General features: G+C 46.6%; 3 protein-coding genes across 7 annotated transcripts; all 3 read left to right on the top strand.

Annotated features, from left to right (window-relative positions):
• The first annotated feature begins 15,523 nt into the window (after nt 1-15,523).
• Nucleotides 15,524-19,501, top strand: LOC143428869 (uncharacterized). The gene is made up of 2 exons (XM_076904115.1): nt 15,524-16,137; nt 19,010-19,501. Exons 1-2 carry the CDS (start codon nt 15,852-15,854, stop codon nt 19,144-19,146), a joined length of 423 nt encoding a protein of 140 aa, XP_076760230.1. The 5' UTR covers nt 15,524-15,851; the 3' UTR covers nt 19,147-19,501.
• A 10,085-nt stretch (nt 19,502-29,586) lies between these two features.
• On the top strand, nt 29,587-32,880 carry LOC143428868 (uncharacterized). 5 transcript variants are annotated; one of them, XM_076904112.1, is made up of 4 exons: nt 29,931-30,055; nt 30,458-30,589; nt 31,912-32,095; nt 32,168-32,880. In XM_076904112.1, the coding sequence occupies exons 3-4, from the start codon at nt 31,922-31,924 to the stop codon at nt 32,393-32,395; spliced, it is 402 nt and encodes a 133-aa protein (XP_076760227.1). In that variant the 5' UTR covers nt 29,931-30,055; nt 30,458-30,589; nt 31,912-31,921; the 3' UTR covers nt 32,396-32,880. The 5 variants fall into 5 exon arrangements, with proteins under 5 accessions (XP_076760224.1, XP_076760227.1, XP_076760225.1 ...); XM_076904109.1 differs by lacking the exons at nt 29,931-30,055; nt 30,458-30,589 and adding an exon at nt 29,587-29,711; XM_076904110.1 differs by lacking the exon at nt 30,458-30,589.
• Nucleotides 32,881-35,726: 2,846 nt separating this feature from the next.
• Dap (cyclin-dependent kinase inhibitor dacapo) lies at nt 35,727-43,195 on the top strand. Its single transcript, XM_076904103.1, has 2 exons — nt 35,727-37,679; nt 41,180-43,195. The coding sequence occupies exons 1-2, from the start codon at nt 37,106-37,108 to the stop codon at nt 41,278-41,280; spliced, it is 675 nt and encodes a 224-aa protein (XP_076760218.1). The 5' UTR covers nt 35,727-37,105; the 3' UTR covers nt 41,281-43,195.
• The last annotated feature ends 21,807 nt before the right edge of the window (nt 43,196-65,002 follow it).

A 65,002-nucleotide genomic window follows, 5' to 3' on the forward strand; every position in this document is an offset into this window, starting at 1 on the left:
GCAGGTGCACGGGTTTGCACAATGAACAATGCTCTCTCGTACAAGTGCCACTCCCGTAACGGTCGAACACGGTTGAAACCGACTACGAAATTCGTCCGTTGATGCAAAAAAAAAAAAAAAAAACAAGAGGGTAAAAAATCCGGCAAAAAGAGAGAAAAATGACAATCGCATCAACGCGGTGACACGGACGTAACGCAGGATATACGACGGACTGCAAAATTGTCTCGGATCGGTGCGGTCTGATGCATATTTAGCGCTACGGCTTGGTGAACCCATTGCTAATTGTGGTATATACGTTGACGGCTAGAATATAGTGTACGTTAAATTGCGTGAAACAATCACGGACATTTGAATATTTAATCGTACGATCGATCCAGAACGAATACGAAATTGCCGAGCCTGTGGCTCTGAAATTCAAATATTTCCAGGGAGGGAGAACGAAGGTGGTCGCAGGGAAGAACCAAAAAAAAAAAATGTCGTTAAGGGACAGCAGGACGGGGCGACGTTATTTCCCATGAAGCCAACGAAGCGCGGGACGGTGAACCGATCGCGCGTGCAAAGTTTAAATTTCCTGAATTCGATAGCTCGATCGGGTATCGAGAACGCGTGCATGGACGGTCACGTGGACCATATGGTTTACGTGCCCCCAGCATGGAAATAATGGGTCACGATTACACAAAGAAGACCCTGTCGAGGAATGGACGCGTCTTACGACGTTCTGCTTCTTACGCGTTCCGCTGGAACGTACGTCGATTCTTAGATTAAATCCAGAACCGTGAAAATGGATGGTATCTATGATTAGTTTGCGACACACGCAAAACGGACGATTCGTCAACTCGAATTATTTAGATACCGACGGCCGCGATAACGATTGCTTTAAAATCTGCAACCGTAAATTATACAAGACGTCGGTGGGAGAAAAAAAAAGCTGTATAAATTTGTTTCCTATTACTGTAAATGAAAACGCTCGTCTTTTAAACGCGAAGAAAAAAAGTGTACGTGGAAACCTTTTCGCTGACAGGCGGGACACGTGCCCATCGATCCTCCTTTAATCCGGAAGCGAATACCAACGGAAGAGGATGTAAGGATTCCCTCGGTCGTTTCCTGCCGGACGTTGGATATTTAAAAATTTACGCGGCAAATCAAGCAACTGTTAAACAATTGTTCCGTCCAGTTCGTTACCATGTACGAAAGGGGAGAAAAACGGGAGAAAGATGAGCCTGTAATTCCTTGTCCGCTTTCACACGCGCGTAAAAGGGGTGGACAGGCTCCCAAAGGGTGGTTCGTTCACGGGACATAAAATTCGCGCGTAAAACCGCGATCTTGGCGGTGTGTCGTTCGTTTTCTGCGTGTTCGCAGCTGTCGCGTGTGAACCGTAACGAATAGTTTCGCTCATTTTTTACATCTGACTCGCTTCGCGCTGTTTAAAGCGGCATCAACACGGTACTTAATCTGAAGCGAGTTTTATCGATAATTCATACAATAATCGGGTTTTTGCCGCTTAATGAGGTGGCGTAACGTGCACGCGGTGCTACATAAATGAAATCGTCGTGGGGACCCGGCCGGGACGAGCCGATACAAATTCATCGCTGCGCGGAAGAAAAATGGTGGGCATAATGTAATAGCGTTATCTGATGCGGCTTTCGTTCCGGTAAATTTCACGGAACACCCCGCGCGGTAATACGCGGCCGTACAGCGTTATTACGAATTTGCATATCCGAGATACGCGGACCGCTTCCCTCCTGCAACAAGCTCCGCTCCGTGCGGGAGCCCTTATTCGTTAATTTAACTTCCTCCCGCGTGTATACGCGTTTGCACGCCGCGCGCGTCCGCAATGCCCGAGTTAAACGTATCGCGGACCCGTGGCAATCGTCGCGATTAAACGATACCTTCTTCCGAAATCACGGACCGGACCTGCTCGCGATCGTTCTCACGCGCCTCCTCCGCGAACTGGTAACAGGTTTAAACAGTTACGCGCCCTCGAGTTCTATGCGCTTTCGAGGAAAAACCGCGCGTCAGGCGTAGCCAGCGTCGATACCGGAAATTCGTGTCACGCTTTGCACAATCGGCGTATCCGTTCATCCCCTTTGGCCGCGCAGCTTTCGCGGCCCATTGTGGGCAACCGCTCGCCCGTAAACGTCCACCGAAGGTCCAGAAAGGGGTTGGGCAACCCCTTGGAAACTGTCATCGACAGATGGTAGATCGAGCAATATCGATCTGGTGGATCGATCCGTGGAAATCTCGCGGATAGAACAGCGCAGGAGATGATTGCGATCGGCTGAAAACGTCGCCAGATGGACGAGGATCAACGGACAAATGGCTGGGCTAGCTGCGCGATTATCGCGCAGATGCAACGGTATCGGTTCGACGTAACTCCTTCGCGTGGTTAAAGAGAAAGTCGCTTGTATAGACCGGCGCGAGGCTGGACCACGATCGAACGTTGACACGTGTTTGCGTAGGTTCGAGGTTCGTTTAAACGCGACAGGGCCAATTAGAGACCCGTTGGACGTTGCGCCGTTGCAGCTGTGGCGATCGTTTACGTCGAACGACATGGAAAATTGGTTCTGTCCTGAAAGGCTGACCGTCGTAACCAGCACCCCCGCGAAGCGGTGGTTTCTCGGTGAATTTTCGAAATCGCCGTGACGAGAATTACGGTTGAAATACAATGGAGGACGGTGTAGTCTGGGGGTGGAAGGCTAGGGGATGACCGACGCGATCATTCTGTTTGCCGGTCTGGTCCATATTATTTCGAAACGGCAAAGCTTTAAAAGTGGGCTTTCATTGACGCGCAAGCACAACGTGGCGTCGAAAGGACCGACGGGTCGAGAGGAACGAAACCGGCAAACAGCAAAACGGCGGACATCTGGATCATTTCGATGGAAATTATCGTCGAACAATCGTACGTACCAATGCGGCGTCGAATTCTTTCCGATAGTAATCCGAATGGAACAAATTTTTATTCGACTTATCTGCTTTTATCTGGAAACGGATTAATAGACCTGATAAGGGTACGCCTCAAACGCTTAATCCGTATGAATGTTTTTCGGTTTATGACGTATCGTTTCTCTGTTAACGGAAAAGACAAATGAATACCTTCGAGTATAGGTAAGCGTGTTCGAACGTTACTGGCGCGTTCGTACCTGGCAATGGGGCACCGTGATTCGCTGGCGAGCCGGTGGCCGTCAGGAACCTGGAGAAATCAGAAAATCGGGCGAAACCGTGAATTAGGCAGCTGCTGGGAGGAATAAAAAACGGACGAAAGGAGAAAGAGAGAAGCAGCGCAGGGTTGCGTTCGCTTAATTCACGGTCAATGCCGATTGTCGTGGGCGCGTGCAACCGCATCCTGTGCAATTTTTGTCACGCTCGCCTCGTTCTTTCTCGATACCCTCTTTCCTTCTTACGGGCACGTTGAGGCGCGCGCGGGGGTGCTAGCCGTCCGTCGCGGCTGCAACCACCACCCACGAGTCAGAAGAATCACAGAGGGGTTGCTCGAATCGTAGTCGAACGTTGCTTTCGGTAAACAGGCCCAGGCAACGATCGATAACGAGGTACGTGCCGTACCGTGACGAGACAATTACGAAAATTGCATCACAATCCATTTTAATTGATATTAATAGAAGCGTGACGCATCAGGACGTAATACATTTGAGATCGCGCGATACGGCTATTCAATCACCTGCCCGACGTTTTCGATAATACCCGATGAATTTGTTTCAGTCGAGGTTGGTTACCAGCCTGTCCGCCATTATCGATTTTCTTGTCGTAACAAAAGATTCGAGAGGTGGTAGATAACTTCTGCCGTATTATCGATCGGTTAACTACGTATGCGAACAGTATTCGTGAGCTCATTGGAAACATTTTCTAATCACTGCTCCATTTCTAACTGGAGACATTACGTAAACGATTTAAAAATAGTAGGTCGACGGATGATTTCTAGAAGATTTCATTCTCGTTCCGCTTGTGAACAGTTTGGGTATGATAGACTAGATGCGCCCTTAAAACGGCACGAACGCAACTTGCTCGTATTAATGAGCATAGTAATGAGAAAAATCTAAAAGAAACACGACTAACAATGCGAATGTACCATCTATTACACTTGCAGAAATGTATACGACGGATAATAATAAAGATTTCAATAATACATTCACAAAGTACAGCATGCGTTATCTATTGGAAAGCGTGATAATGCTTGCTGGTATTTAGGAAGTAGGGATAATCTTGTTCCTTTATATTGGCTACCATTATACTCTTCCCCTCATTGTATACATTTTTCTACGCGGAGACCACATATTATCGAAGATAGCAAATTCGAGTAAATCGAAAGCGATACGAGTTACCGTGATTGCGCGAGACGATGTGCAATTGCGAACGAAACATGAATCAGTGGCGTGTGCGATTCTTCCTTCTATTTACTTTACTCGTTGCCGGTGAGTTTACATCTGTGTGCTATTTAACTGCGATAATTTACAAATGACGGCTATACAACATCGATCAACGCGATCTGCTCGAGATATGTGAACGTCGCGGACGATTCGCGACACGTCCGTCGAGAGTTAAATGGACGACTGGAAGATTCGATTAGATGCTTCGTAAAAGTTTCAGAGCTGTGCTCGGGTATTGACGGTCAACGATCGGCAACGACATCGATGGACACGAATGTCTGGGCGTCGCTGATGGGCACCGATGATGAGGAACTGACAGAGAGCAACTTTTTATACGTTGTTCACAGTAAGGGTGGGAAACCGTGTATTTTGACGAACATGGAAATTAACGTCACGATACCGCTCAAGGCAAGATCTAAATACAAACTACTCGTTTCATTGTATTTTGCTATTAGATACGAATCGACTTGAGTCCTGAAAATTTTTTAACATACGTACAGACAGGAAAGGTAAATGTGACAGTTCCAGCGAATGCTGCCGTAAAAGGTACTTGCAAACCTACGATATCCGAACTGATGCTGAGTTGGACGATGGAACCAGGAAAATTTACCCAAAATAATACGATTAGGTTCACGTTCATCAATGACCATACCAATTTTTCGGTGTTCTCGATCGACGTTGAAATATATCACAGTAACGCTTCAAGTAAAATAGAACTTTAATATACTCTCTACTTATCGAGTACTTATCAATTACTCTTGACGAACACTCCGCTTTTCATTTTAAACGTAGAGAATCCGTTCAAGGCTTCGTCCGACATCGATCTCCATTTATTCGCCGCATCCGCGACAAAAGGAATTCACTCGTGCGATGGCCAGACGACAGTGAAGGTTGGCGATGGAGAAGTGACGATATGGAACGTTTCGTTAATCGCGTTCAATACCGACAAAAAAATTCCTTCCCGCACCGGTAATCTGTAGCTGACGTATGCGTCACTCTGATCGGCACAGAATCGGAGATCTAACGAGCGTGCGTTTTCATTTCTAGAGGAGAAATGTGACGGCAAGGATAATACCAAGACGTTCCCTTACGTTTTAAGAAACGACGACGGTAACATTTGTACTCTGGCTAGGATGTCTATTTCTTTGGAGATTGCGTATAAAACGAAAGACTCGCAGGTATGACTCGAAATGTTGGAACAATCGCGTTTCGATGAAAGTTAACGATAATCGTGTATCTGTGTTTCAGATGAAGTCTGCAGTCATGCAAGTTCCGAACGATGCTCGTGTTATTGGAATGTGTGTAGCAACATACCATGAAATGCAATTGGTATGGTCTGAAAAATCGGAAGAACAGTCGATACTCTCTCTAAATGAAACAGACAATGAAATTCAATTTTCGTTTGTGTGGGACGGCAAAAATGCCTTTCTTAACAAGATATTGATTGACATCCATATGGATGAAAGGAATTTTCCGGATAGCGAAGGTGCGTGTAACATATCGACTGTTATGTAATTGAAAATACGCAGTTCGACTTCCCTTCTACCGTGATATTATCGAAATTTCAGCCACAAATGAAAGGATTGTGGCAATTATGGGTCAGGGCGATAATCTATTCCTCACCGCTGCCAAAAATGGAATTTATAGTTGCGCAAATAATACGATATTGAAAGGAATGAATCAAAACGTAAAATTAACCATAAGCGATACCTTGTTAGTCGCGTTCAACGATCAAAACGACTTCGCATTAAAAAATGGTAAAACACTTTAGCTAACGAATCGATTGACGTTACTGCTCGTTAATTGATCGGTAAGCATAAAGGATATTCAATTTTTCAGTGGCTGACTGTAATCACATTCTTTCGGAAGATAGTTTCAACTACGTCGTACGTAATAGCAAAACAGACGTTCCCTGTACCCTGGCAAATATGACGATTGAAATTCGTGTTCCCTATAAAATTAATAATATATCAGACAAAACAGAGACCTCCACTGTAAGATCTTGAAGTGCAAAACAAAATGTATTCCCGAGCTGTAGTGCATATGCACATTTATATTGCTCCTTTTAGAAAATCGCAACACTACACGTTCCACTCGATGCTAAGGTGAGCGGTACTTGCCAGAGTAAATCATCTGTAATGGAGCTAAACTGGACGGAAACGGAGGCCAAGGATCTAGTAAACAAAATTTCATTTCACATCGGACGCAACGCAACTACATTCATGGTATCTCAAATAGAGGTCGATATTTATAAGGAAGAGAAAAACTTTCCGGATGCTACCAGTGCGTTTAGCAGTTACCTTACCGCCGTTTCTGTATCTCGTAAATGTATTTCCAATTTATCGTATCGCCATAATTGTAGATGAGGAACAAGCCTTCGACGGTATGACATATACTTTAGCTCTGTTTCCCGCCCTTGCGGATAATGGTCTTTACAACTGCAGTAGGGCCCAGAAAGTGCAAGCTGACGATATCGAGATAATCCTAAGCAATGTTAGTTACATCGCGTTCAACACCGAGGAAAATCTTAACTCGAGAAACGGTAAGAATTTTGGTATTCGACGCGCCATTTAATCGTTGATACGTTGACAGAGTAGTGGCACATTTTTAGTGACAAATTGCAATCCATCGAACGATGCTGATTCCACGACTGAATCGACGGCCGAACCATCAACTACACCATCGACTACACCGACTGATCCACCAAATAAACCATCGCCTGAAACGACGACTAATCCGACAAGTACATCATCCAAACCTAATCCTTCGGTGAAGAAATTTAATTATCACGTGATCGACCCGAAAACAAATGCCGCCTGCATCGTGGCGAATATGTCAATTACCATGATCATTCCTTACAAGGCGGAAAATTCTGAGGTATGTACATTTTATCTTCATATAGATATGCATCTTAAGATACACTTTACCGTAATCGAACCTCGTTCGTTGTAAATAGGAAAAGACAGGGAAGTTAAATGTACCCCTTGCAGCGAAAACGAGTGGCGATTGCAATGCTGGGATCATGCGGTTAACTTGGCTCCCGAATTCAAATGATAAATCCAAGTACGAAACCGGAGAAGAAAATGAGGTCACGTTTAATTTCAAGAAAGATGAGACCACGTATTCCCTTGATTCTGTACACGTGCACGTTTACATGGACGATACAAATTTCCCAGGTGTTGCGGAAAGTAAGTTTTAGCATTAAATCGCACATCAATCTTAGGACACCTTATTCATACGTATGAAGTAATCTCTTATTAATTCTCGATTTAGATAAAAAGTTCGAGGATACTGCGAAAGATTTGAAACAATTTTCTACCAATCTGAAGAATCTGTATCAATGTGCTCCTGAAAGCTCGATAAAAGGCGAACAGTTCGAAATGATCGTCAAGGACGTGGCTTTGATGGTGTTCAACGAGAAGGAAACTGTTACTTGGAAATCTGGTAGAACGATTATATCAGTTTTATTATTTTGGCTACGGAAACTGAAATGACGTTTGTCGTGCAAACTACAAATATTAAATAACTGATAATTTGAATTTTTTTAGTGGAGAACTGCGTCTCCGAAGATACCGACGCTGAGACTAATGTCGGAGCGATAGTAGGGGGTGTGATCGGAGGTGTAATCGTCGTTGCTGTGATTATATTTGCAATCGTGATGTACAGAAAGAAAAGGCGATTTCGTTAGACGATAGCGAAACTGTGCAAAGCCAATAGTCCTTAAGTATCGTTGCGAATAAATTGATTTTAAGTTTGTCTATAATTTGGGGTTGCTAAATTCCACCGGATAGTAGTACCCATTCTCTCCTGCACCCCATTCTTCCTCTATCCTTATTTTGAAATAAAACTACGCACGAACGGACCCACGCGATCCACCAACACGCTTGCATATGGCGCTGGGAAAGTATATTCGTTAATTATCCCGCTTTTCGAAACAATTCGATGCTTCGACCACCCTTCGCGTTCCGTCACGGTTACGCCCACCCCAATTATCTCGTTTACTTCCTAAACTCCGATGTGCGTTACATCACGGGACAGAGACGATCGTGCGAACCGGAAATCGATTTCGATGCAAAATCGAGCAAAATCATCTAATAGTTAATTTATCGTTTATCGTATACTCGTTCCCCGATACCATTCGATAAACCGTTGCTTCGTACAACGCGTACACCCATAAAACCGGAAAAGGATCGTAATTCACAGCGATTCCGGGTTAAAAAAACATAATATTTTAGACACACCCCCCGTTTAGCACCTGGATATCATATCGCGAACAACAGATGCCGTAATAAAATCCATGATAATCAGCGTTAATTGCTCGGCAAGAATGATTACGATCGTTGAGCGTAACTACCCGCCAAACGGAATTTCTCCTATCCGTGGGAATTAGGGAACTATTAGAGAAAAAAGCTCTACCAATAAAGATACCCCAAACGGTTTAAGTGGTAATGCACCCTCGCGAAAATAACGACGTTTCCCACGATGAGCAAAATTAGCTTCGGGTGATTGGTTATCTGTCATCTGAAACATAATTACTTCCAATTCGTTTCGTTTACCTTTACTCGATAAAAGTCGATGGCGAAGCGTATCCGCCAGGGGTGGATTTAAATATCAGAGTTATTCATTGAGAAAAGTAGAGAAGTTGGGCGTGCGGTAAAATTTAAATGTCCTGCGCCTGGATTACCTGATACTTCGTTTCCAGGTAGCGTGAAAATAAAAGGCGCCTTAACCACGTTCCTCGAACAATAACGCGATTTACGAACTCGTACAATCCAGAAGGAAGGATCATGGACAAACGATCTTAAATGGGGACTCTCCTCTGATCGTTGGAAAAATAATTGTTCCGATCGGGCGATCGTAGAGGCGCGTTTTCCCGCCAGTTGATCGAGTATCGCCCGCGAGCCAGTCGTGGCCTCTGTCGTCTGGAAATCTTCACAAGGTGTTCAAAATTTATCAAACAGAATACCTGGCCACCTTAGACAGTGTCAGCTGTTCGAGGATCGTCCCTTTAAAGTTTAAAGGTCCTGGAAACCCCTATTATGCACCTCGTTCCTCCGAGGCAGGGTTCTCTTTTACGATGTCCTACCGATCGTAAGCTGCAGAAAATATCTAAGCACCACCTTTCGCTAAGACGGCAAGTTCATGGGAAAATGGGGAGGGACGATTTTTCCAAGGTCCTACGTAGTCTGGTTGGCAAGTGTCCCTTTCATTGCATTGTATCGACGTACGGTGCGCGGGGTCCACGAGGCGTATGGTGCCACGCTTCAATTATTAACGGCGAATCCATCGAAGGGCCCCCTTGCAGTACCTTCAACCTCGTTTGAACGTAAACTTCAGAACTAGAACGTTCGAACGAACGTGGCATATTAAATTTTGTTTAACGATTACGCAACGCTAACTTGACCAGGTGTAATCGCCAGGATAAGTTGTGCCGTCTGGCTCGGATAATGATCTAATTTGGATTCCTGTCCTGGTTCGTTCTTTGCCGGTGGACAGCATCCCAATATCGATAAATCTTGAAGGCCTGAAGGAGCAGGCACGCGTGCCCAGAAGGATCAGCCACGTGGCTGCATCCTCCTTCCAAGAAACGATTTGTGTTTCAACCGAGACTGTTCCTAGTCTACTGCCTTCCTCGGCACGAACAGGCCTCCATAAACTATGCTATCGAGCGTCTAGCTTTTCCACGTCCGCGTTCGAAACGGATACCTTCATCGTCTGAACATGTCTCGGGTATTAAAAACGTCGAGGAGTTTGTCGCTTTGTTCCCTAACCGTTGCAAAGGTTGTGCGCGCGAGAAAAATTGCGTGCGAGAGTGGCGCGTGATCGTCTCGGTGTGAAGGAAAAGGAGAAAAGGGAACGTGAAACGCGTCAACCGACAGTTTTGAAGGTTCCACAGGCTTCCTGTTCTTCCTCTTATTCGCTCGTCCCGAGGAACACCGCCGGCCGCAAGACGTTTTGGAAGTATGAGGGCGCAGATGGGATTGTGTTTAATGAAGTTTGGCCCGAGTTGCACCTGCCACTTTCGAGGCATCTCGGACCAACGGCCGTTACACTGCCTCGAGCACACTTTAAGAAATTGGCGGGAACAAGGTTCCCAAGACCATTCGAGATTCGAGGACGTTTAACGTATCCGATTCTACACTTTTTTTCTACCCGTAATCTCGGCTTGCGCTATCTTCAAATTCGTCGTTCGATTAACTTTCCGTTCGATAAAACGATACGTATACGACCGTTACGATTTGAAATAATCGATCGAACTCCTTGGAATTCGATGTCTTTGTATCCACGAGCGCTTCTCGATGGTATTGGTTTTTCTTCCCTTGAACGGATGTGTCCTTCCTGCTTCCTGTTGGACCGAAGAAACACGAGAATCCATCTAATGCTAGATCGGCGGAAGTTCGGTCAACGTATAGAGAGGTATTTCTGAACGATACGAGGTGTCACGGGGGGATGAAATTCGGACAAAAATTTCCGTTCGCCCCTTATTCGCGCGGCGTACGACGCGCAGGATCTGGTTCTCGAAGATGGTGGCCGCCTCGAGGGCTGCCATCCGTCAGGCAACCTGAAAGGTTCTGCTTCTGTTTGCGGCGATTTAATTACCCTCGGCATCTGGCGATCCTGCGTTTCCTGACCCAGCTTCACAGTCTTTTTTTCTTTTTTTCTCTCTCCCTTTCATCCACCCACGAGTCCTCAACCGCTAACGTAACCGCAGTCCTTTAAAACTGTACAGCCCGGCGGATACAGTGACTTTTAAAATGGTATTTCAACAAACGGCAAACCCCGTGTCACGTTTCCATTTCACATAGTTAAATCGTGTGACGAGAGAGGTTGGGGTGGAACAGCTGCGTTCGCGTACCACGCTTTAAATGGCTCGATGGAACGCGTGTGTGAAAAGGGGTAATTGGGAAATTAGCAAACGTTCGGAACGATCGAGATGGAAAAACAGGGACTGTTCGAGGAACGGGTCCGCAGAACGCGGTGAAAGCGTGGCATCGTGACGCGTTCGATGCGAAGGCTCTGTTTCTAAGGCGGGTACAGCTGTTCCACCCCCTCCTGGGCGTCTCTTCGGGAGATCTGCTGGTATTCGGTCTATCTGAAGAAACTATCGTGCGGAGGTGGTTTCGAGAGGGCAACGGCGAAGGTAGGTAAGAGCAGCTGGATCGGTAAGGTCTCGAAAAACTCTCGGTCACGCCTTCCTCCCGCATTGTTCGTATCTAATGCTGCTCTCTTTCGCCCGGGACGAAAAAAACAGGCAGGAAAAGAAGAAAAGAGACGGAATGTTTCGTTTCGCCGAAACGTATTATCTGCCCCTGTTTCTTAATTGCACGCAACTGGCGCCACGTTATTCGACGGCGAGAAAAATCCTCGCGAGGAAACGGTCCCGTCCACCTTGAACGTTGAACGTAGAAAAGTAACTGAAATTGCACCTTCTCTTTGACGCGTCCCGCGCGACTTCCAGCGAAATGTCACGAACGACCGGCAGCCGTGCAGTTTCTCTTTCCCCTGTCCTCTTACTCGATCGCGGATCGTGTAAGCCGATCGTCACGCCGGGAAATGAACGAAACACACCGTTGCACGCACGGCTACAAAGTGGATAGGAACATCCTGTGTTAAACGCTCCCTCCTACTTCTCCATCGCGGCTCGGTTACACGCACGATTTTACCGGCGTAGATAAATTAGCTCAATTACTCGCAATCGTTCCCATCGAACGCTCCTACCTAAATAATGATCGGCGCCTGCGTGTAATTGTTCGCGATGGACGCATCGTCTGCGGTCGATAATACCTTGCGAAAGAAAAACAAAACCGGAGGGAGCGTTACGAGCACCTCTCCACCAACGAATATTTTTCATCGGCGTGTGCCGTTTACGCCTCCCTCTGGAAATTCGAAAATTCCTAAGAGCATCTGCATCCAGACAGCTGTGGCCACGCCACCCCCTTCGTCACTTCATCCTTTCCGTCTATGACGCGCGCGTGATACACAAACGAGACATTTCCATCTGGCAACTGAAGAGTGCCGACCTGAACGAAACGACGAGGCAGCGGATCTACGTTTCCCGTTCTAAGCGAGAAGAGAAAGCTTCGATCCGGAAGAATCGGCGAGAGTCCACCCAGCGGGAACGGCCACCACGCGCCTCGTGGCGGACAGATGACCAAACATGTTGAAATCTATCGAGTTTCCTCGCAAAAGGTGCACGCCACTTATACACGGCGGGGCCCACGCGAAGGATTCTGTTTGTTTTCGGTTTCCCCGTGGTAAACGTGCACGTGGAAAGCTAAAGCTTTGTTTTCTTACGCTCGCTCCAGGGTACCTGAGTGCACAGGTGATTGCGAACACGTCCACCATTGTTCGATCCCGGGTCCGCGTCCCTCTTCCAACCCTCTTTTCTCTTCTCCTCTTTGTCACCCGAAACCTTGACGCTTGATAACATTTGCGAGCAGCTTCCGGAAACACTTATCTCCACGGATCGGTGACATACGGCGTTCCACAGATTTCGTGGAACTATCTGTGTTTCAAAAGAGTTCGCGTTTCCGGGATGTCGAGTTCGTCGACAATAATCGGACCCGTTATCGTTGCGTAAACGCTGGAAGAGGATGCTAGCTGATGATTTCTTTCAGCCTGCGAAAGACACCGATCCTCGATCGGTATACGTTACCGTGATAATGTTCCACGACGCGGACTCGAGCAGGCTGAATTTTCGAGGAAGGAAGAGCATCGTCGATCGGGCCGGTGACGCTCCGTTCCTTCCTTCATTTTTTTCTTTCTTTCTTTCTTTTGGAGCATATGCCGCCAGCTGCTCGGATCGTCGAGCCGCGCCGGCCAAAGGGTTCAGCCTCGAATTTTCAAATTCCATTCTTTGCGATTTCTCTCTACGCGCGCACCGCCTCTGACTTTGTCCGATCTCGACTGCCCCTTCGCCAGTCAGCTGTTGATCGTATCTCTTTCTCTCGAATTCGAGTTTCGAGGCTCGACGAAATTCGCGGTGTATGGTGGTTTTCGTGAAAAAAAAAAAGAAATCGGCCAGGTTGCCCCTGGCTCGTTAAACGCGCATCGTCTATTAGAGTGTTCAGGCGCGTGGAAAATGATCGGGCCTGTAATCGTCTTGGGTTCGAGCTAAAGTCGCTGGTATTAACTACATCCTGACGCGGAACCCCTGCGGATCGGTTTCTCTCTAATTTTCGACGATACGACTGACGTCACCGTGTTCCCCGTGTGTTCCGGTCTGGGTGCTCGGGACCGGAAGCAACGAGCTCGTTGGGGAGCGCGGACCGTTCAAACTGAAAAATCCCCCACGGATATCGATGCGTTCCCGCGCGTCTAAACGAGCGAACGAGGAGGAAGTCGGTATTCCCTCAGCCTCGATCCAACGGTTCTCCCATGGGATCGAGGCTGAGGTGAAAATCAGAAAAACGATCGCTCGTAATGTTCACGCTGTGTCATTCATCGGCATTCGCTGTCCGAGGGTTGCTTATAAAAAGGAATCGACGCGAACCACGACGCGAACCACGACGCGTTCAATGTCTGTGATAAATGTCTGTCTTCTGTTTCTTTACGAAATTGTACAATCACGACGTCTTAATGATAATACTCGGTATGTGGGAATGGCGCAAAAAATCTTTTAAAGCAATCACAAACCCTCGGTAATAATCGTTACGGCGGCTGACCATCGTGGTCACGGTGTTCACCTGTCCATGCTTTTGGTCACACTCGAACCCGGGTACGCACGTACACGAACGCACATAACCTCGTGTGCCCGCATGATCTACGGTGTACGGTGTTTTTCAACTCGCTTTCTGTAACGGTCGAATTTACCCCCATCGCACGGAAACCGTGATATACGCAACGAACACCACCTTCCAATCCTTCGCTCTCGATTCATTTACCAAATTCACTTAATTAACTTGCTCGGTGTACATTCAAGTTGTAGCACTTTTTTCGATCCTAATTTGCACTCGCATCCTTCCGCAAGCTTATCGCCTCGATTCGCATTTTGCCCGTATACGAAGAGAGCATCGATGCTAACGGGTGCAAACAGCCTATAAGGCCTTGTACCGAAATGAAATTTCGGCCTTGAACGATTTTACCGCCTGACACTCGCACTCGGACTGTACAAAACGCGAACCCCTATCCTGTTGCGTATCGTGACACGATGTCAGCTTCGAAATCCAACGAACCTCACGATCGACTAAAAAAAAAGTACAATCTCCTGTTATTATAGTCGATCGCGATTGGGTCGTTTCGTGCACGATTGTTGCAAAAGTCGCGTCTGGCAGCTAAAGGAAAAAGCATCGCGCGGTGACGCGTCAATTTTCAGCGCGAAACTTGTTCCTACATCGGCCCTCCCTCTTTTTCTGGCTGGTCCACCTGCTCCCGAACGATCGTTCCTTTTTTTCTTTCGACGCGGAACGCCGGTGCTCCCGCGAAAAATACATACGAAGCGTGCAAGTTGGGAAGCACGAACAATTACGATACTCTCGGACGCCCGCGTAAATTCTCATCACGCGCACACGCCTCTCCGCGTCTGTGCGAGGAGGAGATTGTGGGGACGCGCGGGACGGCGTGCCGGTTCGAATCTGGTATCGCCATGGAATAGCGATATCGACGCGTACCATCGATCTTATCGGTCGATGGGACGATCGTAGATAGCGTTTCGGTTCCACGTGCGAGGAATCAGGAGGATTCGAAAAGCGGAGGAACCGGGGCATCGTTCGTGCACTCACTCGTAGAGGAGAGTACTCCTCGCGAGCGATCGTGATCGCTCTATACGCGGTGCTACTTAGAAAAAAAATAAAAGGTAGGCTTTATGGCGCGAGCCCGTCTTCCCTTCCCTGACCAAAATCGCTTAGCATAATCCGTTGGACCGTTCGTCGGGCTAAGGTGCGAGGGAGACGACGAAACGGGAGGAGAAGCGCGGTTGGCTGGTTGGAAAAGGTGAGGACACCTTGGCGGGACCGGGATAGAACGTTGGTGAGTGCGCGCCATTTTTACTGCGCATCTAGGTTGGCGCACCAATCAGATTTGAATTGTCGTAGCCGGTGGAAGGGCACCGGACCTCGTGGCTTCGGTAAACGGCGGACTTGAAGCAAGCTTCCTCGCCTCGAAGATCGAACCAGAACGAGTCTGGCCGTCGAACGGTGAGGACCAAGGGGCCTTCAGTCGCTTCTCTAGTTCGGTTCTTGCGCGAGCTCTCGGGGGGAACGGTAGCGTCGAATTTTCGAGAAAACTTGACAGAAAAGTCGAAGAGGATCGATCGAAACGCAAAGGGCACGACTGGACGGGGAACGGCGAGCGTGCGGTGGCGAGGAAAACGGGCCGGCGCGCCTTTCAATTCGGCTGCTAGACGAGAAATTGGTCGCGTCGCGGCCGTGCGTTCCCAGCCGGAGTTCTCAACTGAACATCGCAGCCAAGAGAGTGTACAATTTCGCGAGTTCCCCGCTCGATTTCGTCGAAACATAAGAAGTCTTCGAGATGCTGGCAGCTTCGATCTGTCGCGAGGTTCACTTCACAGTGTTGTCCAGCACGACGATGGCATCGCGCGTACCACGTTGCCTCTTTGGCAAACCGAACTCGAGGGAGACCGTCGAGATGCTCCAAGAGGCGCTCGACGCCGAGAGAAGCAAATTCGCGAAGCGATGGGGCGTCGATCCCCGTTCCGAGGACAAAGAGAACAACTACCAGAGGAAGCACCACGACAAGTACGAGCAGTCGCCGAAAAAACGGAACAATCCGTATTCCAGGCAGACCAGTATTCACGGTGAGTAAAAAGGACTTTTTCGATAGCCTTGCCTCCTCGCTTTAACCTCGCGTCTGATGTTGCGCTGCAAATCGCATGGTATTTCTATTCATGGAAGATAATGAGTAAGTGGCTTCTTGGATATACACGACGCGCATCGAGTGTGACTCAGCATTACTCGGGAAGCTCGTATTATGGAGTTCTACCAAGCTTCCCATCAGCGGTAACAAGCTTTACCGCCGAGTCCACCTCCTTTCTTGCCGTCTTCGTCGAAGCATGCTTTCGCGATCGATCTTTTTCCCACTAAAATTACCGGGAGAATCGTCTGTCGTCGTGCAAAAAGTTCGATCGCGTCGATAATCGAATAAACGAGGGTGAATAAACGGGAGGAAAATCGGATCGCCGGATGGTAGACGCGGTAGAGATAGAACCACGGAAATATCGAGGAAAACCGAACGAATTCGATAAGCGTAGCATGGTGGTAAGAGCATCGTACGTTTTTGGCGGGAAAGCGAGAGCGCTTGGCGAGGAAAGGGAAGGTACGAGGCGCAGGCGCAGGCCGGTCGCGTGGCTCCGACCTGTTTTCTTAGTCTAGCCTCGTTCCGCGCCTCTTCCGCCTTCTCTCTCCCTCCATTCTCTGGCCCTCCCAAGCTTCTGGTTTTACGCGACTATCCAGAAACTTTCGACCCCGTCGGCTGACCACTATCGCCTTCAAAAATTACAAGCCCACTAGTAACCAGGCCCCGTCGATCTTCTCTGTTATCTCTCTCTCTCTCGAACGGCAGGCGGCTCGTTTCGCACTCGGCGGAAGCGGGCCGCGTTCGCCTCGATCGTTTGCACGGCTAATTCGCGCCACGGTACCAGCGGCGGATCCTTGGGACGCGGTTTTTCGACTGCATTGTTAAAGAGTGACGCGCGGTGACCGCGAGAGTGACGAATCTTTATAAATACGAGAGACAGCACCGCGCAAACGAATAGGAGGTCTAGAAACCGTTCCCTCATAGGCAGCCGAATGAATCACGCCGGTGAGTCACGCGTGTTTGAAGGCGGACGAAATACCTGAAGGGTCCTCTGACTCATCGAAGGGCCCCAGTTTTCAAGGAGTAAGAGACCGACTTGCGATCGCATTCCTTGAATAACTCGGGCCTAACGCGCATCGCAAACGCGGAGTAGCCTTATACCTCTGGCCAGACGCTCGCGGCCATCGTGCACAATGGATATCACATTCTGTCGACCAAGTGCATATTTCCTCCGCGACCGTTAACGCGCCACGCGCATTCTCTATTCTCTCGTTAATTCCATTTCTTCGAATGCGTATAACCGAACGCACGCGCGTCGTACGCTTCGCGAGGAGTACCGGTGCGGTCTCGATTGCCGCCTTCTCTCCAGGCGTTTTTTAACCTAAAGCTCGCCTAGGTCCGTGGAAAATCAACCGAGCGAAGCGTTGCGACGAGCCCTTTTCCACCAACACCTGTTTAACTCCCGCCGCGCCATCGTGGCGATGGTTTCACGTCTATTTCCCACGATTAAATCGCGAACACGCGATAGCAACAACGGGACCTTCCGAAGGTCGCGCACCACCTGTCGCGCGATGGCTGCCTCCTTGCGAACGCATTTGCATGCCCTCTCTCTATCCATCCGTTTCACGGTGCCACTGGATAGAAACCGATACGGGGAGGTGATTAAATTATCGTGGCTCGAATCGAGAAATACCAACGTTCCCTTATCTTCTACGCGCCACGTGAGGATCGAATCGTCGAAATTCTTAGATGCTGTCTAGGCTCTTGGAAAGTTGCGCCGCGATCGTGCAGAGGGAAGGGGGGATTCAGGTTCCTCGCGTGTGTCTTCTATTATGGAACGAAAAAGAAGCTGACCTCCTTTTAAGAATCCCCCCGGTGGAAATCCTTCGTTCGATTGAAAAACTCTCGAGAACGAACGAGGGTGCACCTCGAGGATCCACGGACAAAGGTAATCTCGATCTTTGTTCACGAATCTCGCACGAAACATATGGACAGGTAGACGCCGCCCTGCGCGAGATACACCGTCCCAGGATATTTTGTGGCTAGGCGAGTTTAGTCAGGGAAACAGATGTTGACAGTCGAGATCCTTGACGGAATCCAAGCCAGGGAGGAGAGTTAGTTAAGGTAGCCCGGTTTCGCGCGCCATATGGCAAAGCAGTGCGAAAAGGGAGGACGAGACATATGGCCGCTACTACGATTTTTTTCCACCCTCCGCACTTGTCATTATCGAGTCGCTTTATTTCGTCATCGATCGAAACGAAGACGCATCGTTGATATCGTTAACGATCTGTTATCGCGCTTGGACTTGTTTCTTTCTCGAATACCAATCGCTGGTTTTAACCTCGTACAAAGAGAATGGGAACAATGTAAACAAGAAGTAACCAGCGTGGTACCATTAACGCGAAATCGCACCTGCGGGTCGTAGAAAGGGCGAGAGATCGACTAAAAAAGGAAACGGTAAGGGCGCTCAGGTGACTACCTGATCAAAAGTAGGGTGTCCGCGAGACGTTTTGTTCGTCCGTGGCTTTTGTTGTGGAAATTTTCGTGTTTCTTGCGTGGCGTGTTCCTCCCCGCACTTCTGCTTAAACTACGTATATACTGACTGACCCCTCTGGCTTTGCAAGTGCGTAGTCCCAATCCCGTCCACCGAAACCTTACAACCTACTGTCCCGAGCGACGCAACGGTTTTTTATTTCAAAATTCTGCCCCTTTCTTTTTCACAGAAAAACCTCGTAGACTTGCGCAATCGCGAGTGAGTTAATCGCGCGCACTTGTTATGCGGCAAATACCGCTCGCGGCGTATTCGAAATTTCAATCGACTGCAGCAACACGTGCATACCAATCTTTGACTTGACCCATTTTATTTGTTGCAGATTACTGGCGAGCTCGGAAGGTGTGCGAGGTAAATAAGAAACCTCTTGCATCATCGGTGGACGCCGCGAAACAGCAGAACGAAGCGTCGAAAACGTCGAAGGCGACGAAGTCGTCGAAAAAACCGTCGCAGAATTGAAGAGGCCAACGTGTATTTAAATTCCGGCTGCTTAAACGCGACTGAGAGTAAAAAAAGCCATCGGTATCTGTATATTTATTTGTCATCGTTCTTCCGCGACACCGTCGTCATTGTAAATCAAACATTCGTCGACGTTGTCCTCGTTAGCGTTAATTATCAATTGTTAACTATATTAGTTTTGTAAATACTGCGTCAAGTGATACGAACGTGGAGGTTTGGATCGGCTCGCTGTTGCGGTCATAATTGACGTTGCGTACCTTTTCTTTCCGCGTCCTTCCCTTTCTCTTTTTGCGATCAAAGAGACGAAACGGCGAGGACGTTTTGCCCATGACAAGATAGAGAGTCGTTGGTCGTGGTCAAAGCTCACAAGGTTTTCCTCGAATTAGCCGCAGAGCGAGCCGTCGAAAGCCTGAATCGGTTGGTTCTTCGATGAAGCAACAATGCAGCGCCTCCAAAGAGTAACTGTATATGAACGCTCCACGCTGTTTAATCTCGTCTTCCGAGATATTGGAGAAAGTCCTACTGTATATCTGAACAATTAGGATTACGCGAAACTCTAGTCACCTAGTCATTTAAGCGAAATCAAACAATAAACGATCGTGCTTTCATACACATTCGTCCAATTATTTGCATTCAACCCTCCCCTCGTAATTCTATTACAGTTTCAGAAGCGTGAATAATTTCTGGACATTCGATCCACAGAAGTTAAATGGAATCATCGGAAATTAGGCAGCTGAGGTATACCAACGGTATTTTCTAACGAATATTTTGTTACCATCCACCTGGATTCGAGCCACGGTGGTCTCCAACGCGCGCAGGGGGTGACTTATAGGGTGGATCATAGAAACCATCGACGTTATTACAATGAAACTGAATACTCGAATAAAGACGCGTGTACAAGTGAAAAATGAACTATTTCAATTAACCTTGTCCAACGTTCTGGAAGAATGCAGCGAAAGATGGCGAAGAGGGTTAAAAATTGGCAGCCGAGCTGGCTGAAATTTTTTGGCACACCCTGTGTAGGCGCGTGTCCGAGCATTTACTTATCTCTGACATGGCAGGAGCATGGGGGTGGTTGAACACGGTATACATGTATATGGTTAATTATAATGCGTGATGCACCGCAGGGTCTTCTACCATGGGGGAACCCTACGAAGGGAAGCAGCTGGTTCATGCTTTTAATGGCTGTCATCCTAGCTGGTCATTTCGATAATGGTAACTAATACGGCTGGTCGCTGAGGTCTGCCCAATCGTGTCAAATCGAATATCGACCGAAATCCTCGGTTGAAAATTAATACTTCCTCAACAGTTGCGAGGATAAACGAGCGTTACCGATGTCTGTGTTTTCCTATTTTCCACGTTCGATATGGCGTCGTTTAATGGTAAGTACGTGGGATACTAAGAGGGACGGTTCGAATCCCGCCTCGCAGCTTTCGAGTATAATTGGAAACCTAAAACAGGACGTGACCTCATCGCGTTATTGTATCCAAGATCGTTAAGGACCTGGTCGTTGCGATATCCAATTACTCGAGAAAAGAGAGAAGTTCCGAGTGTAAGGCAAAAGGGTAAAAAAAGAAAAAAAAATTGTAAGGCAGACTCGGGACAGATTATAGGAAAAAAGAGGAGAGGACAAGGGCGAGGACAACGGCGTAGATCATATTTACGATTTTCAGAATTCGCGCTGGTGGCAGAGTTCTCGACGAAAATCCAGGTGCGCGTGTACGCTTAATGAGCGTTTATCGTTCGTACTCGTGTACCCCAGCGCGGGCTTAATTGATTGAATTAGTCGTGGACGCAGCTTACGTTGAAATTACACCTGATCCCGGTGAACTTCCGATGAATTGATATTGATGAATCGTCGGTTCGTGCCCAATCGATCAAGCTTTCTTTTCTTCGACGAAATCAAAGTCAATCGATCATTTTTTGCGCGCCATCGACTTCATTAACGGTCATTTCATGTGGATACCTGCCTTTTTTCTCGCAGACCGCTACGAATTAAATGATTAAGCGTCTCGGGAAGAAGGAATCGGACATTTCTTAGCATAACGGTTTTACGTAGAAAAGGGGGCTGCAAAATTTGCAACCACTCGCGAGAGTATTCCACTTTGGACGCGCGACCGTTCCGTTAAAAATGAAAGTTAATTTCGAACCAGTACAGCGATAAATCATACCAAACGTCCAGGAAAATACTAGTTCCTCGAGACCATTGAAAACTTCCTTCCACCGTACATTCCGAACTGACAAACATTTAACGGACAAGCACGATGAAAACCCGCGAGAAAAAGAACGCAACCGACGCGGCGATAAATTACGATCGCTTCGGTGAATCGAAGAATGGTAAATGAGGAGGGTAATGTCCGATCGAGAGCCACCAAATGATGCCCACAATGGCCTAACGAACTTGCCGAGTGGCATTTCACTTTCCAACGGTAGCACGCGCCTGTACGTCTTCCTCTCTCTCTCTCTCGCACCCTTCACGGGCCCCATTGGTCCCTGGCTATTAACTAATACCCTGTAAACACGCGCGTTCAGAGGGGAGTAACCGACTGCTCTAATTAAAGGACATTCATATCGAGTGGACCTTTCCAACCCTTTTCACTCTGGTTCGCGGAAACTGGTCCGGATGACCGTTCGCCCCGTACACGCGATTACCATTTGCCATTTCTTTTTTTCCCCCTTTTCCCCTCCCCGCTGTATCATTAATCACTCCGAGACGTCAGGATTTAGGGTTGGGACAGTCTGCCACGTAAATATGCAATTATGCAAGTTTCGTTGTGCAAGCTCCAGACACGAAAGTGTATCGCAATAACTCAGGTAAGGAAAAAGTTTGTTTCCCTTTATCGTCGAGTCGATGGCTGGAAGACGTTTAACGTATACAAGGGTACGTAAGTCTCGGTGGAGACAAAACAAGGCACAAAGTTGGCCGGATACGCTCGCAAGAAAGTGCACGTGTCGATACTTGGAAAGGAAGTGGAAATTACAGGAAAAAAAAGGGGGAAGAAAAAGCGAACGCGTTTCTTATATACGTACACGTCGATACTGGATGCCTGTACCGGTCACGGTCCCATATGCTGTACCAAGCGAAACAGCATTCAAAGTACGTCTTAACGATCGACAGTAATTCTGTCGACACTTGGAGCAACGAGCGCGTTAAACGCCACATAAATCCGTCGATTGGCCGAGAGTCCAAATGGCACTCGAGAATTAAACAAGTATATACGATGCGAAAAGCAGCGTCGTTAAATCGGCGCAGAAGGTCACGCACAATTCGCGTGCAAACCGTAACCGGTCCGTGGGCGATTCGGACGATGAAATTTTTGGTCGTTTCAATTTTAACTTGAAGAGGTAAACACAAGGAGCCGGGGAAGGGGGGCCCTGTAGAAGAAAAAAAACCTGCCAGTGAACCACGACGAGGCGAGAAGGAGAGACGGGCGAACGAAAGCTAAGCAGAAAAATCGGTTCGGAGTGGCAGCGACTTTTGGTCCCGATGAAATTTCAACCGGGCCACTTTTCTACCCCGCCCACGAAGTTTCGACGGATCGATCCACCCCGTGAGTTACAGTCGCAGAGATGCAAGTACGTTTTAGAGCGTGTGGCTCGACGGCAGATGTCCCACGGGCACCGCAGGGCTGCCCGATTCCTCTGCTCGGTGGACCAAGACTCACCGCAAAAACTGATCGACCGTACACAGAACCGAGCGGTGCTGTGTGTCTACCGGCGAACGATCGCGCGACCGTCCTTCCTGCTATCTCTCACGGTAGCTTTCTTGGGAGAATAGCTCTCGCGAATTCGATCGGACCAGCGACCACAGAATCCTCGAAATCCACCCGCTTTCTCATGGTTCCCGCGATACATGGTTCCGACGATAATTTAGCTTACCTATTGCGACATGATCGGCGCGCGCGTCGAATCGCTCGATAAACGATAGACGAATAAAAACAGGTGGGGGGTAAAGGAAGAAATAGACGTTATTACGGCTAACGCCGTGTTAGGAGGTGAGGCTTCCGAGGAGGGCGGATCGCTGGCAGGATGCCTCGCCTAGATCCTGTCTGGAGGCCGAAGAGAGGTCCTTCGAACCGTGAAATCACTTCCAGTCTGAATATAAAGAGCGAAAAAGCGAGCTGTCCGTTTGTGTTTCGGTCGTTCCGTACCACCGCCTCCGGGGCTGCCTTGGAAATCGTTAAGCGCCTGCCGGCCTTCTACCCTTTGCTCGCGGATGCCTCGGGTCGTGCGTCGTCGCGCAGTCGAGGCCCGCGAAAACAGCCGCGTCAACGGAGATTCAAATAATCGCGCGGTTCGTTCGATGAATAAAACCGCGCGGGACACTTAAAATTCCACGTGTTACGCGGCTCGTCTCGTCGGAGTCCATTATCACGCGAAAGCCAGTCGGGGTTCGGTCACTTTTTGATCGCCCGTCCGAGAAGTGCATCCACTTTCGGATGCATAAGTGGTAACGGAACGAGACGACGTCTGCCTGAGATTCGGGCGTTTTAAATTTATCGCGAAACGACGGGGCCTCCTTACGCCTAATGTACCGCGCGGCGAACGAGGATTCGAAGGTGTACGCGGGGGACGCGTTCGATCGACGGGGTGGAAATCGTTGCCCTTTTACCTTATCGTTCCGAGAGATGAACAGAGGCGAATGCACGATTCCGACTGCGTCTGCGAGTGGGATTATTTTTAAACTAGAACCTCGAACGGCTTGTCCGTCCCCGATGTAACTGCGGGCCGGGTGTTCCTTTGCATTTCGAGGTACTGCCTTTTTTCCGGAAATAGACTTCCTTTCTCGAGTCCGAGACACGTACACGTGTAACCTCGCGGCGTGTGCGTAACTTTCTGCGTACGACGAGTGCATCGGGGAGCAGAGGGTCATACGCTCTTCCAGTTATAAATAGATTAAGCGTATGGAATGCAGTTCGATGCACGAGGGGGTTTTAAAACGTGGAAGCGCTGCTAGCGTTTCGCACCTCGTAAAATAGGGCAAAGCGTCAGTTAGTGCGCGAAACGTAGCGCGGTACGGTCCTGTCCGCGAAACGGCTTCAGAATCCGAAACGTCCGCCGACATGCTGGCAGGAAGGAACAGGTGAGACCATAACGGTACGCGATGTCGCGGAATGTTCGGAACGCTTTGCTAGCTAGCCACGACGCCCGAGTGAAAGCTGGAACGATGTACGATTGTCTTTCGGGCCGTTTACCTCGGCTCCTACTTTCGATTGTATCAGCCTCTCGTACTGGTTAAACCACGCGATTCCAACGGGAACCTAACGAACGGATTTCGTACAATAACACGCACGCTTAGTATACGTAGTTGCATACCTCTCTCTCGCTGGTGAGTGGTACACGGACACCGCGTGCCGGTTTTCCCTCGCGATAAAGCACATCCCTCCCAGACACCATAGATCCTGTCGCGTTGCGGTCGTTCCTGCATCCGGTAACTCACGGGAGAAGAGAGTACTGGTGACTAGCGTTTCATACGGGATTTAACAGTGTAACGTTACATCGTTGGTTTGGGCTTTCCTGTGCTCCTCGAGTTCACAAGGCGAGTCTTGGATTTCTCTGCGTACGAAAGAAGAGGTTATTGTGCGAGGGTTTTAAATTCCAGACAGGTTGAATGCACCCACACGGATCGAGAGACACCTTTCTCCTTGCTCTTAACGATCTCCGCGAAAACAGTATCGAATAGGTTACCTGCTCTAAGTTCCCAATGGAAACGTTTATTTAATCGAGCGACACGGATGAATCGGCTGCTCGTTGTAATTTGCGAGGCGATCGACGATGTAAAAATAGGATCAAAGTTGTTTCACGAACATCGCCGAGAAGTCTGGTAGGTCAGGAGGCGGCATGCTCGCGCCGTTTTCACTTTCTTCTCGCACGTGAAACGCCACGCTCGCATCCGTGAGCAATAAATAGAAGGAAGCTCGATTCGATAGACGAATGAAACGCGAAATCCATTATGTCGCGGCAGGAGGGGTGGTGGGAATCGGACGAACTACGAACACCTGGGTGGCAGGGATCGAGGAAAACAGAGTCGAACGATCGATCCGATTTATCGACGAAAGAAACATTCGAAAATCGGTGGGCGTAAGCGGGGAAAAAACGCGGCGAGAGGCAGTCGATGGGTGAGGGTGGTCGTAAAATTCGCAGAGTTCACGCGACGCGACGCGTCCGTGTCGCCTTCGAACGGTTATATTTCTGCAATGGAAAGTCGGGGAAGAGTGTCATTTGTTAGGCGATACGTGGGCCGAGTAACGTCACTGACCTGCCGCAAATGGGCGAACGGTGCGTGAACACGAAATAAATGTTAGATAGAAAACCGCAGCTGCGTCCGCGACCTACGTGAATCTATTTTCGTCTGTAAAATCGCCGGAAAAGCGGCGAAGAGGCGTTACAGTTTGTGGGTGGTTCAACCTATTTTTAGTCGGGCATCCGTTATCTCGGACGATCGCGGCGATCGAAAGGATAGCCAAGAGGAACGGGAGAGGGAGGCGAAACTGTGTCAACTTCCTTGGAAAGATTTACCAACTGGTATGGTAATTGCCACGTTGCGGAACGCGCTTACGTTGGATAGAACGCGTGGAATACAATTGCGCGCCGCGAACACTCGCTCGGTTCGAGTGGAATTTCAAATGAATTAAGTCGATAAAGATCATCGACGTTCCACGAAGAAGGGTAAATCCTAGAATGGCATCTAGGCGTACGGTTTTATCGCGGCTCCTCGCGTTGTTGTTGCACGTGGAATTAAAGGCCAGCACGGCTAACGAACTTTTAATAATTCCTGTTTACGGAACACGCTACGTGACTTTCCCATACGTTTCTAAGCGGCTGTGAAATTTCTTCCGCTAACGAGGATAAGCAATTACACGAGTTACAGCCAACCGATAATCTGTTAGCTGCCGTTCGTTTGCAAAAATAATACACCCATTAATTGCGCCGCGGCTGGCGTTGTTCGTTCGAGTCGCTGAATCGTTTAGCATAATAGGTGCGAACGCGATTACCCGCTTAGTACGAGTAACGCGATCCTGGTACCGCTGTGCATATTAATTAATTTCAATTATTTCGACGGGTCCGACCGATTCGCACTGATTTGCTACTTTCTTGCGGTCGCATTCCTCCTCATTCCCTCACGGCCTGACGCCGTCGTCTCCCCCGTTTCTATAAATAAATGTCCCTGTTCCAGACGGACAGATTGGTCGCACGTGAGTCGACGCTCGTTTTCCTCCCGTAACTTCCCGCCCCTGGAAACACGTCCGTCTCTGGATGAAAACGCGTCCGACAGGAAACATTCCCAACGGCGTTCCGAATCGAACTGGCTCTCCGTAACGATCCGAACCGACGTCCAAGGGCAGACGAAACGGTCTATCCACCCAATCTATGCGTACCTATTATATACTCGCTCGCAGAAAACGAGCGATTCAATTTTGCTTCCAATACCTTTGACCGTTTTCGAAGTTGGCAAACCGCGAGAGATCCTCTCGTCTCCCTTTATCGTCAGAGGAAACCGGACGCACACGTCGGATGAACGGAACCGTAATTTCAAGGGAGTCCCCAAAAGTCAACCAACCCGCTCCCTAATGGAGAGGGTTTGTCGCGCTCATTTCTTGTCTTTTTTCCTTCGTAAAGATTGAAGGACAGTCTGTCTCGGGATCAAAGTTATTTAGCGAGCGATACTCGAACGCGTGCAAAGGCCAGACACGAGGAAACGTGTTCCGATCGATCGTGAGGTTCCTTGAAGCGAGACTATAAGGTAGCGTAGCTTCTATATACGCAAGTTCGGGCACCGATCCGAACCCCTCGTAGAAATGGGACGAAATCGGAAAGGCAGCTCCGACTTCCTTCCTACGCTTCAGGTATCCACTTTTCTTTCACGCGATTCATCGTTGAACGGAGTGTGACCGGGGTGATTCCTTTTGGCAAGAATACATTTCAAGGTTCGTGGATACACGCAGGAAACGACAGTTGGCGCAAAGGGTTTTAGCATACGTCGGAATCCGCGGCAACCAACACGTGCATCGACGGTACCGTGAAGAAGTGAATGAATATGCATTCCATTCATAGGAACCGCCATGGAATTCGTTGTCCGGGAACGTTCGACTGGGACGCGATTTGTCAGAAAACGTGGGTGACTCCTACACGGTCGTCGATCAAATTGCCGTATCAATCAAAATACTTGAAAACAATCGGGTTGAAAAAATTAGGCATAAACGGCTGTTTGAGTGGAGAATGGATTTTGCTTCGATGAATGAACCTAATCCATGCTCGCAGACGATGTAAACCGTTAAGACTTATTTTATCGTTTTATCAATTTGCTTGTTATTACGCTTATCGATGTGCATTACGTTTTGTTACACCATTGTTTTGGCATCAAGAAAGATAATTGCAATTATTATCAATCAATTATACTTAATTCTAATAGTTTCCGTTCTCGCGTGCAAACAAAATTATATACGAATTAAAATAAATTTGCCATGCTCGTGCAATTATCGATAAGCGAATCCATGTCGAACGATTTCCGGTGCGGTGTTTGATCAAGTGATTTCAAGGATGAAAAAGAAGCTTGCAAGAATTTACGTTCCACGGTTGACAGAAGCGGAAAAGGAACTACGAAGTGTCTCACACGACGGACGATACCATTGTGTCCGTCATCGAGTTATTGGAATGGCGAACTGTGTTTGCTCGGTCATTGCAAGTGCAGTCCATCGGTCGATGCTGAATAATTTTTAAACGAATCGACGATAAGCCGTGATACGAGCGAATGATTGCAAAAAAAGTATGCGATTTTCACCATGCTGATAACGAAACGAACCGAGGACGCGATTAAGATAAAGAAAGAAATAACATTGTCAACTTTCACGTAATCGTCTAATGAAATTTAAACGAAGATAATGCAACCGGTCGGCTCGGACGAACACTCTATCCTGATGGAATTGATTCGAACGGGAGTCTCGAAGCTTGGTGAAAAATGTGTTTACAGTTGTGCTTCTTTTTTCGTGTGTAACGGTTCGCTTCCCTAGCGTTAATATTAATCAGACACGCTCATCAACTGGACATGTCCATGCTGGTCACACGCGCGATACGTTTGTGCGGACTGTGAACACTGCAAATTTTAGCCTGGATGCTTTCCAATGGTCAACATTCTCCTCGAGGCGTGCTCGATAATCTTTCTACTCCCGATCGGTATCGCCTTCGTTCGATAATTACTGATGCGACTGACGCAACTGACGGCCGATTTCTTTCGAGCGGCAAGAGGCCATCCATTTGTCAGGAGAATTCTTGCGAAACAATTGCTGGATAGCGATTCGCCGCTCCATAGCGACTCCTTTTCCCATCGTTCAGCCGTTTAGAAAGAGTCAAACGAACTGCCGGCGAGGAAATCAAGTCCTTCGCACAGGTGTCACGCACGGTTCGAGAACAGCGACTCATTAATCTTATGACTTATTCAACGTCGATCGTGTACTCGATGCAGAGGTGTATTTAAATCCAAATGAAAATTAAAGCGGTAGCGAAAAAGGAAGAAGAATGTTCGCATCTGGGCATCCTTTTAACCGATACGCACACCTTTTTCCTTGCCGATGGGGATCGTTGAAATTCGAGAGGCAGGGTCGAGCGAAAAATTTGAAATATCAGCTGTCGTCGGGGTACGCGAAATATTGATGGCACCGTTTAAAAACGCTCCTGCTGGTCGAAGCCTTTCGAAAGGCGTGCTCGTTGCCGGTGATCGACAGCTGCGTGGGTTGCTAAGGAAGAAACGAATCGGCCAGCCGCGAGAAAGCCCCGGACAGGAGAAAGAGAAGAGAAACGTGAAAAAAAAAAAAAAGAAATGCGAGAGAAGGCTAAATTATGCGCGATCTAGTTGCAGCAATTTCCACGGAAGTTACGACGCGGAACACCGGCGTGGAACGGTAGGCGACGGTTGTTCCGCAGCCGCTGGTGAAGGTCGAATCATCGACGGAAGTGCAAAACGCAGAGCAAAACGAGAAACGAAGACATTCTACGATCGAGCTACCGAACGGTTGCTTCCAGCTGCCGCATTTTTACAGACCAAGAAAAATCTATATGTGAGAATTTCCTGTCGTTCTGATTCTCGCCATTCCATCGACTGCAATCTCACGGAAACGTTTCGGCTATTGGCCTTGATAGTCGTATCACTTACGACCACTCTTCCTACCTTGTAAGATTTTATTTTAGCTCGCGCGCACGCGATCGATCGCTTTCGAATCATCAGTTTATCGCTATCGAGAATAATAATTCGATACGTAATCGTAGCACACGATGATGCAATCGCGAATAAGAATATACAATTGCTCGCGAAAAGCTGTTCGCCGAAAGGATCATTCCTTCCCTCATATATTATCATCGCGTCAAGTCAGCATCGTTGGGAGATCGATAGTTCGCAATACCTCACCGGCGATATACGGTTTCTCGGTTAGTATCCACCGTGTCTTCCTTGAACGACATCGATTCGCGGAAGACTCGTTCCTTTTCCTCGGACTAACGTTGTCGACCGGAACGATAATAAGTTTGCGTTCTGGGATGAACGACTGCACAATGAACCATTCGGTTAATAGGTATCCGCGCATGCGTCTGTGCACTGTTGCTCGCAAGTAATAGTCTGCAAGCAGAATCTAGGCTAGTCAGCTGCACCTGGGATGCAAGTAACTATTCTGCGACTTTCCGCCAGTCGCAGTTGAAGCCTTGCATAAGCCGCAGCTTCGCGCGTCTCTCGTTCGTCCCTCGATATCGCGACGGTGAAACTCCGTTTTTTTTTCATTTTCTTTAAGCTTTTAAGCTTTTCGCGTGCACGGCACAATATCAGTGACATTCTCCGAGGTCGAGAACAACGAGTGACGGTGAATTCGGATTCGAGCAAGATTGTCTAAGGCGAACGAGAAGCGGCTAGATAAAAATCGAGGTTAGTTCAAGGACTGATAAAATCGTGTGTCGTTCGATAGATTGATTAAGAATTCTGCCCTCTGACTCGTAAGTGATACCATATGTTAATGAATTACGCAATCGGGCGGTATCGATATCTAACGATCGAGCAGATACCATCGTACGGTTTCGGTGCAAGGACAAAGGTAGAATTGCATGTACGTAGTTGGACATCGAAAGTGTCAAATATCGATACCCGTGCGAATGCGCACTGACTGAGTGTGTCTCTCGTTGCAATGTGCGCGCGCATTAAAATACCCCCTCGTACCTTAGTACCAGTCCACACCCCCGACTAAAACGATGGGATTATCGATCGCGTTGCTATTCAACCTAGCAAGAACTTTTCGCCAGCCGACAGTAAACCGTAGGGACGGACTTTCAGGGAAGGAAAGCACGCGTCGCTCCGATTGAAAGAATGAGGCGAAACTGAGCTGTGTTACGCAATTACGTGTCTGTGCTCTGTGATATAACTAATTTCCGATCGATCTGGCACCACCCGCTTCCCATCCATACAGTGAGTAAATGAAAATCACTTGTGCGGTGAATGAAAATACTAGTGCACGTGACATTCGAGTGTCTTGCATGGATTTGTACACGCAGTGCGAAACTCGGTTCTCTAGCGATAACAACTGACTCGAAATCGAGTTGAAATTGTTGCAATATCGGCGATCTAACCATGTACATTGACAAAGTATCCGAACATCGGATGGAATTGACAAGATAACCGTGAAGTATCGGGACCATAAAGAGCGGATGTGAAGCTCGAGCAGGTGCACGCTTCTCTGCACGGATTCTTTGTTTTACGCAAGGTGGTTCACTGTTACTACACACCCGTTTATTATGCACCCCGACGAAATTATGCCACAGATTCATTCGCAATAAGAAGTTTCGCACGTTACTAACTAAAGTTGGATAATCGCCGTACGATCGCTGCACGAGTTTACACGCATAAGTCTGTTTACGGCGGGCAATTTTACGATTAACCACGTTTCCCATTAACGGCATGCACGAACAATTAAGTTTAAAAGAGTTGGACTGACGCGTCGCGGTCCAATTGGACTAAATACAATTTCAGCAATTATCACTCGCGTTCGTTCCTTTTAGCGCGACGGTAATGACCTCGCAAAAAACTTATCCCCGATTCTACCGCACCGCTCGCTCGTGTTCTAATTTTTCGTTCGCATGTTACAATCACTCGGATGGCAACGATCAATGACCATCTCGTAATTACTTCGCGTTGCTCCAACGGCAGACTATTTTATTACGCGCTAGCGAAAGTTCTGCTCCGAAACCAGTTTCCTTACCGAATAGAGAAACAAAATACCAATCTTTCAAGTTAACAGCCGATCTCTGCGATACACTTGCTGCGCGAAGATTCGATCGCAGCACACCACGATCGTTGATTGATGATCTGCCGCTACACGCGAAAGTTTATCTCGCCTATATGTTGAATAACAATTACTATTATCCGGTGTATGCGGTCGTACGTTCTAGCAGGAAGTGATATGCATTCCAATACATCCGTTCAACGGCACATTGGCCGAGAGTGCTATGGGTTTCTCTTCTGTTCTCTCTTTCTTGTTTGCCAACACACGTGTACAGACTCGTGCACTTTGCAATGCAGCAAGTCACTCGATGCGTATCACATTGTTTACAAGTCACAAAGAAGTACTATCTATGCTAAATCGTGCTCGCCACGTTACTAATTAACACTGCGATACACTGTTATGAATCCTTTTCCTGTTTACGTGTAGGCGTATCATCTGTCCCTCGACGTCCCCGCAAAACCGACCGTCCGTTCCCTTTTAATAAAAACGCAAATCTGTATCTGTTAAGGGCTGGGCACATGATGCAATATCCGAACATCGACGTACAAGAGGGGAAAAATCCTCGCAGCGTGCGAAGGAGACTTTTTCAAGACGACGACGATGACAACGAGACAGAATCAAGTCGAAACTCTGGTGTCGAAGACAATATTGTGGACCGTTTTTTCGAGGAGGCTCGAAAAAACCGCGAGAACGTGCGTAACAAATGTGACATTATGTACTTTCGTTATGGAATTATTTAGATTACATTGTTTGTTTGGCCGCAGGCTAAGGAGAGATGGAATTTCGACTTTGAAAAGGAAGAACCGCTACCCGGACGTTACGTATGGGTGAAGGTTGATCAACACGGAAATGAAATTTCCAGCCCACTCGAGTCGAGCAATCGAGTAGCAAATTTGCAAACGATGCAGGAAGAGGACATGCAAGACGACGACGTGACGATGCAGGATCGTACGGATGACAAGGATGACAATAAAATGACTGACGGTACATGAACGTACATTACAAAACAATTTGTTCGTTCCGGCTTAATTCATAGGCTCAAAGGACAGATTTCCTTTCCCGAATAGAATCGGAAAGCGAATGCACGAAATTAACTTGAATTGGAACGAATGAAATTCAAGTGGAAATTGCGAAGCTGTCGACGGCAGAAGATATTGATTTGACGTCTAGTCAGATTGGGCACGTTCTCGTGTCTGACGATGTAATAATAAACCAAAGTTGCGCTTTCCTTTATTTAAATTAGACAAACTTTGACTAAAGATAATTCGAGAGTCGGGTACCCGACCGTGATATTTGTTACTATACTATTTACTTTAATTTTATACCATTTTATCCTATTATTTAATATTTATTACATGTACGTGCAATACACGTGATTAGTGAACGAATGATATTATGCGAACGCGAATAAATTATAAAAAGCGATTTTGTACTTTTTTAGATACACGAAGTAATATATTTATCTATAGATTTATAAGCTTGCGTGTGATTTCGAGCTACCTTTCCCTTTTTTTCCTGCGTATTTAACAAAAGACAGTAACTGCAACGCGAGATTCATCGTAGAAGCAACGGATTGGATACTTGCAAGCACATGGCGCATAAGTTATGTACGGGTGACCTAATTTCTAGACACGAGAATAAGATGACACATCTGTTGTATGTATCTCGCGAAGAAGAGTAAACGTTTCACTTAGCGCTCAACGACTTCCTACAACTGCAACAATTAAACGAACGGTAATGGAATTCTTTCGAAAAGTAATTGGTTTCCATTCCAACAGCGATGTAAGTTTCACTTCGATTCCACGAGTATCACGATTTCTTAAAATTAATCTCAGGTTCTCGTGAGACGGCAGCTCGTGCACCTGGCATCGTTTCTTAAGAATCGTTTTTTTCACGTTGCTCGCGCTATGGAAGCTGGCCACGATGATGGTGGTGTACCCATTGCCAGAAATTGCACTTCCGTTCCGCGAATTCCCACGGAAGTGGGCACAATCGCGACTACGACAAAAGATATTTGCGTATAAAGTGCACCTCGCTTCATTGTTCCCCGTCACCATTCAATACTTCTTGGCTGAAGAACTTTCAACGGTCATCGCTAATGAACGATCGATGAACAGTCTCTCTAATAAATTTCTAATACTTACGCATACAACATTACAACGAGGTAATCAAACACTCGCGTTTGTTAAAGCGTTCTCGAAATATTCTGAATGACTACCTTGATCTCGATAGAGATGATTTACCATGGTTTACACTTCCATCCTATGGCGGCGTGCACGCGACAAGATAACACGTTACGAACGGCAAACTTGGATTTGATAGTGAAATTCTACTACCGATGAAACAGGTGATTCTCTTACGACAGTAAACATGCAGATGCAGCCACGCGTTTTCCGGTCGTCTACTCGGAATGTATAAACACGCGCTTCCTTGAGAAATAATCTAGAACGGCTCATCGCTCGGTAGATAGTCGCAGAAGACGTAATAAGAGGGAGGAAGCGTTGTTTATTTTCCGTCCTTCGTCTACGACAAACCATGAGAGAACACCTGTGCAACGGAATACCTTACTAAACGGGTACCCCACCTAACCGCAGATGAAAGAGAGACGGTAGTCTTTGCGAAACGCAAAAAGGATTGTTTTACGCGACTCATTCGCTCGTACTCCCCTCATTGAGATGCATCCGGTGCCACCCTCACCACTTCCTGGATGTTGCGTGGGATTTTTATTTTCAACAAGCTTTTGCGGTCCTCCCGTGAGAATCTGTTCTTCTACCGAGCATCTCCCGAATTTTTATTAAGTTTCTTATTTTAATTTCTCTCGGACAAACATTGTTTACCAAATTAAACGTACATGTGTTTCTTACACGAGATACAGTGGACCATTTAAGAGAGAGATATCCTCAAGACGAATAGAACTGGTTTCTTCATGGTAAATAGATAAATTATAGCAAGTATAACTTGTGAAAACAAATGAGGTGTCGTTCTATGATCTTTACTCTGTTCAAATGTTCAGCACTTTCCCGCGAATGTACAGTGGCGCCGTTTGGTCAGCCATACTTTTACCAGACGGATATGTATGAACACTATTTAACCTTACTCGGTAAACGGGCTCCCTGATTGGTCGTGACGATCGCCTATCTACGATCCGCTCGACATGAGTTACTTTATACGCGACAGAAAACTATTTTCCCATTGCCTTCTATAGAAGATACAAATGATCCAGGCCACGAGAGCAGCAACGAGGTAAATTGACAATTATCATTGAAAAGTGTCGATTTGCCTCGTTGATCTCGTGTCTATCCTGCTTGGTCGCAATAAACATTTGCTACTTAAGCATTGCCAATTGTCATGTACATAAAATTTAACGAGTAAACACCGGTTCACATTTACATTTGCATAACGTTATCGAATCAAAGTCCACGATATTTTATCCGATATATTTTAAAGTACATACCAACGAGAACATCAACGCGGGATTATATTTTTAAATTTCGCGCATTATAGCGTTCCAGTTCTCACCATGGTGTCTAGAAGAACAGAAGCTTACACCAGTTGAAATAAAATAACGACGATAATCTGAACGGTATGCAAATAAATTCACCGTGTGTAACGTATTGCCATGCAAACATGGAAATCCGCCGAATAAACGTACATACGAGTGTCCGTGATAAGATTACAGCCGTTGTTTTGAAAGCTGGACTTGTTTATTTTTCGCCTCTTTGTCAACGCACAATGTGTTTCATTTTTTCCTCTAACAATCAATTATACATTGCTCGCACGCGTATATGTCATAAATATATTAACAGTATTTATATACTTGTATATTGTACAAACCCAAGAAGGCGAGAATTACTATATATTACTATATTCTATGTTCACATATCGGAATAATTCTTATAAAACTGAAACATACCATTCATGATCTCTAACTCTCAAGTATCCTCTCATACTTTTAATGAAAACTACAGTTATTCGCGCGTTGAATGTAACCGCGTATTTTTGTGAGAACGAATATGGTGAAGGGCGCCATAGCAGCGTTCCCGAAACATTTCACATGGTCCCCTCCTTTCCAACCCCTTAACGCAGAAAAGTAACATTGGATAGTATTTACCATAGAACTTGGCATACTGGGGCGCGTCCAATGGTTATAATCAGCATTCTGCTCATTTGTGTTGCCGTGGAAGAGGCCAATAACTGTACAACTTTCTCGTACGTGTTTTCAAAGGCTGGATGTACGGCGCTCAGGTCGAAGGGAGTATACTCTGCAAATGGCGGTTATGTCGTTTCTTCTCTGACGCTGGGAGGGGGAACCGGGGTAACGCCGAATGAGCCGATGATAGCCGAGAACCGCCGACGCGCTTAGAGGCTTGGTCACTTGCAGTGAGAGGCGCGCACTTCAGTCGCTAGAGAGCGCTTTACATGTGTGGAACGCGTCTTCGCGCAACTCCGTGCTTTACAGAGCACGCACGCACCTCATCAGCGTCAACATAACTGCGCAATCGTGTACGACCTTCCGCCGAACTTGGAGCCACGCGCGTGTCTTGACAGCCGTATATTTGGCGGGAAGCGCGGTACTGTTTTCGTTTCGATTTTATGCGGTATCGGAGTCGAATCGGTGGCTCCCCACCGTGTCAGCCGACAGCATATTGGTGCTTTCGGGCCGTGTGCAATAACGTTTTCTGCGAAATATTCTTGTGTCGAACGCAGGGAACTTCGAGTGATATATTTGTGTGCTCCGCGTTGCATAAACGGTGATAATCGCATACCCGGAGGACTGCCACAGGATCAGTTTTCAATTTCGACAACAACGTCGTAATCTTCGCGGGTACACGTCGAAACACGCTTGCCGTCTCTTGGAGGCTCACGCGCAAGTGAGTGCAACGTTGCCGGTTCGTTCTTCCCGCGGGCTATATCGATGAATTTGTAAGAAGGGGACCAAAGAATACTTGAAATCAACCACCGGATCGTTCGTTAACATCGATTTCCATCGTTCCGATCGCGAAATTCTCTACCGCAGTTGGAGAAAATATGAGATAGTTGTTGCTGTTTTCCTATCTCGTATCTCGCTCTCTCACCGTGGCACGCAATAGTGTGTTTACCGTGTTGCCAAAGATTTTGGTTAATCGTATACGTTTTGGCCCTCGATGATATACTTTGTCTTAAAATCTAACCTCGAATTCGCGAATGTGCACCGTGAAGAATCAACGTCGCGTAGTGTTTGGTACATCTGCGAGGAAGGCAACGATCAGCGTAGTCGCGAGGCGACGCTGAGCACGGCCATTATTCGAAATTCGGTAGGTCGCGCCACGACAACGTTGCCACGTCTTTGCAAGCCGCGAGTATTTCAACGTTCTGTGGACGATTCCTGGAAGAAGACTCATCTTCGTAAACGGGACGCATGTAACGCGTTGAAGTCAGTGCGAAAAAGGTCGTTTTCTAACCTCGCGCTGTGCGCGTGTTGAAGATCGATCGAGTGCGTGTAGGCTTAGTGTTGCCGGGGAACGTTCTTCGAAAACAGAGACGGTGAGAAAAGGAAAGAGGGAGCTGGACAGTGCGAGTAAACTAGAGAGGGAGAGAAAGAGAGAGAGAAAAAGTTGTGACTGCGTGAAGAGAAACGGAAGCTGTTTGTTCGTGAAAACGCTTGGTTATTGGTAACTGCGACGGAGGACGGCGACGTTGCCGGCGTGAAAGACTAACGAAATATGAGCGCTCGAGTGTTGAATCCGGTGATGATGACGGAAATGAGTAGGAATTTGGGTGGAGGACGAACGGTGCCGAGCAGAGCAGCCCTTGCTCGTGTTCGAAGGGACTTGTTCGGACCTGTCGATCACGCCGCGGCTCGTGCATTGGCGGAACGCGAGCTTCGCGCTCAATCCATACTCGATGCTGAAAGATGGGGATTCGACTTTCACTTGGAGATACCGAGAGCTAATTCGAGGTTCGAGTGGGAGCTGGTTACACCGCAGGACGTAGTTCCCGAGCCCTATGCCCTTAGAGGTATGCCCTACTTAAGGAAACACGCGCCTAGTACGCCTCGAAAAATACGGGATTCTTCGCCTACCACGAGATTGCTACGTAAGAATTCTTCACCTCCGTCCACCCCAATTCTCCCTAAATCGGAGAGGACGCCACCACAGGAGCCAAGGGTACCGCAGATCGGCGAAATCACCACCAACGATCTGTTCGAGTACGACTCGGACAAGAAACTATACATCGTAGAACCCACCACCCCTATTTTACCAGCCTCCGCAACGAGGAAACAATCCTCCATAACCGGTAAGTTATTACGCATCTTCTTTCCATCTTGAAATTACTACTGTATATTTTCGAGTAGACGGATAACAAACGTGTAGTTGGTGGAAGAAATATAGTAAGGTCGTAAATTAATGCGTTAACTAGTGACACCGATAGATGCACTGACGTATTCGGGACTCTATGCGACATTACGAGTGGGAAAATCTTAAAGGCATACAAACATATATATATATATATATATATATATGTATGTGTGTACTTCATTCAGACGGTCCTTACTGAAGTTTCAGGGCCTTATCTTCTCAAGTTTCTGTCGATTTGCTTGTCGATATGCTCGAACATGTAAACTTGATGCCTGATCGACTTCCCGACTTGACTATATTTCTTTCACCGGCTACAAGCACGTGCGCTTCCTGCGATACTATTCAAAATGGAATGGTAGTTGCCATGTCTAGATGCACAAAAAATATTTCGTATATTTTAAAGAACACCTTTACCGATTATGGACTAACTGTTACCTAGTGCATGAACCGTTTGTTTTCAACTTGAACAGTTAACTTCTGTATAGATAAGTTTTAATTATTTGCATACATATTCTGATGAGCTGGGGCAAATTAAATGCTATATCGGGAAGCGTGTTGCTAACTTTCTTCTTTTTTCCTATTTCTCTTTGTCTTTTTCTCTACTCTAACTATATGCCGATCGTAACAACAGCCTACGTTTCACCTTATAAGTTGCATGCTCAACGTGAGAAAAAGTAAAAAATAGCATTTGCAGAGTTATCGTTGCACCCGTTAAAAACATAACTCATCAATATATTTTAAAATTAATAGGCTTGATGCTTCGTGCAAAAAATTACATAATTTCGGGAAGTTCGAAATTTCCTGAATTATTCCGTTTGATCGTAGCGCATTATCGGAGTTAATTGGCTGGCATTATTTATACGGGAAGCAGTATACCCTAGGTCAATCTAATTCGCTGACTAGCAAGGTCGTCGCAATTTACGTAATTACGTAAGCACCTGATAAAAGGAATGAATTGCACCCGGTGACAAGTTGGTCGGACATACGCTATTCTCCTATCGAGAAATTATCTCTATTAATTTCATTCGACCGTTGCTCGAAACGCCATATCGAACGTAAAGGTTTGACGAACACTTGTTCGAACAATAAAAATATTCCTTACGAGATAAAACTATCGTACTGTCATAGTTAGCGATATAGTCGACCAAATAAAATTCGCCACAAAAATATTTTGTTCTCTTTGAGATGCGACGCTAGATAATTCACCGCATGCTAGAGTAAACAAGAGTAACGCAACGATAAATATTATTCGTGATTCTTGTATTGATCATTCAAACATCTGAGCGAACGATGCCATCTGTTTGAACGAGATTGTGTGTTTTTTTGTCGATGAGGAGAAAGAAAAAAAAAAAGGAAGACCGCTGTCGTCGTCTTCTCGGACGTGTCTCTGTTGGCCGATGATTTTCCGCGTTTGAGGTTCGCATGTTGCACACGGCCATCTTGTTTGGGCCCGTACCTCACGAGGTCTAGTTCCCCTTTTTTCGCCTATTTATTATTCGGGTGTGCACACCACCCACGCGACGCGACTATTTCTGGACGTGACTCGTCACATGTCTCGCACGCATGCATGCATCTACACGCGTGTAAACACATTTTGCGCCGAAGTACCACGCGCACTGTTGTTTATACATCGCGTTCCGCCGCGAGCCATGGAATTACCCGTTCGATAATGTAGCTGCGAAAAAAAACCGATTTCGAGATGCGATTCATTCCCATAAAATCGCGACATAGCGTAGCGATTTTTCCAAAGTCCAAAGTACAATTCATATCTGTAGCGGTATCGTAAGTAATTTTACGCCTAATCGGATTTACCCGAAGTATTTTATTCTATAATCTATTTGGACGTAGAGTCGCGTGCTGCGGGTGACGGTAACGGTTGCTATTACATAGTTAACGATAGCATCGTACCGTACTATAGACGTTCGCCAGTCGATTAACCGGATCGATACACCGGACGCGTTTTGATCTCTCGATAGAATCCGTTCTGCGACGAGCACGCCTCTCCCTGTTACCACCTTTCGAGTGCTACGGGAGAGAAGGAGTGCACGCACGCGTTCGTAACGTATATACGCGAGTTCGTTTGTTCTGCTATCGTGAGTACGATGGGGGCGCAGGAATGATTTTTCCTAACGTACGTTATTAATGAGCCGCACGCGGTCAGCTGTGCCGTCCATATGGGGTTGCTAGGCTCCTGCACCCCCGTCTCCATTCTCTTCCGCGCGCGCCCCTCGGTCATCAGCTTTTGTTCGTGCGCGCGACCTTCCTGCGAACGTGCGCCTCCTGCGCGTCGCGCGCATGGGGGTATCAGCTGTGCTCACAATCGCGCATTACTCACGAGCAACCCTCTGGATGGGGTGTATACCTACTACGCGGGGTGGATCGATCGGTATTTTAAATCAGGATTACTCGACACGATACTTTTAACCCGCATGCGAACAGCTATTTAAATTGCGAGCACGGACAGAGTTTCGCTTAGAATTCGCGATGATTTTTACGATCGAGGTAACACGATTAATATATTTGCCTTTTCATAATATCGCTTTCAATGCGTTGCGCGGCGCGTTACCCTGACAGTTATTCATTTTTGCGTCTCTGATTCACGATCCGACAAGGGAGAATGTTAGAAGAGGGGTAGTCAGACGACGTCACAGCTGTCTCCGAAATCACCATAATTCGTGTCGCGTGGCAATGCGTCGAGCTTAGGCAGCGAGGGTTAGCCAGAGAAATCGAACAGATGCGACGAGTTTTCCCGTGGAAATTCGCCAAATGTTACTCTCGAATAGGGGGAAACTGGAATTGGAGTCAAGGGTTTTTGCGGTTCGTAGGGGGCTGAACGCGACGCGACGTGAGTCACGATTACGAGTATCAATCTAGCGCGTACTTCGTTTTTCTGCAAGCTTCCTTTATCGTGACTCACGGGATCGGTCGCAAACAAAACGTATATGGGAGAAGCCAAATTGCGCGCGTCTTATTTCGAATCTCTTTACTCACGTTTTACATGCTGCTGTTGTGTTATTCTGGTACGCTTTCACAATCTAACGAACGTTACACAGATTTACAATGTATCTTATCTGTAACCGATACAATTAACCGGTACAGTGAGTCGATACAGTATTCGTAAGGTTATCGTAAATGTGATTTCGTATACGTACGTCGCTGTAGCTAAATCGTGTACGAGGTCAAGTTTTATATTGCATGCGATTAAAAGTATGTTAAGGTAATTTAAATGTTCCATGCTTTCCGACTAATTCCTTTCTTCCCAGAGCGCATGCATTATTCACTCCCACAGTGGGATACGTTTATTACCATTGTTTGATCATTAATCGAGATATCATTGAAATCTTGTGTTAGACAGAAAAGGAAAAAGAATTCTAAAAATAACTGCTGTAAGTATCTTGTGTACGTATGTATATACGTTTGGTTGTTCTGTGTTTCCAGATTATATGAAGAGTCGTAAACGTAGCCTAAACGGTAGCGCGAAGAGCATGATAGAGCCACCGGAGAAGATCGCCCGCAACGCGGGTCAGATACGCAGCTAAGAGCCTTCCAGCTTCCTCCTTCAGCCTCGCTGTCTTCTTTCACCTCTTAGGAGCGCGAGTGGGACCGGAAACACGAAGCATCACTGCCAGGAGGAACGAGAAAGGCAGAAGCTCTGGCAGAAGGCGCGAGGTCCGTTGGCTGTGCCATTCACGTAGATTTATCCGCCATGAATATTATAGGCGAAAAACGGTGGGGAAATGTAAGAAACGAGTGTAGTTCTGTCGTCTGTTCATTTTTTCATCGCGTATATTTTCGTAGCCACGCCACGGAAATTACGAAGTGGCAACAACGACAGCAATTAGACGGATAAACAGAGGAAGAACGATATTCCATGGTTGTTGATATCTTCTTCTTTCTTTTTTCTTTTTTTTTCTTCTTTTTTTATATGTCATTCGTGTCGTTATCTTCTTTTGGATTAAGCTAGACAAAGTAACGATTAGGATATCAATATAGCGAGAGAGGGATAGAGAGAAAGAGAGGGAGAGAGAGAAAAGAAGAATGAATGCGTGCGAGTTTTTCACGAAATCAATTAATGTAATATATTGTACGTTTGATTCTACAGTGAGTCGAGGGTATACACTTCGATACGAAAGTGTAAGAAGACAAAAAATATACAAATATTTTTTAGGATAGACATAGACTTTAAGTAAGATTAGGTGTTAAGAGTGAAAGTTCATTGCGTTTCTATCGAAATTCACACGGAAGATGGAAATTGAGCCTGGTCCATGAATGTTTGAGTACGACAGAGTAAATCAAAATACTGAACTCCGTGAGTTTTCATCGATCTTCACGCTTGATGGAAATTCCCGGACAATTTGACGAATCATCGAAAACAGACCTGATTTAACTGGACGAATTTCGCGACAATTTCAACCTTACGCTCGAAATCGCCGCGAAATTATACGACGTCGATTTTTTTTACTACATTAACGTACATAAGTACAAAGGACAAAATTTGCAGCAAAAATTTTACATGTTTGAGCATACGACAGGAACGCAATCATATTTTTTTTTTGTAGCCGCAAAGAGACCAGTCTCGAGGACATTAATGAGGAGGAAGATAAGATTTAGATGTAGATCGTTACCCATGTTTAAGCATTGATCTCCTGTACGATTTTAAGAAAGTACAGCCGATGCCAAATCACCTCCGCAACTTTTCTCTTACCGTTTATCTTTAAAGAAAGAATCATTGTTGCTTTTAGGCTCTCCCTTCCCCTCTTTTCTCTTCCTCTTTCATCTCATCATCCTTAATTACGTTAGGTGTCAGTACGGTCAGGAATTCGAAGCTTCGTGAAGATTGCAATATTGGGAATGTTTTTGTTGAAAACGACAAAGGAAACAGGATCAGTTGCACTTACCATTAATTGTATAACAATCGGTGGAAGCGATTTCGACCAGCGATCTTCGTTTAGCTTTCCAATGAATTTCGTACTTTCCTACTTTCATTCATCTCCTTGTACAAATCATCACGAAGAGCCCCCTCGTTTTTAATGTTTTACAATCAGACTTTAGATATTGGTGGTATGGCGTGGACAAAGCCGTTGAAAGTTCTCCGTAGCCTTCGCAGAAGTCGATTATCCTGTCGCCGTGCGGTTGTTGCTTGGTTCGAAATTTTTGGCATACGCATTTAATAGGACGCGTACAAGTCTAATCGGAATTGTTCAACGAGTACAAATAATAGGAGATCCGGAGATCTTTAAACGGTTCTTGAAATTATACAAGGATGCATCCTCACATTCGAATAGTTTTATATACGTACATTACTCTTTACAGATTTTGGAACGAACCAAAACTCTCCTTCGTTAGTTTCTTCATCGCGGATGAATCTTACGCAAAACATAATATTAATGTAAATGTAATTGTATATCTTAAATGGTACATTGATTTTTTAATGGTAGCTGTTTATTACAAGTCTTCTGTCTATGATAATTTTGTTAAAGCCATCCTATGAAGTATACACCCCAACTTCCTCTTTCTGCCCCCCGCCCCTGCCCCTCTTCAAATCGCAACCTCCCGCCCTCGTTTTCTATCCGTTCACTGTTTTCCCCCTTTGAGATTATAATTCAAAAATACGACTGGTGGTTACAAGCTATTTTTTTCGTAGTTCACTCGCGAAGTGCGCTATGAGTGGTAGAACCGATTCGTTGTGGAATTCTGGATGGTCGTTTTTCATACCGGTTACTCTGTATTCGACGTTTCAATGGTGCTTTCATGGCTGCGACACTGACGCCGCACTATGAGAGAGCCTCGCGATAAGAAATCAAATTGATGCATTAAATATATAGTTTTGTACGGAGAGCGTTGGAAATTTTTTTTTCTCTTGTCTGGACAAATCCTGCTACTAATTCGACGACTACTCATACGGATAAGCAATGTGAAATCGTGACGTATCACGAGGCAGAAAAACATTGGTCAACGATGGCAGACTGTGCGCGAAATTTATAGTGTTTTTTTTTCTTTTACCAACACGAAAAACAAAAGGAAGTGAGAGATACGCGTCGAACGACTATGGAATCTCGTTGGATCTGAAAGGGTCGTGATACGGAGAAAGGAAAAAAAAGAGTAGTCTGCCGTCGGGAAAGAAACGAAAAAAAATAGTAAAAGAGAATAATCTTACGTCTATGTAACCCTGTGATGTATTAGTATGATCTCAGTAAACATAACTTAGCGTGTACTTCTTGTTTGTAATAAGTATAGATGTATATGTGCGGCTCCAAACGTGACGTAAAGCCCCAGTAAAGAGTATGAAAGATTGCATATGTTTGAGCACGTGTGCACAATGTTTGTTTGCGCGGGTGAATGTTAAAACAAAAAATGGATGAGCAGAAATACCCAGTGCCTCATTTCCAGTTGGTATTCGCGATAAGAATTCTATGTGTGTAACGACAATATATTATTATATAAACCGTAATCGTAAGAGAGTCTAAAAAACTAACCTAAATAAGTGAATGCCTATGTTTATTAAAAAAAAAGGATTTATCTAAAAAAAAAAAAAAAAAAAAAAAGACAGCAACGTGGTACCTTTTTTTAATTTTTTTACAATCCTGGTATTCAGACCTAAGTTCTCCTCTTCGTATACAATATTCATTGTAGGTGTGCAATCACTGGGTAACAGAGAAACGATTAGAAAATTTAATTTGATAATTGTACAATCTGTGATATGTAATCCACTGTAATATTCCCGTCTACGCGAATCAAACATCCTTTCATACTCTTGACAATAACTCACCTGCCATCTTTGTATCCCTTCTCAAATGTACCATCTCCTTGTTACAGAAGAATGCATCACGTCCTAGAACCCTCTGAATCCCGTTGCAATCTTCCCACGTTGAGTCAGAATCGTAGAGAATTTGTGCGTTGTGAAAAATCGAGACAGGTTCAGGTGCAACGGAAGCTGTATGCAACAGAATATTCGAAGCTACAACTAAGAAACAGGTGCCTCTGGATCCGTTTCTGTATTTACTCAGCTTCGGTAAGTCAGACTTTGATTTTATTTTCGTTTCACTCTGAAACGAACAATCGTATCTCTGTCAATCTTTACTGAAAAATAGTTGATTCGCATCGAATTTTAAGAAACAAAATTAATTGGCTATTAGCTATAATTACATAGGTTTCTCTCACTTTTTTCTTACCTTGACCGGGAAAAGGTTTAAATCAACTGTATGTATTTATGAATATGAGATGCAAACGATGTTTGCTACGCGCAGTGAAATTTGCAAGCGCATTAACGACGAATTGAGGATGTTGATATAAAGTCTGCGCACCTTGAATACGAAATACACATGCGCGTCAGAATTGCATTATCTAATTGAACGTTTAATTCGCGTGCAAATCGACGGATCTTAGCTCCGTAATTACGTTCGCAATTATTCGGTGTCAAATCGAAACACTGCATCGAGCTTTGTCGGTGCGAACGTGTTTAATTTCAATTTGAGATATCGGATCGTCACGCGAATGTAAAATCGAGGTCAAGAGATTATGGAAGAATTTCTTCGGTGAATCAAACTTTTTCCCCCTAGACAGATAGAAAGAATAGCTTCTATTCAAAATTTATCGCTGCGCGGTCAGTAGGCTTTTGGAAGAGCATTTTTCAAGCCATGGTACACGTGTTCTGCAATCTGTGCTCTTTTGAATGTTTATCGGTATACAGACTCGGCCTCGTAGCTCGAAGAGGTACATAGTACACCTTCTGTTTTCAATCGCACAATATCTTTTTGTGTGAAAATTCTTGGAAAGCTAGTGGAAAATTCTGTTTCATTTTTACCTTATCTGAGCTGTTTCTTTAACATTTAACATTTAAATTGTATTAAATGGTAGAGGTTCGTCTGTCAGACTGCTTTTTCCGTAACCCGTGTCCTCGTTGTGCCTCCACGTATAAACACGTACGTTCACTATAGTTATGCTTCTATGCAATCTCTGTTGCTAGGCGCACCTCGGCCCACCAACAGTATTTTTAGACGATACGCTCACATTTCGACGTTCATTCTTGAATGAGAGTGCCCTGTTCGTAGACTCGTCCAGTACCATCGGAAGAATTTTTCGGATTCCAATATCGATTTTTTTTCGTAGAAAAGTATCACGTAAACGGTTTTGCAAACAATATTTCGTCGAGTACGGCTGCAAAATATGTTTGTGCTTGTATAGTTTTACCATACGTCGCTCGGTTTTAGTGTTGTTGCAATGTTGTACACGTCATCATTCGGTGTGAGAATTATAAAAAAGAAGGCAGAATGTTGGAAAAGTGTGTTTTGGAAAATATTTTATTGTTTATTCGTAGTTAGAACTGTACTCGATCGCATCGAGAACGTTGTTTAATTTTTGTTCAATTACGCGTTACGTTTAACAAGATCTCACACAGGGATGAAAGCCGGAAATGACCTCGATTTTGTTATCGACTCGCTACCGTGAGAATTTATGTATGCAATGACAGACACGCTCCTGCGAATGTTGATAACTTTTGCTTTATCGTACGCTCACGGTTAAAAGACAGCTAATATTTTATTACTTTGCGTTTTTCTAACGCAAGATGTATCTCCTCTAAGTATTTTACAAAACCGTTTTACCATTGTTAGTGTAAACTATGATTGCATTGAACAAGGCAACAATTTAAAAAAAAATAGGTCAAGTACGACTATTATACGATTAAAAGTTTAGGAAAAAGCTGTAATATAATTGAAAATATTTAGAATTTTGCGACAGTAGCGACAGTTAGTGGTCGAAGAAGGAACTGAATATGTCGGTAACTAGGTCCATTGGCAGAGATATCTGTTCACAACAAACCCAGATTCGAATTTACATAAAATTACGCAAATCAGCATTGATTCCTTTTTGACTGGAGTGTCGAAACGCTGTATTCAGCTACTGCCTTGGGCATTAAAAAAAGGCTCGTATATATTGATATCCTAACGTTACAAAAGAGTCTCGAATTTTGCTGTCGCTTCGTTTCTGAATACACGTATGTGTAATAATACTTTTGCATTTCGTCACTTAAATTCACCCTACGTAATATAACAAGTTACGGCAAGATCGGACGTAACAATCGTTAAATATTAATTTGACAGCGTCATAATTGTTGCGTGAATAACGGGAAATATTACGCCATCTCGTAAAAGAGACCGAGATTCGATCACTATACTCCAGCTGGCCTCGTAAACTGTAAGTTAACAGCGCTGTGCCATTCTGATACCATTTGCCTCTGATTAGAACCGATAGTCCACTTCCTCGTTAGGGGATACTAAAACTACGTTAGAAAAACGGGAAACGAGCATTGCCATCCTTCTGCTGTATCTCCTGGAGTATCGTTTGGTAACCACCGAGTCGAAGGATCGCGATTCCTTTGCATCTCGACTGAACGAATACCACAAAGTTGATAAAACAAACATTCCGTGGCTACTGTGCAGCTCTCATGTGACTTTATGCCAGTGGCTGTTTCTCGTAGCGATCTCGGGATTTCTCCGATTTACCAAGGAATAAAGAAACGGAGCACGATGGAAGGGGATGCGGCCGTTACACAAAATGGTCCATCGGCATTATTTTCGGACGACGACTTCCCGAAGAAGAGTCTCCTCCAGGTTCGGTTCTCTTACAAATTGCGCCACGGGTGCAACGTACCTGTTGTTTACCACATAGCGGGTTCAAAGCCCGGTCAGTGCAACGGTCCTCCACCTTCCCGTGCCTTCCTACCCTGCTCATCTTTCTTGCCCCACCATCGTTGCCGGGGATCATCCCATCCCCTACCGTCGGCCTCCTCGAGTCAGGACAAAGCGGTAGTTGGCTGTGGTTCGAAGTCTTGGAGGATGCGCAAGACGAGAAGCTCGCTTGTGTCTCTTTGTAAAATACACGCGGCGCTCGTGCTTCGAGCGTCCGCTTCTACCTCTGCGGTTCGTCTCTTCCTAACTGGCCGCGTGAATTTTTTGATCCCGCCCCGATAGTTCACATCGAACGATCCTATCCGATAAGTTCGCGTCTAATTGCTCCGCGCTTCGCATCGCGTATCTTTCCTCAATGGAACGTCCGTACACGTTTACCGTTAATTCCGACGATAGCTATCTCTAAGACTGGTTACATGTACCTACCTGCCGGCGAACTGTTTGTAAACATTTTCAGTCATCCGCGGCAGGCACATCAAACCGTCTAGAACCTGGGTCACCCGGGATGGGATCTCTCTTCTTAGCTCCGATACGTGCGCGTATCGTTTCGATTAGGCTTTCCTCGAGCCTTTGCCATCGGAGACCAACGGAAAGGGAAGAGGGTTGCTGTTGATGCGGCACGAAATGAAGGACGAAAGGGGTGTGGGGTTGATAGTGTGGCGAACCGAGAAGAGTGGACTAACCAATCCGGAGGGCGGTCGTACTACGGCGTAGTACTCCAGTGGGATCAGGGTTCAAAGCCCGGTCAACACCATGCCCATGCCTCTGTCTCCTTCTCTTCTTCGTCCTCTCTCTCCGTTTCTCTCCGCGCGACGCTTCCTCTCTCTTCTCCAGTTTCTCCCTCCTCTGTCTCTCGTTGTATATACCTTGGTTATTTCATGACCACCACACACACGCACGCGTACACGTACACACACGTGTTAAGCATCACCATGGGCCTCTCCCCCTCTCCGGCTTGTCTCTTTCTCTGGGCATCGTGTTGGCTGCGGTGATTCACCATCGGTCGGAGATAAGGGGCCAATGAAAGGAAACTGTAGAGGGCAGCACCGGAGGATAAGTACTACGTGCTCCACTTGCCGGAGGAAAGGTGATATCGGGTAACGAACATGAAAAATCACGAATCGGCTCCCTGGCTCCTGTTCATCCCGCTCCTCGACAGTTTACGATCGTCGTATAGGAGAGGTGGAAAAAGTAGGAAGCGTTCGATAAAAAGAACATTAACGGGGACACCACGCAATGGTCCAGGAACCTCGTTATCAAGAGCAACTTGCTAGTAGTTTGAGTGCTTGCACGTAAGTGGGTTAACTAGCAACAGATACTAGTAATAGATAAATTGTTGGTTTAACCTGCACGAGTGAGTATCCATAATTGGTAAAAATCAGCTGGGAAATGTTAGGAGGCTGGAAGTAGGGGCGTCCGATTTGTAAAGTAGGTTTATATAGCTCCTTCTGCACCGTAAACACCATCGACTGTTACGGGAGTTTTGGTTTCTCTTTTTTCTCGTCACCGAATATCGTGTGTCCAGAATTTACACGAACAATTTAAAAATACCCAGCCCGGTTGATGCGGCAGGAAATGATATCCGTGCAGATTTTGTGAAACTGGACAGGAAACCGGTTACGCAAACATTCATTAAGAGATCACGGTTCCCCGTACCGAAATTACGCGGCTATTGACAAACCTGACATTATTTTGCCCATCCAAAGCACCCTTAATGACGCTACACCTCCGTTTCGTTATGAATACGAAGTCATCCAATGTGTACGATGTCATCTTTTCTAGATAGAGACCACTGACTGAGATGCTGACGTAATTTGACTGCTCCGAGAAATGTTGCTAATAATAATCGCGATCGTATTTGCGTTCGAGTCGCGTCGAAACGGGCGAACTGAAAAAATTCTAAGAAACTTGTTACCCTCGTATCAGGATTCAGAATATTAATCAGCCGTGATCGTTGCACGCTAGCGAAATTGTGCTAGTAGGACTTATCTTTCACGTACGGGCGATCATCAACGAGCACCTACGGTCTCGTTCTTCCGACGATCGTTGGATAATGTAATAATAGCGGGGTCATTAACATTTTCTGCGAGTCAACTTATCATAAAAATCTCTGCTCGTCGTCCGTGTTAAGTCTCTGGTCGATGTAGATTTACTGGGTCATTATTTTTTCGCATTGTTCAACGCGATGCTTCGATATTACCCGAGGATAAACATTTTTCTGTAGAATAAAATTCGTTGCGGTGATTAGGGACAGCCGACGCGACACGCGAGATAAACTTTTCACGAATTACCCGGCCGTAGCTCGTCCCAACGATCGTCATTTTATTGGAGCTCCTCTGAAATCAATTGACGTTAATTTGCGAAGCTGTTTATAGGAACATTACTACAGTCGACTGCAAAGGGTAATCATATGCGCGTACAATGAGTACCATACTAACGTCCTTGAGCGTAAGCGATCTGTTTACGAAAGGAGCGTCGACCCCTTTGGTGCTCGCATCGATAATGGAGTCGAAGGGGAAAGTAACGATGTTGCATGATACGTTAATTATCGTTCGTTTTTTTCAATTAAAAGATTGCTCGACTAATAGATCTATCAGCGCTCTTTCTTTTATGCCTGTTTTTTAATTATTTTTTTATCCACCCGGATGAACCAAGTACACGGAACTCGTTAAAAGCGTTGGAGGTCTCATCATCTTAGTCCTTGCGTAAAATTGGTTAGCCGTAAGAAGACGGAAAACGGGGAAGATTGTCGGGTCAGAACGCAGGAAGTGCAAAGTGGCGTTGAGAAAAGGAATGGTTTTGCTTTCTCCGAAGCGTTTACGGGGAGTTTTATTAATGCAGAAAGCAAGCATCTCTCGGCTGGCGCTGCAGCGTGCTCGAGCAATTGTTAGTTTCTTTCGAAAGTTACGCGAGGGTTGCAGATTGCATTCCAAGAAGCAATTTTCGGTCCCGAGTCTGTCAATTTCCTTGTCCGATTCGTTTTACTCTCGAACATTCCCCTCTTCTTTTCCCTCCGCGCGCGATCAAATTAGAATCTGCTCGGACAGTTCGATCCTCGATATTCTGGAAATTATTTCGTTACAATTTTTTACGAGGCTCCTCCTACCGGACAAAAGATTCAAAATTGTAGGTTCTGGATCGAGTGACGGCTGCACAATCTCGCTAATGTGGATCAACTTCGAAAGAAAGGGTGTTCTACTATGTCGGGTTCCACTCGGCCCGTCCGCCTTCGTTTTCGTCAATAGCTCGAAATCGTTTCTTTCCCTTACCCTCGAAGCAACACGGTTTAGGCTGAAAACCGGATTGGACGGATAGCAATACGGAAATTCTTGGGTACAAGGATTTTCAACGAAGCATATCTCCGACGGATCGTATATCTATCCGACTCGACCCACTAATAAGATCCTGTCCACATTTTTTCTACTTTGTTATTCTGCTTTCGGATCTCCTGGCGTTACTTGTTTTACATATCTCCTCGACTTAGTTGAAATATCAGAGTTTAGTAGGTGCAGAGTTCAATAGAGGAGAAACGATTTGTTTTAATTTCCTCTTGCGCGAAATATCGCAAGAATCTAAACCTTCTTTGACCGATGAAACGAATTAGTGGGCCATTAGTTCCAGGGAAAAGGTTTTCGTTCCCCACTATTTTGTACGGGTCAACGACCGAAAAATGACCTGCCTGGGCGCAAGCCTAGTATATTCGACTAACTTTCTATAAAGTTCGCATTTTGAATAACGAAGCTCGCTAGCTTCGAAACAGACGAGGAAATATAGCAGCAAGTATTTCTTTTTTTCTTTTTGTCTACATAAACCGTAACGCAAGAAACGTAAAAGAAGATGAAGAAAGGATAAGGTTGAAGAGACACGACCTCTTAAATTTTTCTTCGTTCACATGGATGAGAACTGAATAAAGATGGCTGGGTAAAGCCAGCAGCGAAGGAAAACGCGTTTCGCGGAGGGACTTCCGGAGGCAGAAACTTCTCCGTTCACGTGGGATCATCAGATATATGGGACGGAAAGGAGTACCGTGAGCGGTACCGAGGCCCCGTGTAAGAAACGGTAATTGCCAGCCAAGTGACTTTTGTAGCAGAGATTGCTCGGCCGCGGTGTGGAAAGCTAGCTTTGAGGTGCGCGTAGCAATTCGCTGAACGGTTCGAGGGATGGAGAACCGGTGATTGGTGTACAAGGGGCTGGAATTCGGGCAAGAAACAGACCATTGAATCGGCCGCGTGCTCTATAACGGAAATAATTCCTTTGTGCGAGATCGACGATTAACGCGTTCAATTTGAACACGAGCACACGGAACGGTCTAGACGAGGGCTGTGGATCATCCCTATGATTTTCAGTGCGCGTACCGACGACGAGGGCAATAAAACGGATATGAACCAGAACGGGACGAGAGGATAATGTTTCCATCAGAATCCGCTAGTTTGTTAGACGTAATTGCGAATTGCTCGTTTGCAACCACCGCGTTGATTGTAAATTATGTGACTCAAGTAAGTCATAATGCGCTCGCGCGCGTAATCAAGGAAACGAGGCTAGCCGTGGCAAGTTCGTTACGAGCAGACACGATGTCTATCCCGGAGACAATTAAAATATTCAGACGGACGGCTTGTCGTTGCACTCTCCTACGTATTATTGCCTTAATGTCCTAAGACTCCCCGCTGGGATGGTCGATCTTTATCGCGCGATGGTAACAAGAAGTTAGCTTACCTATAATAGTCGTAATATTAAGGTAGCGATATGGCTCGCGGAATTGTTCAAGTTTTTTCGTTAATTTAGCGGCTTACGTCGTAGGCAAGCCTCTCCGGATCTTGTACAAGTTTCGCGACGGGTTATGGTCACTTTCAGGGCTCTAAAAAAGCATCGGTAATTTCGAGGAGAGATTGCATTGTATTTTTGCGCCGCTCGTTAACAGCCGCGAACAGTCAAACGCGGTCGCAAAAAGCATTTTGACCTTCGCAGGGGAGCGAGCGGATCGCGCGTGCACGCGGAACGAGTTCATCTCTGGCTCTTGTTACTTGAACGTAAAGTGAAAAATGTATTTCACGGCCGAGTTAATAACGCATCGGGTCGATCGGTGCACCTGTAGCGTATGTAGATGCGGCCAGAGTCGTCGGTGAGCATTAAACCGGCGCGTACACGCATACGTCAGCCTCGGGCGGCGCCTACTCTCTTCTTCTTCCCATCAACCATCAGTCCCGTAACGTCGACGATCGCGATCCTCGTAAACTCGATTGCAGTCGAATCAGCGAAACGGGTTTTAATCGCGGTGCGCGCCATCGTTTGATTTGATTTGTCGCCAGACCTTGAACAACCGCAGAACAATCGCAGGAAACGTCGTATCAATTTTTTCTTTTCTTACGATACAGCGCAACGATACCGTATCACTCCGTTTCGAAGAGTAATCTGCGTATACGCGTAATGTACGCCGGCCAGGCTTATCTGGCTGACCGTGAAAACGAGCGCGCCGCTGATCATCCAGCATGCCCCGATCTCGGCTTGCCCTCGGCCATACGCTCGACCTGCATCGCCATTTTTAGTCACGATCCGTACGTTCGCCCTGGTCCCCTCGTTCGACGGACGATCCTCCACCCAGGAGCAAGGCCATTTCAATAGCGGTGACATTTATTGCACGGGCTGAAACAACATTAAATATCAGATCGGCTCGGATGATTTTAACGATAGAGTCCCCGGCCCTCGACGTCTCGTAATCTTATTGGGAAACAAGTTCGAGGAACGACCGCTTTTTGTAGACAGAGTGTTGAAAAAAGAAGAGAGGTTGGCGGGGAAAAAAAAAAAGAAGAATCGTAAGACGCGAATCGAGTACGTAATTGTTGCCGGATTTGCCAGGCTACAGCTGTCACGTCGGCCTTCTTCGTTCGTTCTGTCGCACTTGAAAAAACATCGGGCTGAAAAAACATGCACTTCCTCCTCGCGCGCGGAGTTTAATCGTAGATCTTCCCGTACGACCAGCCACGTCACTCAGAGTCCGTGGCGTTTCCTTTCGTACGATAGCGCGGGGTGGTGTTCGTCTAATGACACCGACCATTACGAACCGGCTAATGTCGCGGCGAGGCTGCTGCCACGGTTTTTTGGGTAAATGGAGCAAGTGTGGAAAAATGTGCGGGGCGTCGAGATGCATCGTCGATAAAGGACGCGCGATACTCGTGGTCGAGAAATCGTGGCATAGGCGATGGGTGGGATGAAAATGCGACAAAATACGTTTTAATCGTGGCGCGATAACAAGGGAACCGAGGCATAGGCCGGTTCAATTTGCACCGTGACGCGGCTAGATTATGCGCCTGGAGATTGTTATCGCGTCGTCTTGTCACTCGACACCCTCTGTGCGCCAAGCAACAACTTCTAGGCTTACCTACCCAGCGACAGTGTTGTTGCTAGGGGAATCCGATTACCGTTTTTCACATAATCGTAATCAATCCAACAGCCCCAGCTAAACCGCACGTCAGTATCTTGTTATTTCTGTACTCATCCGTGTACACACGACACGTCCGCGGTAGTTTCTTTCGTCTGGACGCGTTTTGCTCCCCGAGAGACTACAGTTACCTCTCTGCAACTAGAATTTTAATTACGAATCAGCAGGAATCAGCACGATCGCGCGGGAGCAAGTACATCCGAAATGGCGCAAGAAATATAAATACGTGTACGCGTATGTATTTAAGTTATAAAAGCGGCGCGAAAAGTGGTTACCGGTGAATGCGGCATGAATACAATCGAACCGTAGGTACGTACCAGCGGAACGGATTCGCGACAAAAAACCACCACGTGATCAATGGAGATACCGTTCTCTGTCGTTACGCGGAATACGAACAGTTGTAATACGCCACGGAATGAATTGGCAGCGATGGCGTGCGGACCGAATCGAATTTTCCTTGCTCCGTTTACGAACCTGAAATTCGCCCCGTGTTTTCGCCCGAAATTGCGTCTTGATAAAGCCGAGAAAGAGTAACCGCGTCGAGAGGGATTCGACAGAGAAAAAGGAAAGGGTGGAGAGGAACGCGAAAGAAAGAAATAAAGACCGAGAGAAAAAGGAGGCACCGGGTGCCGCGGCATTGAAATATCGGAGCAAGTTCTCCCGCTTGGACTTCGAGTTCTGTAATGACACATTTTTATATCGTCGCCCCCTCTGTCTTCTCTCGTTCCATTTTTATTCCCTGCTACTGTTTCGCGTCTGTTATTTTCTTTTCCAGCCCTAATTTCGGTTTACTTGTGTTTCCGTTATTTTTTCTTTTTCCTCTTCCCCTTCTGTTTTTTTTTTTTTTTTTTTTTTTTTTATAAACGCGTCGTTATATATTTTGTGCAATTGTTCGAACCGTCGGGACGGACTTAAAGAAGTTCTTTGAGTCGCCGTGCCTCTTGCTGGGCGAGAAATTTATTTTTTTCACGGCCGTTGAATCGCTGCCAACAGCATTAATGAACCTTAACTGCCTGTCAGCTGTCGACGAGATTACTGGTCCGTGATAAAAACTCGCTCGAATCTTTCATAAAAATAGACGCGAATCGCCTTTGAACCAGCCACACCTTGGCGTTGACCATTCGTTGCTGTCCCAACCGTCTCGACGTCGCGCGTCTCAAACATTCGAATCTTTCATCGGACACGTTACTTCAGCATTCTTCGTGAGAAAACAAAAGATGAAGAAGAGAAAAAGCACTGTGAAAAAAATTCATATCGATCGGAACGAAGAAGATACTCGAGAAGATTTTCTTGGTCCCGCGGCGACCTTTCCGCAAGGGCATGCACCAGTGACGTCACCGCGCCCTTGCACAGTACGCAGGACGCAAACAGGTCGAACAGCATCGACGGGACACGGTTATGTAGCGTAAGCGCACAATCAGTCGCGCTAAATTTGGTCGCGAGGGGCTACGTGTACACGCACGGACGGGACCGCGTGTCGCTCGTAGCCTTTACGACGTGTAAATCACAAATGTGAGGCGCCAAGGATCTCTCCCTCGCGTACGTACGGCCGCGAGCTATTAAAGTGTCCCCGAAGGTTTTACGACGGTCAGGGAATTCTTTCGCGACACGGTACATCGGGACGGGCAGGACGCGGTTCAGTGATTTCGCGAGCCAGTTTACGTCCGCGAAATTTCCACGTCGAATTCGGTTTTAGAGGAGGAGAGAGAGAAGGCGCGCGACTGCCTCGATAAAACCGATCGGGACTGTGAACCAGCTTAACGATCGGAGCGGGCGACCGTAAGGGTGCCTGGGGATGTTGCGTGTTATGGCCCCAAACAAAGAACGATCACGATCGTGGCGAGAATATCGAGATACCGTGCCGCGGATATGCGAACATTTAAATGCGCGGGGATCGAGGGATGATAAGAAATACAATGTCACGCGTGCTGTACGCTGCGAATCCTTTGGTAACAAGTTGGTAATCGAACCGAGATTTTCTTTTTTCGCGACTTCGTTTATCGGCCTCGGATGTGTCTGCGGTACACAGACTTGGTTCGCGAGTTCAAATCTTTGTTGCATCGCATTTATTGCGATCGTTCGATTCTCGTAGTTGGCACGCACGATAAGAGGAAACTCTGATCGGCGTTAAGAAAAAAGAAAGTCGCGAGAAAATCGCAATTGCAATTTCGATGGGCGAGACCAAGCTTACTTCTTGTAAGCCCTCTGGTCCTCCCTGTTCCGTTCATCTCTTTTTTTTCCCTCCCCCTTGATCTCATTCGCTTCCTCTCCCTCTCTCTTTCTCCTCTGTTCTCCATCGTTCTCACTTTTCTCGTTTCGTCGTTCATTTTGCTCCTGTCTTCCTTCCGAATGCTATTACGCGCAACGGCTACTGCAGGGAACACAACTACCGATCGGCTCCACCCAGATGAACGGGACGACGGACGGGAGGAACTTACAATTAGGCAATTTAAATCAACCCGTTTCGGTCAACGAGTGGGCCTCCCGTTCGACGTGCTCCGTATTAATATCGCGGAAACTCCGAGGAATCGATTTCGTTTCCCAGAAATTTCATCATTGCTTTTCGATCGTCGTTTCGTGTTCCACGAAAATCGTTCGATTTTTCGGCCCTCGCGCTGCGACGCGTCTACGGTTCGCATCGGTCGTAAAGGGGGTGCACGCGTAACCGCGGGTGGTGCATGATACGGTTGTCCGATTAACGCGAACGTCCGACAAAATGGGCTTCGGCTGCGGCGTTCGTAATTGGCGTGGATCGACGAATACGGGAATCGTTTCGAAGAAGAAGTTTCGGCTACCGGTGAACGCGAAGGAGGACCTTGACATCGGACGATTATCGGGTCGAGTCGCGATGTGTGCGGCTGTGAACCGTGCGGAGGACGACGCCGAAGTGGCACACACGCAGGTAGAGAGGCCGCACACAAGAGGAACCGGTGCACGTTATGCTTCTCGGCACACGTGCGCGTGTACGCTGAAAAGTCGAATGCGCACGCCGTGGTACTATGTCTCGGCGTACTGTGCGAACCTATACGGGCAGAAAGGACGAGGCGAGCCGAGCGGACCAGAAGATGGAACGAGATGGTCGAGGCGCGCGCGGTTTTGCCCCTTTTGCCAGTTCCGACGTCTTTTTTTTTCCTTCATCCCCCTCCCCACCTACCCTTTCTCTCTTCTTTCCACTTCCACCTCCTTTATCTCCTCTGCCGTGGTCCAGGGACGTAGCGACCGAATACGTATCGGCCGTGGAGACGCGTTTCCGATTGTTTCGGTTCATCGACTCCTCGCGCTACGAACCGAAGGTTTCGCCCGATCCAGATACACTTTACGCTCCGTCGCGTTTTGTTGCTCGCCGCTTCCTACGAGCGGCGTCCGGTGAATTGAATTTTTCACCGGGCCTACGCGGACCTCTTCCCGCCAAGAGGTGGTACCAACCGACGCCAGCGACGTCGCGCGGCTTAAGACTGGGTTAATTGGTCGCTGTAACTGAGTTTTCCCCGGGAGAAAGGTCAGCCTTGAACACCGTCGGCCAGCTGATCGATCGGGTTACTTAGGAAGACACTCGAGGTGTCGCGGTTATATGGTTGCTTCTAGACGCGAAACTAGAGACACGCGGTTTAGCTATTGGTCTGTTTTTTTGCATGATTCTTACACGTTGCTAAAGATGATCCCGACCGCCGCGAAGCCGTTGGATATAGATAAAAGTATCGCGGTCATCTCTGTCATCTTTTACTCAATTTTCGATCGACTTTCTGGATGCGAAAGCGATCCCCTGATTAGAGTACGCATCCACGTAAGCGGTGCGATTTTAACAACAGCGGAACGTTTATACGGTCTCGAATTCGGTCAATCGGTTCATCAGATGCACGCGCTAACCCGCGTATACATATGAGGCACGAAAGTTTCCACCTTACATCCCTGAGGTCCCCTCTTTCGTTTGGTCGGTCTCTTCTTCCTCTTCCCCCCTTCGTACCCTTCTGCGTTGCCGCGAAGGGCCGCTTTTTTCGTCTTTTTCCTACACGGCTGTCCGTTCGGTTTGCTCGCTTTGCACGGCGTCACGGCTACTTTTGTTGCGCCTCTCTCTCTCTCTCTCTCTCCCTCTCTTCCTCCGTCTCTTTTTCTCTTTCTTCTTTTCCCTCGTTCTTTCCTTCTCCGTTTCACCCCCTATCCCACTATCCGCGCCCGTACGTCGTTCTCCGTTCCTCCCTCGAGGCGCGTCGAAGGGAACTTTCTCTCTTTCTTTTTTCCACCGCTCCTTCCATCCTTTCGCTTTTTCTCGCCCCCTCTCGCTCCATCCGCCTTCGTTTCTCTCTCTCTCTCTCTCTCTCTTTCTTGTTCTCTGCCCACGTCGACGTTGCTCCTTTTGTTTCCACCGAGTAAGTGAGTCAGTGTGCGAGCGAGAGGCTTACAGGCGAAAAAAGAGAGGATAGGTGATTGGTGAACGAGAGGGAGGAGGAGGACTCTAGAGATGCCCGACGAAAGAGAAGAGACAGCGAAGAAGCGTGTCTCGACATGCGAGATGCAGGATCGAATTCGACCCTCGGATCCGGATCCACAAAACTCTCGATCTCTTGGATCATTCCCGGGCGGACGTTTCTTATTCCTCGTTTTGCCCGATAGATTTGACATTGGGGAAAGATTTCTGGGAGCCCCGAGCCCCCATCCGTTCCGTGACGCGTCGCTCGTATGGAAATTACACGACTGGCCTATTATGCATATACGCGTACTGTAAACACCTTCGCGAGGCTCAACGCGTGAAATTAAGTGGGTTTAATAAGAAACGGAGACTAAGTAGACGCAAATAAATTGATTCTGCCACGGTTCGGCGAGCAACGCCACTCACGTCTTTTTCTCAGTCTCCGTGGCGCGATCGCGCCGAGGAAATCTACTGTTTCTTGCCCGCGGTACGCGACTCGATATAAATACGTGTATAATAGAGTAGTTTCAATGCGCATCGACTGCGTACAAGGAGATTGTCGTTACGACAGCTTTCATAAGCTTGCTCCATTTCTTCGACATCTTTCTCCTCGTGGAAATAGATGAAAATCGGTAGATTTCAGCGACGATCTCGCGAATCTGTGTACGTTTCGGATCCCCTTACGACGTTATCTGCGTCAAGTGTCGCGTTGAACGGCCCGATATGACTAAGGACTTAATCAGCGACTTCGTTACCCACACCGGTGGCTGTTTACCGTGGAACCGTCCTTTTAATACGGATACCGACTCGTAGGTCCGATGAAGTCGTAGTATGCATATAAGACGGCGGATAGACTCGTAGATAGCGTCGTGAAAGAACGTCGATGGAAAAAGGGGGAGCAGAGACGTTGGCGAGGGGCCATTCATCGAACGCGTCGCAGGGACCATCCCGCTTTCCACCGGCGAATTTTTACCCGCGTGCTCCCTCCGCGCGTGGAGAACGCACTCGTCATTTTGCGGACTCCCATTAACGAATTTTCAGCCCACGAATGCTGTCAAATTACGGTAGGGTACTTATTGGTTTTTTATGGCCGCTACTTCTCTTCCGTAAGGCGTACGAATTTCTTGTTCGCGAGGCGTCAGCATTCGAATAACCGAGAAACACGTTTTTTCGCCCGTTGCGGTTCCTTAAACGCGGTATTCCGTTTCCTTCTTTTTGCCGCGTTTTTGCGAACTTTTACGCAACCTCTTCTTACCCCTTTTTTGCAATACTTGGCCTTCGGAGTGATACCACGCGCGAAGGAAAAGAATACAAACGAGGTATTAGTATCCTCGTTCTACCATGTCCAGCGCTAAATGTATTCACTTATCGAAGGTAACGTCATCGTTACAATTTCGTCCCTGTGCGAAAACGAAAATGGAAATATCCGAATAAACGATCATGTTTCCTTTTATCAGGCCTTCGTAACTTGAGAATACGATTGGTTATGTTTCCTACCTGCATATTGGTCGTAACTCAATGGCGATTCGATTGCGTCTTCCTTTTAGTGAAAAAAAGATTCGAACAGCTGGCCTTGCTTCCCTTACTAACCGCGTACATTCGAAACAACGGAAAGATTCGTGTAATAGACTCTCGATCAATTCCGCGTAAGCGAGGCCCCGGATCGCGTGCGAATGAAAAATCATCCGCGATATCCCTGTAACCGTAAATTCCACTGCCAATTTCATAGTCGATTTATGCATCGTTCGCGTACTCGCCGCTGATTGCCTACGCGAGCAGCGAACACGCGAATGCATCGCGGCGACGAACCAAGTTTCCGATAAAGATCAAATCGGAGAGATGCGTCGCGGTGGTCGTTGTTCCTCGTGGATGACGAAGGACCTGAATCGAATAAAGATTCTGTAATTCTAGAGGGCATACCGCGTGCTCATACCCGCACGCCACGTACATACGTGCAGTCGCGTGACTAAAAATACGATTCTGTACGCAGAAGCGGTTATCTATCGTCAGGCATTGTTCAACCGGCAATTATCCATCTTGAGGCTCGACCCGTGTAGACCACCGATTCCTTCCTTGCGTCACGACACAAACCTTCCACTCGTCTAGCTCTCGTTCTACTTTTCCTTTGTGTCTCCCTTTCCCAAAGGGTGAGCGAGAGAGGGGACAAAAACTAGTGAAAGACGGATGGTACTTGGCGAATTGCCATTACACGCCGCGAGAGTCGGACGAATCTAGACGCGGTCTCGCTTTTTGTTCGTTTCTGCCGCTGATTGCGTATCGTTTCGGACAAACTGCAGCATGCGAGCGTGACGCAGCGGGGTCAACACTCAATCGGTGCAACGGGAGCTGAACGTGCACCAGGGAATACGAAAGAGAGGCGAAAAAGCACGATGTAAGAGGGGGATAGAAAGAGAGGTGGTGTACAACGGTGCTACTGGTGCTCCGGCTAGCGCGAGGGAAAGAGGCAGAGAGGACGTTCGGTGGATAGAGAAGACGGAGGCAAAGTGGGCTGGAATATTTCTACGGCGCAAGGGGAAAATTGATGGCACGGTCGCGAATGGTGGTCCTGTTGCTCTTGTCGTGTAAAAGCTACCCCGTCGAATCGACGGTTTCTTTTTTAACTACCAGACAAAATTACGGCTACGACTTTTCGAGGGACAAGCGTTCGTATCCCCCGAACTGGACGGAACCGACCGCTACTTTTTAACTGTTGCGGATTTTATCTCAGAGCCCGATTAATAGTATAATATTTACCACGATTCGGAGTAGGCAAACGAATATTAATACGAAAATGAGCCGTGTATCCTCGCTGTCACGGTCCACGGATTGAAACCAGAACGGAACTAATCACAATGACCCTGCCACGAATGCCCGCCCAATTTCGTGTCACTCACGAACGTCTAGGTTCTCAATAGGTTCACGCACACGTGGCCGGCATAAAATCGTGACCTATCTATTGGATACGGGTCTTAAAAACTGGCTGACAGTTCAGAAGAGGATTTCTGGTTGCGACCCGTCGCGCTGCGACCTGTGTGCCGCGCGGAAAACGATCGTTCGAGTATCGGGTGGTGGTCGAAGATTCGTCTAGAGCCACGGAAATAGGCGTTCGGCCCAGCGATCGGTTCTGGACAATGGTCATCCGATGTTTGGCACGAGTACCGTCCTGCCGAGCTTCGGTGATGTCTTATCAGGTCGTATCTTGTATAAACACGTTCCACCTGGTCTCAGACCGTCACGACCCACGCCATTTTCTACCGTCGCTGCCCACGTTCTTTCGTAACTTACCAGAAGAACACTTTATCATGCACCGTTCGTCTCTCGTATTGTCCTGCTCCCCGTTGATAGCGGTAGGAGAACCGCGCGATTGATTGCACGCGCGTAGTCCATCGTCGAACAGCAAAGCCGTTCGTGGAACGAACGACGATCGAGCGTCGCAGGAGACGTTCGAAAAATTGAAAATTTCCAAAATTTATAGTTCGATCCGCGCGTCGAGTCGGTACGTTGCAAGCGAGAGAAAAGAAAAGGGAAGAAGAAACGGCGGCGATAACTTGGAGAATTAGCGAAGGGCGGCGGAATGTGATTAGCCTGAACCCTTTAAAGGCGATCGAATTACTTTAGTGCGCGGAATTCCCCGTACGGGACGATTTGTAGCAGTAATCCAGGCTTACGGTTCCCGGTGTTTCGATGCGCTTTAATATGATTTAAACCTACCACCATGTTGGGCTACCGTATTACGATCGGTGGTGTTCTTACTGGCTGCACGGGCCTTTCAGAGAGTCCTTGAGGAGAACCCGAGCGAGCGCGATGAAGCGAGACAGCGATACACGCGTGCGTACACGCAAGAAAGTGGCATAAAATACGTAGGCGAGGTACCGGTTTTTTCCGGACCCACTACTGTTCCTCTTTGAATTTTAAATCTTTCTCGCTACCGAATGCAATTAAGCCGCATTCAACGGCGGCCGGGAAAAATTGAATCCGCGCGACGCGCACGGCCGATTAAATTGCATCGGGCATCGGGTATAGACGGGGGCCTCAACGTCTAGCCTTATAATTGCCGGTGTATAATCGGTAGACGCGCGCGCCGCGCCTCTTACGCGTGTAGTAATTTATGCCGACGTAAGCTTTGTTTCGAACGTTATTACACGTCGTTCCTACTTCTTTATTGCTCGATATTACCGTGTACTTTACGCGAATGTAATTTCATATATTTTACGAGTCTATCTGTCTTCGACGCTGTTTGAAGTTCAATGGAAAACGCGTTTATCATCGCACGTGTTTGCGCTCTGCAAATTCAGCCGCTCACGTGCCCCGGCTGAGACAATTCCGCGGCACGAGTGGCTCGGAAGTTGTTCGTCGCCTTTGTTTTCTCTGTCTCCGGTCTTTCGTCCGCCTCTTCTTCTCCTTCCTCTTCTTCTTTGTCGTCGTCCGTCGACGTCGTCGTCGTCGTCGTCGTCGTCGTCCTCTTTCTCGTCGTCTCCTCCTCTTTGGACTCGGCCACTTCCTCTGGTTGTTCGCAGAGCAAGCGAAACGATCGCTTTGAGGTAGCCGCCGCGGCGTTACACACGGGGCGACCCACGTTAGAGATACCTCACTGCGATCCGCGCCGCGGCAAAAGTGACAAGGCCCCGGCAATTATAACGGGTGGCGCAAAAAGAAACGAAACGGCGCCTCGTTCACTCGCCGCGCCTCTTTCTCCTCTCTTTCGGTACGCGTTCAGACATGCACCACGATATACAACATTACCCGCGGAGTCTCTCCACGCTCTGCGCTCCTTCCCGTGAGATCGTTCGCGCGGTTTCCACGATCTTGATAAAATGTAATCCCCGGCGATTTCCTGCTGATCGAACGTTCATCCTTATCGCGAATTGCAAATCGGTCGCTGAATTCACTTGAATTATTGATTTCCACGTGGCCTTGCTGAGATCGATGAACGCTGAAAATTGAATTCTCATCTTTTCCATTATCAGTCACGAACGGCGAATTAATTTGTATGATCAAAGTAGGCGGAATCGAAGCCCGTAATTTGCATGTTATTTCCAATTAATTGTAACGTGTGGCAACAACCACTCGACAATGGTTTCATGATACTATCTGGATCCTGTCTGCAAATATAATTTATCTCAATTATAGTAATTAATGTACCATTTTTTAAATTATTTTCCATGGAGGCCACGGTACGAATTAAAACGTCGGTACGTTAGGTAAACAATTTATCGACGTCGAGTGATCACTATAATTCGGTACGATAAAGGCTATGGAACGATTGGTGACTTTGCAATTTTTATTTATTTCTCTTCTATCTTTTTCGTAGAGTTATTTCGATTAATCTCTCATGGGTAATTAGTGATCATTTCCAAGGGAATCGTCGCCTAGGCCAGGATTTTATGCCTCCAGTAATGTTTGAAAGCAGAATTGCTTCAGCATTTATATGGCAGAGGTGATTTAGATATAATTATAATCAAATCAATGCGATAGCTCATTAACAGTCATCGATATCTAGCTAATTTACGATTTATTCTTGGGAAAAGTGGTTCATGAATCAGTATCGTCCTAGTAGCGACATCTACCAGTTACACGTGAAAGCGGTTCTGCTTCGTGCGTTTCAGGATAGATGGCACCAGCATAGTGTATACAATGTTCAGTTGCTGGTAATATTTTTTACATGCAAAAAAGAATGTTGAAAATAATGTTTTTGTAGATATCGTTTAAGAAAACCGTTTAGTTTCACATTTAGTATGCGGATCTTGCGTCGCGACCTTTGCCATTTGAAAGAATAAAGAAGATTTTTATACGTAGTTACTGTATAGAGATAATCTAACAGGTAATATTTCCACTTGTTTTATTGTAGCAATGGGTATATGTGATTGCACTTTATGGTGTTATACTGTGCTATTAAACGAATTTAAGTATCTATTCCTGTCTATATGTATCGCACGTTACGTTTTGGGTACCTTGTTTCTAATTCGTGCGCGTAGACATGATCGACCGATGTGGACATTTGCCTTACGCCATATGGCGCTGGAAGTTTCATTTACTGGAGGAAACTTTTCATTTTTATACCGCTACCCGTTTGAATTAGTTTAATTGTACGTAAATGATAATGTAACATATCAGATTATCATTCGATTTGTTACAATGGAGCCGTTAACAAAGCGTCCGAAAATAACGAGAGAATCATGTGCTCATGATATTGCGATCTCCACTAGTAAGTGAATGCTCCGTTTATAAATAAATCTATTTAGTTGGCAATCTTTTGTGTACGTGTTGCGTAAATTGTGTTCTTTCCACGAACAGATCAAGCATACTTTCCACTTTGATATTAGTATTCGACTGTTGTGTTTTAAGTAAGAGTGAGGTTATGCAGGGAGTTTAGTTTAATTAGTTGTAAGTATCCGTTACGGTAGGTCGTATACGATATTTTGTAGCATAATTTTTTAGGGGAAATTGCTGAAACGATTGCATCTATAAACGAAAGGTACACTACTCTCCTAAAGGTTAATAAAGAGATTGTTCGATTCATGTACAATGTTAACGAAGATAAGAAATCAAGCATGCGTGATTTCCAATCTGATTTGGAACAGACAAACTTAAACTAAGAGTGATATATACGTATATGTACATATATATCTTTCTTTAATATGGTTATTTTGTGTGATATCAATAGCTATTTTTTAAAAATATATAAATAGTATATATTTTAATAATTGTATTTTTTCCTTATATCACAT

This window comes from Xylocopa sonorina, chromosome 11, assembly GCF_050948175.1.
Source record: "Xylocopa sonorina isolate GNS202 chromosome 11, iyXylSono1_principal, whole genome shotgun sequence".
NCBI classification, from domain to species: Eukaryota; Metazoa; Arthropoda; class Insecta; order Hymenoptera; family Apidae; genus Xylocopa; species Xylocopa sonorina.

Coding starts and splice junctions, on each gene's coding strand:
- LOC143428869 (XM_076904115.1), top strand. CDS start 15,852: ATGCTGGCAGCTTCGATCTGTCGCGAGGTTCACTTCACAGTGTTGTCC. Junction 16,138..19,009: donor CAGGCAGACCAGTATTCACG/GTGAGTAAAAAG, acceptor TATTTGTTGCAG/ATTACTGGCGAGCTCGGAAG.
- Dap (XM_076904103.1), top strand. CDS start 37,106: ATGAGCGCTCGAGTGTTGAATCCGGTGATGATGACGGAAATGAGTAGG. Junction 37,680..41,179: donor GAAACAATCCTCCATAACCG/GTAAGTTATTAC, acceptor CTGTGTTTCCAG/ATTATATGAAGAGTCGTAAA.
- LOC143428868 (XM_076904109.1), top strand. CDS start 29,677: ATGAACGACTGCACAATGAACCATTCGGTTAATAG. Junction 29,712..31,911: donor ATGAACCATTCGGTTAATAG/GTATCCGCGCAT, acceptor GTATCTGTTAAG/GGCTGGGCACATGATGCAAT. Junction 32,096..32,167: donor CTCGAAAAAACCGCGAGAAC/GTGCGTAACAAA, acceptor GTTTGGCCGCAG/GCTAAGGAGAGATGGAATTT.